Source organism: Cucurbita pepo, chromosome 12 (assembly GCF_057944985.1).
Source record: "Cucurbita pepo subsp. pepo isolate OVF chromosome 12, ASM5794498v1, whole genome shotgun sequence".
Classification (NCBI taxonomy): domain Eukaryota; kingdom Viridiplantae; phylum Streptophyta; class Magnoliopsida; order Cucurbitales; family Cucurbitaceae; genus Cucurbita; species Cucurbita pepo.
The window spans coordinates 3,346,489-3,418,577 of record NC_141809.1 but is presented as its reverse complement, the minus strand read 5'-3'; the positions used below and the strand labels follow the sequence as shown (position 1 = coordinate 3,418,577).

The window sequence follows — 72,089 nt, the reverse complement described above, 5'->3', positions numbered from 1 at the left end:
ATGATGTCATAAGTTGTATGATGATGAAATAGTTTAATATGATGTCATTCCATATTAAGATGATGTACATATATTAAATGACATTATGCATTATGATGATGATTTGTTTTCTAAGACACAATTCTAGTTGATGTTAATTCTAGTTGATGAGTACGAACGCATACACTAAGATGATGATCATCATCATGCCTCGCATGACACTCAGGAGTCTGCTGACCTCCAGACGTCGCTACGGATATCTAGCTTGATTATGATGGGTCTAAAGGGTGCGAACTGCCTGAGAACCCACGCTCACAAATGTGGGTCGTGTGTAGGGAAGTACTACACATCAAATTTTGTCCGGACTAAAGACCACCCCTATGATGGTTTTAACCATAGGTTTCTAAACATGAGTGGCATGTGTTTGCACTCCCTGACTGCAATAGTGGGGTCATTTACTGAGTATTTCTTAAAAATACTCAAGTCGTGTGCTACTTCTATTTTAGGTAAAGACAAGATACCCCTATATAGTTCACGATGGTATCACAAGTAAAGACCATGGCACGTGCATAGGTTGTGGTATTTCATTTCTTAAACTTTACCCGGTGTTTTTAATTTTAATGTTTTACTTGTTTTATTTAGTATTTAGTTATGTTGCTTTAAAAATATTTTCAAACACGTAAGTCCATTAGTGTTTTATGATGAAGTTTTTAAATGTTTATTTTCGCATAAGAGAGTATGTTATGATGACGGTAGCAACTTTAGGTTAGTAGAAATCTAGGGTCGTTACATAGTTCCCCCCGAAGATAAGATACGTCGTCTATAGATCCTTGTTGTTAGAACTCGGTGAACAACTTTTAGACCTCGATTGGGTCTGTGACAAGTAAGAGAACCATCAAAACTTCACGGTCCTTACATAAACTCAAGTAGCTGTAGAATTAGGCACGAACTTCCTACACACCAAGAAAAGTCCGTGGTAACCTACCACAAATTGGATGCTATGTAATCAATACATTTCTTTTTCAACTGTTTGCTGACAGTTGGTCCAGGTGGGGGAGCGTTTGGAAGTGGCACGGTAAAAAAAGGTGTTGTCTCAGAGCATTAGTTTTGTTTGTGTATTGATGAGAATATCTCCCTAATAAGTTTGCATGAATTAATAGATTATGTGTGATGTGCTTTAGGTGATTGATAGAACTCTCTCCCTAATCAAGCATGCGTGAGTGAACCAAATTAAGAATAGGGTGCTAAAGCTAGAACAGTTTTCATGTTGACTGGGGTTAGTATGCTTCAAGTAGATCGAGCACCTAAGGATTATGAGCAATGATCAAAGGACTAGTTTGAGTGCCCCTAGAGATTGTTTAGCCCTATGGAGCTAATCACAGTGAATAAAAATTAGAGATAAAATTTAAAACACTTAGATACCCTAAAAAATCTACTAAACTTTCACGACACTCAAGAAAATTTGTGGGAACTTACAAGACCATTAGCAATGTGAATGGAATCAATATGAGGAACTACTATTATGTATAAAATATACCTCCGCCTTGAGAGGAGACAAGGGACTACATAAGTGGATGATATGAGGAATCACTATTATGTGTAGAATATAACCCGCTTTGAAAGGTGAAGAGGGACTATAAATGTAGAATACATGAGGAAGCACTACAGTGTGTAGAATATAACCCGCCTTAAGAGGGGATGAGGAACTACATATGTAGACAACACGAGAAACTACTAGTGTGTGTAGAATATAACCAATCTTGAGAGGGGACGAGAGATTACATAAGTAGATAACATGAGCAACCATTGATGTGTATAGAATAAATCTACCTTGAGAGAGGACAGGAGACTACATAAGTAGATAACATGATGAATTACTACTGAATTAGGCACGTACTTCTTAGATCCCAAAGAAAAGTTTGTGGTAACTTTCTAGGTTAAGGATGAGATGAAAGTCTGCAAGTAGGTTGGTTATCGGTTATTTTTATACTCACCCGTTTTCCTTTTCTTTATTTTTTTCAAGTGTTCGCAGGTTGTTGGTCAAGACACAAAATAATACAAAAATTTATACAAGACTCATTTATGATATTAAGAGTAAGTAAGAAAGATTTTAAAGAAATTAGGATAATTTTGGGATATGAACTAAGATAAGAAGTACGTAACTACTCCTCAAGGCACTTTATAAGTAATCAAGGTTTTTATGAATACCAAGTAGCAAGATGCTTACGAAAGATTTATGCATGCAAAGAAATGTTTATGACTTATATGGATTAGGGCTTACTTGTTAATAATTTTTCCTTAGTTGTACTTCAAGACTTAAAAAAGAGCTCTTAGAACAAGAATTCGAGATATCCTAAAGACTTCCCGATGAGCAGAGCAACATGATCCTATGACACAGACTACGTCACAGAGAACACATGAAGCCTTGGATGCAAGTATTAGACTATATTGTGGGGAACGCAAGAAGCCTCAGACATAGGTAAGGATTGAGATGTTCACTGAGCATAGGACCCCACAAGTCTCTCAAGGGGAGTGTTTAAGGGATAAGAACTCTAAACTCCGGACATTTTTTAAAAAAGGAAAATTAGGACACCTTAAACAATATTTGGATGGTATGATCAAAGAGAATTTCGTTGACATATTTTTTAATTTAAGTTTTACTCCCAAGCACAATTTAGAAACCATGAAAACATGAAATTAATTTTTACTAAGGCAATTAAGTGAATATTCAAAATAGGGGAAGTCTCAACATAAGTGAGAACGAATTCCAAAGACGAAAGCAAGCAAAATTGAAGCGAGATAGAATTTTGCCTAAGACCAACAAAGTAAGCAGTCTTACTATCGACTCAGTGGAAGACTTGTCTTATGTATGATGGCACATGTCCAGTGGCATTTGCATGTGTCATGTATGGTTATATGATATTATGATAATGCTATAATGTTATGATGATGTGATTCGATATGATGTTATGATGTGTTATGATGACGCTATGATATTATGATGATGTGAACTGATATGATATTATGATGTATTATGATGATGTTGTGATGTTGTAATAATACGATATACTATGATGCTCTGATACGCTAGGATGATGATGCATCACAACATAATGACATAAGATGTATTATGATGATATGACATAATATGACGATACCTCATATTATGATGATGTGCATGTATGAGATGTCATGTTGCATTACGATGAATAATTTTCTGATACACAACCCTTATGATGTTATAAATGACGAATGTATGAAGGCTTATGCATAGGTAACATGTGAAAGATGTGTGGGGTTGTGTCATGTTAATGATTTAAGATGAATATTATAGGGACATCATGCATATTGTATGTTCATTTACAAAGGGTTACTTTCCCTTTTATGATGATGATGATATCATGTCTTGCATGATATTCGAGAGTTTGCTGTACATACAAGCGTCCGGCTAGCCAACTAGCCCGGCTATGATGGGCCTAGGGAGTGTGCGAACCACGTGGCAGGCTCATGCTCGAATATGTAGGTCGTGTGTAGGGAAATACTACATATCCATTTTGTTCGGACTGGAGGCAACCTTTATGATGGTTTTAAATGATAGGTCCCTAATCATGATTGCATGTGTTTGCATTCCTAACCCCAATAGTGGGGTCACTTACTAAGTATTTCTTAAAATACTCAAATCATATGCTACTTTTATATTTCAAGTAAAGGCAAGATACCCCTGTACGGTTGAAGGCGACATCGCAATTAAAAATCATGGCATATGTATAGGGTAATCACATTTAATTTCGTAGATATTAAGTTGGTATAGGGCACTGCTCTTTTTATTTTTGCTTATGTTTATTTAAATATTTCATTAGTATGGTTTTAAGAAATTTTTCTTAAACATGTAAGTCCATGACATTGTTCTATGAATACGTTTTAAATGCATATATTCGCATAAGAAATTACATTTCGCATACGTTACTGACTTTAGGTTAATAGAAAACTAGGGTTGTTACAATCTTCCTCCTTAATTTTGAGAATCGAAATGGTAAGTTAAATCATACAAAATTAGAAGTATTTCACCATATATTTCCTTATATTAATAATTATTTAATTTCATATATGATTGTAGAAAATGTAACATCATAGATCACCTTGGAATTGAAAATAGTATACTAAATTGGTTGTGAGATAGCTTCTTACTTTACAAATGGCAATTATATTTGGAACTGATATTGATTAATTAGATTGGGACCTAATTCAAAATCATTTGCTTAAAAAAGACTAATCATAATAATAATAATGCTGTATTTAACAATTTCTTTATTTTATAATTTAGGTTTTGAAAAAATGGAGCCTTTATTCTTGAAACTTTTGAATCTTTGATGTGTTTGTTAAAATCATACAAATTTTTCCTCACCTAACTTAGGTTCCTCCAACATTTGGTTTAGATCTTCTAGAAATCATTTTCATTTGATTAAACTCAATTTCTTTTATTATTTTAAAATATATATTTCTATTAAAAAAAAAGCTACAATAGTGACATTAGAACTTAGTTTTAGATCCTAATTGAATATTAATAATCTAATTTTAAAAAAATATGGTTTAAATTGGGGAATAATTGAGATTAATAGGTTGTTAGTGTGTGTGTGTGCATGGGAGGGTGTTGGTGAGTGTGGGTGGTAACTCAATTAATAGAGTTTGGAAATAAAACCCTGTTTTGATTAAGGTGGTTAAAGGGTCAATTAAGAACTGAACCTTCTTTCAAACACTAATTGACAACACCGACTTAACCTACCACCATTTTAACTGCTACACTATCAGATGTTCATATCAAAACTCATGTTTTAATATGTTTGATCTTTAATCACGTCCTTCCATTGAGAAAAAACTGTTAGCATTGGCTGATAAATAACGTTGGAATCATGTACATTCCTAAACATCTATTTGGAGTCATTATTATATGCATGTCGTTTAAAATTGAAAAAACTAAAGAATAATTTAACGTTTTTTTTGAAGGTATAAATCTTTTTATTAAAAAGAAAATTAGATAGTTTTGTTCTGAGATCCCTACTAAAAGCAATGAATTAAATCATTTGGAATAGGAAACAAAACGGTACTTATGGGGAGAAAACTCGAGAGTACTGAAAATATAGTTTTTTTTAGAAAATAGATACCAAACATAGACGTCATAGTTTCATAGAACTATCTACTCATCACCTCATCACATTCTAATTATTACTTGAATTCTTTTTTTTTTATTATTATTATTAAAAGATCGAGTTTTAATACAACTTTGTAAGTAATCATCCAACTAAGGTGAGGCTATGCAATCACATAGTCCTTATTCGATTTTCGAGCTATTTGAATGGATCACTACATGGACTAACGCCAAGGCGTTATAAAAATAAAATAAAATTATTTGCTTTAAGAAAAAACTAATGAGACTTAGGAAATGGTAACTAAACAAAAGAAGAAGAAAAAAAACATACACATTATTCAAAATTAGAAAAAAAACATACACATTATTCTATGGTTACGTGCTCCAAACCACTTATATTCACAATGAACTTTTAGTCCTTACCTAAAAAATAATAAAGAAAAAATGCTCATTAAATTGCTTACTTGTAGGCTTTTGATCGAGTCCATAGATGTAACTAAGATACCACAACTCTAAGCTACACATATTCACTCCAACAAAAAAAAATGACAAAATATGATCCAAACTATACAAAGTTGACAAAAACAGCCTTAACTTCTATCACAACTAGATTTTTTTAAACTTTGAATCACGGATCAGAATATAAACTAATAGGTCATAACAAAAAGAAAAAATATGATAAAATTGTATGCAAATTTGAAACCAATGAAAGACAAAAATATTTACCAATCAAAGTGTTGTTTTAAAGTTTATTACAAAGGAAGACTAAGGAATGGTATACAAAACAATAGAGTACAACCCTAATACATAAAAGTTGATAGTTATGATACAACACTCTTTTGTGACTGTAAAGCTCCCGAATACTTTTCCACTTCGACTAGCCATCAATAGTCACCTGAAAAATAATTGTAATATCTAATGAGTGCATACATACTCAATAAATAATCTACTTATAAGCTCTAATCGCATTCTAGTAAGTTATCGTATGATTTTCTCTTAGCTCTAGGATGCTTAGGCCCAGGTTCTACAACTATTTGAGCGTATGGAAAACCATGAAGTTTCGAGCAGCTGTATAGCTCATCATAAACCCAATCGGAGATTGGGAGTTATTGACCTTTTTTTGGCTCCACAGATCAACTAGGCGACGTACTAGAGTTCTTTGGTGAACCAACTTTTTTATTCTTCAAACTTAACTAATTTTCATTGTCTTAGAAGTGAATCATTGATATCTTGAATTTAGGAGGCGCAACCTCATTATAAATTATCTTATAAGAACAATATGCCATCATTTGTGTAAAAATAATTGACGACCCTTTCCTTGGCCAACTATTGAGTCTGTGTATGGTCTCTCGCCCCCTCTCAAGACGAATTTATGGAGCAACAACTCTATTTAGAAGCTTCTTGACCATTTCCACACACGATAGGTGCCCAACGCTCAATTTAAAATTTGTTTAGAAATATATAGCAAAGCTAAAGTAAATAGTATCTCTACTTATGTTATTCGCTTACACCTACAAAGACTACAGAGCTCACAACATGACTACTCTATTTGCTATAGTTCCAATTGTTCTTAATGGTATCATGGGCAACACAACGATGATCTTGTATGCATTAGCTTGATGAACTATTCTAGCTAAAATTGTGGAGTAAGCTTGTACTTTACCAATGAAGATGATTGCCATCAGTTATTGTCGCCAAATGAGTGCTGAAATCGAAAGACCATTGTTGGCTTCTATAAGGTGGATTAGGTACATTTCATTAAGTTTTAGATGACATCTCTTCCTCATGCATAAAATAAACTTGAAGGGATAGAAAATTATAAATCTATTGCATCCATCCATAACAGTTGGTTAGATTTCTCAATTTAGTGGAGCGTTCTAAAAAATAATTGAAATTTCAATTATGGAGTCAAAAGATCAGATTTTTTAGACTTCATATCTCGGACCTTGGACCGTGACTAAAAAAAATCAGAAAAAGAAAATAAAATAAAAGTAAAATTTGTTAGAACAATATGACATCTAATTGGTCTAAATATCATTTGTGGAGGGTCAACTGACAAACTTTTCCTAGGGCCATAGAGTCACTCTAAGTGTATGGGTATGATCCTGTGTGCTTGTCAGCTACTAGGTTACTTATGTGGTCTCATGCCCCCGCTCAGGACGAATTTACAGCATAGAGGTCGTATTCAAGAGACCCCTGGTCATTTCTACCAGAAAAGATATCTAATAGCCTCAATGCGCAATACTATTTGGCCTAGGCCTGCCTAGATGTTTTCAATATTCCTTTCGCTTAGTACGGCGCTGCTAGTGCTAAAGTTGTATCGCAGGAGATCGGAGGCAGAGACTCTAGTGACATCATTCACATAGCTAATAGACTTGTAAGCTTTCCTTGTTTCCCTTGTCGGGGAAGTTTGCTCGATTCTTAGGGTAGTCTAGGCAGTTTAGTCATCATCTCACATTTTTATTGGATATGATCCATGATCGAAATACATTGAAACAAATAAATGAAGCAGAAAGATCAACTTGTCGGGAGAGATATTTGAACGGAATAACCTTCGACACTTATGCTTTTCAGTTCTTCAATGTTGTGAATAGAAGATATATCTTATGAGTATCTACGGGAGAAAGTACCAACAAGTTTCCTAACATTTTTACCCTAAGTTAAAAACAACTAATAATCTTATTAATTAAAACAATAGTCCAAGCAGCTGCTAACCATTCTACTAAAATTGCTCCATAAAAATAACTAATCACTAAACTGGTTAAATAGTTTGTCAACTACTAACAATTTTGCTAAAGTTTCTCCGTAATTAGTAACTTCTCCTACCAAGTCAAGTTTATTGGCTCACAATTTTCAAGATGCTGAGGACTAGTTTATCCTGGCTAGTTCAACTTCAGGGAGTACTTAGGTCTAGACCTTCGATCATCGCTCAAGATCCTGGAGTACTCGATCTACTGAAAAAATACTGACTTAGGTCAACATAAGAATCATTCTAGCTCCAACACCTTAACTTTAATGTAGTACATTCATGCATGTTTGTTATGTAGATAATCTTATTAATCTCCTAAAATATGGAATCCATAATCTAAATATTCTACAAACTCAATGGTGAGTTAACATCTTTCAATCACCCAAAGCACATATCACATTATTCCATCCCCGTTCTAGCACAGGAGGAAGTATAAAATTAACGTGCATCATAGAATACTCATCTTATGGGTATTTTTGTAATTTTTCATATCATAGTATACATTCTTATCCAAAATTGCACATCTAAATTCCTAATCATGCATATTCTAACCATTAAGGTTTAGTATGCTCGCATGTCCTAGTGTTCTTTACCAGTATTTATGAAATTGATGAAATAATAGTAGAGGAAAGTAAGTTTTGGAAGGAAAAATGCACTATTATTGAATTGGAAAAGATAGGCTATTAAATAGTCATATACACCAAAATAGAAAGAAACAATATAGTAAACTAACATTTCCTCCCTTGAATGCCTTAAAGAAGACACACAGCCCTAAAAGAAGACACACACCCCTAAAGGTTTGGTCATCACATCAGCTACTTGATCTTGTCTAAATCAACAGTCCCGACTTTTGATAATTCTTTCAGAAAATGAAAGCGTACATCTATATGTTTGCTTTGACCGTGTAAAACTAGATTCTTTGACAATTTAATTGCAGAACTACTATCACATTGAATGACAGTTGTTTGACCTTGATTTAGACCAAGTTTGTTCAACACTCTTTTTAGCCATACCGTCTGCCATGCACATGAAGCAACATCCATGAATTCAGCTTCAGTAGTAAAGCTTACAACTGGTTGTTTTTTTTTTATTCCCAAGAAACAACCGCTAAACTTATAAAAAAAACATTACCTGACGTGCTTTTATGATCTTCTAAGTCTCCTGCGTGATCGCTATCTATGTAAGAGATAAGGTCACTATTTCCTCCCTTCTTGTAGAAAATTCCAAAATCAAGGCATTTAAATATCTTAACACCCTTTTTGTTGCTGGTAGATGAAGCTCAGTAGAATTTTCTATATATCTGTTGATAAGTCCTACTACAAACATTACATTTGGTTGAGTGGCGGTGAGACACATAAGACCTCAACAATACATTTAAAATGAGTCCGGTCTACTTTAACACCTCCTTCATTTTTCACTAGTTTGCAATATGGAACCATTACATTGTGAGCAAGATTGCTTTTCTCCATTCCAAACCTTTGCCGCACCTCCAATGCATATTTCTTTTTATTAATAAACACACCACTCAAAAAATACCTCATTTTGTCAAGATCAGTCATAACAAACTCATGTTTCATAGACTTCTTAAATTAAGAAACCAGAACTTTATCATTTCCAGTCAAATGAGATCATTAATGTACAAATTTACAATCAAAATCTTACCATCTTCTCCGGCCTTGATGAAAAGAGTGTTCATAATCACATTTTTCAAACCTTAAATGAGCTTCTATACGACTGTACCAAACAGCGGAGCTTGCTTAAGCCCATAAAGTGTCTTTTTTAACTTATAAAACCTGTGTTCATTTCCTTCTTGCACATAACCACAGGGTTGAGAAACAAACACTCATTCATTCATCTCACCATGTAAAAATGCAGACTCTACATCTCTACATCTAACTGATATATGAACCACCTTCTTTGAGCTGCAAGTGCCACCACCAAACAAATTGTTTCCATTCTTGCCACAGGAGCAAATAATTTTGTATAATTTACACCTTGTTGCTTAGAATATCCTTCACCACTAACTTTGCCTTGTGCTTGTCTATTTCTCCATTTTCATTAAATTTGGTCTTATAAACTCATTTCACTCAAATAATCTTTCCATTTTCTAGTAATTCTGTCAATTCCCAAGTATCGTTTCTATGGCTTCTATCCATTTCTCACTCTTTACAGCATCTTCAAATCGAGTGGGATTACCTGCAAATATGAGCATGGCTAATTGAGCTACATTCTCCTCTTCTAAGAGTCCGTCTCGTGTTTCATAGTCTTGCATCCAAATCGGTGACTTCCTACTCCTCTTTTCTTCTGAATTAGATGAGTTTGTTTCCTCTAAAGAACTAGATGAAATATCTTCATCTTCTAGATTTTCAGTAATATCAAGTTCATTTCTAATGTCATTAATCTCATTCGTCTCTTTTTCATGATCGTCCAATTCCAAATCACACATAACTTCTTCTTTATGCTTCTTATCCCATTCCCAACTTTTGTTTTCTTCAAATATGACATCTCGACTTATTATAATCCTTTGTGAAACAGGATCATAAATTCGATAAGTCTTTGGTTCCTCACGTACTTCTAGCAGTACACAAACTAAACTCTTATCATCTAGCTTTTTTCTTCTACTATCTGGTGCATGAACATGTGAACTACACCAAAAAACTCTAAAATACAACACTGAAGGCTTAACTCCACTCCAAGCTTCTTCCGGAGTTTTATTCTTAATAGCTAAAGTTGGACTCCGATTCAAAACATTCTTTGTCCAATTTACTGCTTCAGACCAAAAACTTTTGGGAAGTTTTTTTTCTTCTGAAAGCATGTTCCGTACCATATTCATAGTGGTTCTGTTTTTCCTCTCTACGACTCCATTTTGTTGTGGAGTGTATGGAGCTGTTAGCTGTCTTTGTATGTCATTATTATCACAAAAATTATTGAATTCTTGAAATGTGAACTCCCCCACGGTCAGTACGCAGACTTTTAATTGATTCATTTTTCTCTTTCTCAACATGGATTTTAAACCTCTTGAAAACATCAAAGGCTTCTGATTTTTCTGTCAAAAATAAAACTCATGTTTTTCTACTATAGTCATGAGTAAAAGTGAGCAAGTACTTTTTCTTACCGTTGGAGATGAGTTTTATTGGTCCGTATATATCATCATGTATTAATTGAAGCACTTGTAAAGCTCTCCACGTGTTTTGCTTTGGAAAAAATCCACTTTGTTGTTTTCCTGTTAAGCAATCCTTGCACAGCCTTGAAAGAGAATTCAGTTTAGATAATCCATTCACCATTCTTTCTTTTTTCAGTGTTTTCAAACCAACAAAGTTCAAGTGCCCATATCTGCAATGTCAAAGCTGCATTTTTGTCCTCAGTGATATAGTTGAAGCACACGGATGGTAGAGGTTGAAATGATGCTTGAAGTATGAACATTCGATTCCCTGACATCTTTGTATCCATGATTAAACCCTTCTCATGATGGAACACTTTACACTTTCCATATTGAAATATAACAGCAAGTCACCGTTCTTGCAATTTTCCAATGCTCAACAAGTTGTTTGTCGATTCTGGAACATAGAACACTTCTATAATAATATGCGTCGTTTCATTCACTTGTAGACTTATATTGCCCTTTCCTAGTATAGCCAAGTTTGTGTTGTTGCCAAGTTTTACTGAATCTATGAAGCTCTTGTTGTTTTTCGATAATCGGCCAGTGAAATCCGGTGAGAGGAAATCGATTGACGGGAAGTTGTTGGAAGAAAATAAAAATGCGAAAAATAACAGAGAGAGAATTGCTGGAGACTTTTGATTAAAATGAAGCGATGAAATCTTCTAAACAGATTTACCTCTTTAAATATCTAACTTATCCTAAAAATGGCCTTAGAGTGGCCAACTAAATCTGTGCCACTTTCTACAAAATTGTCATCTAAAAATTTGGTAATCCATTCGACGTGTTTGTCAAATGGTCAAACGAAGGTATTCAATCAACTAATGAAAAGGTGTAAATCTAAATAAGGAAAACCTCAAGTTGTATCTAACAATCTCCTCCTAAAACCAGTGGTATATCTACCTTATTTTGTTTGAACTCCGATTTGAGCCCTATGGCTCGGTGTCCCTGGCGGCATGTTCTACAGACTCCACGTCTTGTTCGGCCACCTCTTCTTCGAGCTGGCGCGCCACCAGTCCAGGTGGTTCACCTCTTCCTAATAGGTCTTCCATCCTTCGGTACCTGGACGCGAGGTTGACTGGTTGCTCTATCTCCAACTCTAGGATGTAAAGGCGGTTTGCCGTGCACCGAACTTGCGTGAGCAACCGTCGTCGATCATCGCGGATCCTAAGTAGCCCGCGCTTGATGGAAATGTGGCAGTCGGCCTTATCGAGTTGACCCAGGCTCACAATATTAGCCTTGAGCCTCGGGATGAAGAAGACGTCGGTCAGCTTGTGGTGCTTGCCTCCCTTGCCGACGAACAGGATGGTGTCGCGCCCTTCGATTTAGACGACGGAGCCGTTGCCAAATTTCACCGTCCTGCGAATCCCCGAGTCAAGCTCGGAGAACCTAGACATGGCCCAAGTCATATGGTTTGTTGCCCCCGTGTCGAGGACCCATCGCCGGTGCTCTTGCTGCTTGCCTCTTTCACCGATTTGAGTGAACACTCGCTCTTCCTTCAGTTGAATTGGCTCCCAGCCGGTGCCTTTGTTATGCACAGTTGGAGCTCTTCCTCGGGGTCGACGCTTACCAGAGCAGTTATGCCATCATCGATTACCTCCGTGGATTTGGGGAGCTCTTCTTCGGGTTCGACGCTCACTGGAGCAGTTATGCCATCGTCGATTACCTCCGTGAATTTGAAATTGGAATTAGAGACGTCAGGTAGGACTGATGCAGTCACCATGAAAAGAGCTGGCTCATCCTCCTCGGATTGAGCCACATGGGCCTTCTCGGTCGTCTCCTTGTTCCTAAGCTTGCTCCAGCAATTCTTGCTCAGGTGACCGGGGAGCTCTTCCCCGGATTCGAGGCTCACCGGAGCATTTATGCCGTCGTCGATTACCTCCGTGGATTTGAAATCGGAATTAGGGACGTCAGGTAGGACTGATGCAGTCACCATGAAAAGAGCTGGCTCGTCCTCCTCAGATTGAGCCACATGGGTCGGCCGTCTCCTTGTTCTAGCAAAATTCTTGCTCATGTGACCTCTCTTCCCACAGTACGCTCTCGCCGGTGTCGTCACAGAGATGCTTCAGGCGTGCAAGCCATTCTTCCTCAGTGAGGAGTAGACGACCCTCCTTGTCGACAGCTGAAACGGTATTTTTCTTCCGCTGCTCGACGTTACGCAGTCTTCCAGTCACCTCTTCCACTGTTAGGTCGTTCATGTCAAGCAAGCAGTCTTCCGGTCACCTCTTCCACCGTTAGGTTGTTCACGTCAAGCAATGTCTCGATTGAATTGCGACTTGCTCGAGGTTCGCCGTCCTTAAAGCGGATCTCCGATAGCTCCCTTTCCGTAGCTGCTCGATGTTGTATTCCCGCACTCGCTGTACACCGACCCGACGAGATTTGATTCCCTCCCAGACCGATTGTGCGGTGTAGCACTTGGTGAAGAGAGACGCCAGCATCTCTGGGGGCACAGATCGTAATATGGGGGGCTCGACAGTGTGCTATAACCCTTGCGCCTATAGGTTGACGCGCATCAACAAGGTCCACGCTCGTCATCACGACGTCGGCTTCTTCGTGGTGATGATGGAGATGCCAGCACTTGGCAGTGGCGTGGAGGAGTGAGAGAGCCTGCTCGAGATGGACCCCACGATGTGTTTATTTTCACGCTTTGCATTTTCTTCTACTCGAAACTAAAGACCTATGCGTTATTAGGTTGATGCTCTAACCATTTGAGCTATTCAACTTGACTCTTGATAAGGTTGACTCCTCCGAAATGATATACCACCGATGGCTTCAACCGGGCTCTAATACCACTTGTTGTTTTTCGATAATCAGCCAGTGAAATCCGATGAGAGGAAATCGATTGACGGGAAGTTGTTGGAAGAAAATAAAAATGCGAAAAATAACAGAAAGAGAATTGCTGAAGACTTTTGGTTCAAATAAGGTGATGAAATCTTCTGAACAGATTTACCTATTTAAATATCTAACTTATCCTAAAAATGGCTGGAGAGTGGCCAACTAAATCTGTGCCACTTCCTACAAAATCCTCATCTAAAAATTTGGTAATCCATTCGACGTGTTTGTCAAATGGTCAAACAAAGGTATTCAATCAACTAATGAAAAGGTGTAAATCTAAATAAGGAAAACCTCAGGTTTTATCTGACAGCTCTTATTTAAATCTGAAAAATATTGCTTTACTCCACACATATGATTGTTGCAGCCAGAATCAAGATACCAACAATCTTCTTTGCCATCTTTCTCCTTGTTCGCACCCGTGCAAGAGATCAGTATAAAATCTTCTTTTGTCTCTGTATAGTTTGTCACTTCATCCTTACTTGAACATTCCCAATGAAAATGCCCAAATTTGTGATGGTTGTAGCATTCTACTGTGGCTTTGTCGAAGTTTTACCTACCTGATATGAACCAAGAGACATCAATCATACAATATACCTCAATGAAGATATGAAGAAAATGTTGTCAAAATTATCAAAAGATGTTGAAATTCATGTCACATTGAAGAGGAATGAAGTTTGATGATTATAAATTTTGGGTGAGTTACAATTTAGAGTTATTGTATTTTAAGACTTTTAATTTATTTTAGGTTACAATTACATAATGGTTAATTATGACCATTAAGTATGAATGTTACAACTCTTGGAATGTCTTTAGTAGTTTCATTTTGAGGCTATATAAAGCCATGTATGTTGTATTTGTAAGCAGACTTGGAAAATATAGTAAAAGAAGCATTTGTGCTTTTCTTTAGTCAATGGCTAAGTTTCTTTGCAATTCTATGTAGTTTAGGTTGCATGGAGAATCATTCAAGCTCGACATGATCAATCTTGCTTGCGGAGTGATTCGAATCTCAAACAAGTGTTCTTGCGTTGAGATATTTGATCAACAAGAATCATTCAAGCTAGACATTATCGATCTTGCTTGTGGAGTGATTCGAATCTCAGACAATATTCTTGCCTTGAGATATTCGATCAACAAGGTAATCCGAATCTTATTCCCCTTGTAGTGATTCTTTATCTTATCACTACCTCTTCCACATCCCCTTCCTCTGAAACTTCCACGACGTAGACCCCTTCCTCCTGACTGATCTCCATTTGTCACCTTCAAGGCATGTTCCTCATTGATGTGAGAATGTATGCATTGTTCATGAACAAGTAAGCTACTTTGCAAGTCAAAGTATTTTTTATTGTTTTGACTAAGCAATAAATTTCAAAGGAAAACCAGCCGATTGGAAGAAAAAAAAGAAAAAAAACAATGAGAGATTTCAAATTCTGCTAAATATCGGATAATTTGTTTCTCATTCATTTAGCATATTTAAATAACAAATATAACCTAAAAATAGAAAGAAGTGGGACTCAATTAAAGCCCTTCCACTTGACGTGGATATTCCACTCACTCTAATTATGTGGTTTTAACAAGAAGATAGGGATCACTTTCACTAAAAAGGAAAGATTTATCTAACAATCTCCTCCTAAAGCCCTTATCGTATATCTACCTTATTGTTTGAACTCCGATCTTCAAACGAAGTTCTTCAAATTTCACCCGTGCCATAGATTTGGTGAAGATGTCTCCAAGATGTTCCTCTGTTCGATGAAATCAATCTTGATAAGCCCCCGATCTGCACACTCTCAGATGTAGTGGAATTTGATTTCTATGTGCTTGCTCCGGTCATGCAAAACTGGATTTTTTATCAGAGAGATCGCAACTTTGTTGTCCACGTAAAGCATTGGTGGATCGCCTTCTCTTCCGATGAGTTTTTTCATCAGTTGCGAAAGCCAGACCCCTTGTGTTGGGGCCGTCGAAGCGGCGATGTATTCTGCTTCGCAAGAAGACAAAGCAACTACCTTTTGTTTAGTTGATTTCCAGCAGATCGCGCCACCTAAAAGGAAGTAAATCATCCCGCCGGTCCTCTTACAATCATCAACATCACCGGCCATGTCACTATCACTATAGCCGACCAGCTCAAGCTTCTCATTTCCTTTCCCTGCGCAGTATCTCATATCCAGCCTCTCATTCCAGCTACATAGCGTATGGTGCGCTTGACAGCCACTAGATGCTCCTCTCTAGGTGCTTCCATAAACCTACTCACGTATCCAACGGAATAAGAAAAGATCAGGGCGTGTGGTTACCAGATAGCAAAGGCTCCCACAAAGCTACGGTAATTGGTGTAGTCAACTGCCGTCGTAGTGCCAACCTTCCTTAGCTGGAGTCGGGCCTCCATTGGCGTCCATGTATGGTTACTGTCCGCTAGCCCAGTTGTGTCAACAGTTTTTTTGCATACGCACCTTGACAGATGGTGATGCCGGCAGTACACTGTTGCACTTTGATGCCGAGGTAATAGTTGAGCACGCCGAGATCGCTCATCTTGAAGTTCTTTGACATCTCCCTCTTGAATCTCCCAAGAACATCCATGTCGCCTCTAGTGATTATGAGGTCATCGATGCACACTCCCACGATCAGCCGCTGCTTGCTGTGACCGTGCATGTGCATGCCATGCTCAGAGGCACAGCGCTTGAACTTCAGCGACAGAAGGGTACTGTCGAGCTTCACGTTCCAGGCTTGGAGTGCTTGCCGAAGTCTATAGAGTGCCTTATGCAGGCGCAGTACCTTGTCAGGGTTCTCGTTGTCCAAGAAGCCCAGTGGTTGTCGGACATAGACGGTCTCCTTCAGCTCTCCGTTAAGGAGAGCGGACTTCATGTCCATGTGGTGGACCTCCAAGGAATGATGTGCCACGATCGCCAGCAATAGCCGAACAAATTTCAACCTTTCCACCGCCACGAATACCTCTTCGAAGTCCAGCCCTTGCTTCTGGAAGTAGTCCTTCGCCACCAGACAAGCCATGCTTCACAACTTCTTCTTCTTCGTGACGCTTCAGTTTGAAGACCCATTTGAGCCCTATGGCTCGGTGTCCCGGTGGCATGTCCTCCAAACTCCAAGTCTTGTTCTCAATGATGGACGCCATCTCTTCCTACATTGCCTTCATCCAGCATGAGGTCCTTTCTGCTTTGGCGAAGGTGTTCGGTTCATCCGTGCTGATGGCATGCAGTTCGGCCACCTCTTCTTCGAGCTCGCGCGCCTCCAATTCAAGTGGTTCACCTCCTCCCACTAGGTCTTCCATCCTCCGGTACCTGGCACCAAATCATCATCATGATTGGCATCCAGCGTCGAATCTATAGTACTTGGTGTTGTGAACTCCACTGGTTCAGGGGGTGCAGCCGGAGTTGTGGTTGGGGTTGGCGTAGGCGTGTCCGGTGCAGCTACAGGAGGTAGTGACGGTTCCCGATGTTGCGCTCCTACTTCTCCCGGTTTGGTGATGAGGTACTCCACCGTGAATTGATTTGGGTTTTGGTCCGCCTTGGTCACGTCGTTCCACCGCCAGAAGGTGCTCTCATCGAAGACAACATCGCGCGACACGTGAGCTCTGTTGACTTCTGGCAATTGAGAGAAAAACATCGACGGAGTAAAAAACGGCCGAAGGAAAACTTCTTCGAAGAAGAAAATAACGGAAAAAAAAAGAGAGAAATATTTGCGCTGAAGACCGGACGGTGTTTGTCATTCAATTATCATATTTAAATAACAACCTATCTTAAAAATAGAAAATAAAATGGGAACTAAATTAATGTCCTCCCTCTCTACGTGGCTATTCCACTTACTTAATTGTGTGGCTTAATCTAAGAAATAGAGATTTTTAACAACAAAATAGGAAACGTTTAACTAAACAATTGGAATTTATCTAACAACCAACAGGGATTTATCTAACAAGCTCGCCCCCCCCCCCTCCCCCACAGGATCATAGAGCCTGTACGCCTTGCTCCCAGATTCGTAGCCTATGAAGACGACCTTCAGCCCCTTGGGATCGAGCTTGGCGAAGTGGAGACGTGCGACCTTCATGAATGCGACGCAGCTGAACACTCGGAGATGATGTATCGCTGGCTTCTTGTTGCACCAGGCCTCATATGGCGTCTTCCCGTCGAGACTTCGTATTGGCGACCGATTGAGGAGGTAGACGGCCGTCATTACCACCTCTCCCCAAAACCTCCTAGGCATCCTGGCATCATCAGTAATGACCTTGCTGTCCCGACGAGGGTTTGATTTTGTTGCTCCACCACCCCGTTCTGCTGGGGAGGAGTAGGGCGTCGTTAGGTGCCACTGCATGTCGAGCTCGTCGTAGTACTTACTAAAACTCACCGAGGTGAATTCTCTGCATCGGTCTGTGCACAGCAATCACATCTTCTTCCTGCATTCAACCTCCGCTCGAGCTTGAATGCGTTTGATCGCCTCTTCCGCCTCACTTTTTGCTTGCAGTAGGATCAGCCACATGAAGCGGCTTCTATCATCAACCAGCAGAAGGAAGAGGGTCTTGCCGCCTGGGATCGCTGGCTTGATGGGCTCGCAGACATCACTGTGCACGAGATCCAATGGCTCACCGATGCGGTAGGATGCCTAAGACGGAAAGGGGTGAGTCTTTGCTTGCCGATGAGACACCTGTCGCACAACCTGTTCATGCCTTTGATTGTCGACAAACCGTGTACCATCTCCTCCTTGTGTAGTTTTTGTAGAGCAGGAAAGTTCAGGTGCCCGTACCTTGCGTTCCACCTCAAAGCTACTTCTTCGGTCCTTGCCGAGAGGCTGACCGGTTGCCCTATCTCCAACTCTAGGATGTAAAGGCGGTTTGTTGTGCGCCGAACTTGCGTGAGGAGCCGTCGTCGATCATCGTAGATCTTGAGTAGGCCGCACTTAATAGAGATGAAGCAACCGCGGCCTCATTGAGTTGACCCAGGCTCACAAGGTTAGCCTCGAGCCTCGAGATGAAGTAGACGTGGGTCAGCTTGCGGTGTTTGCCTCCTTTGCTGACAAACAGGATAGTGTCGCGCCCTTCGATCTCGATGATAGAGCCATCGCCGAACTTCACCGTCTCGCGAATCCCCTAGTCGAGCTCAGAGAACGCAGACCTGGCCCGGTCATATGTTGTTGCCCTTGTGTCGAGGACCCATCGTCGATGCTCTTGCTGCTCGTCTATTTCACTGATTTGAGCAAACACTTGCTCCTCCTTCAACTGAATTGGCTCCCCAGCCGGTGCCTTTGTCACGCCCAGCTGGAGCTCTTCCTCGGGTTCGACGCTTACTGGAAGAGTTACGTCTTTGTCGTTTACCTCCATGGATTTAGAATCGGAATTAGGGACGTCGGATAAGACCGATGCGCTAACCATGAAAAGAGCTGGCTTTTCCTCCTCGGATCGAGCCACATGGGCCTTCTCCTTGTTCCTGAGCTTGCTCCAGCAATTCTTGCTCAGGTGGCCCTTCTTCCCGCAGTTTGAACACTGGATTGGCCTGCCATCAGTCGACTCCTTCTTTTGATCCCCTTCTTTCTCGCCCGTGCGCCCGCGAGATTTTCACTGCTTCTTACCGCCTTTACCGCTGGAGGACTCATTACTCTCGCCGGAGTTGTCGCGGAGCTTTAGGCGTGCAAGCATTCCTCCTCAGTAAGGAGTAGACGACCTTGCTTGTCGACAGCTGAAGCGGCATTCTTCTTCCGCTGCTCGATGTTGCGTAGTCTTCCAATCACCTTTTCCACCGTTAGGTCATTGCCGTCAAGTAATGTCTCGATCGAAATTGTGACTTGCTCTGATGCCACTTGTTGTTTTGACTGAGCAAGAAATTGTCGGAGGAAAACCAGCCGATTGGAAGAAGAAGAAAAAACACAATAGAGAGACAAACGTATTTCAGATTCTGCTAAATACCGGATGATTTGTTTCGCATTCATTTTTCATATTTCAATAACAAATATAACCTAACAATGGAAAGAAGTGGGACTAAATTAAAGCCCTTCCACTCGACGTGGATATTCCGCTCACTCTAATTTTGTGGCTTTAACAAGAAAATAGGGATCACTTTCACTAAAAAGTATGAATTTATCTAACAATCTCCTCCTAAAGTCCTATCGTTTATCTACCTTATTGTTTGAACTTCGATCTTCGAGCGAAGTTCTTCAAATTTCACCCATGCCAGAGATTTGGTGAAGATGTCTCCAAGCTGTTCCTCTGTTCGGATGAAATCAATCTTGATGAGTCCCTGATCTGCACACTCCCGAATGTAGTGGAATTTGATTTCTATGTGCTTGCTCCGGTCATGCAAAATTAGATTTTTTATTAGGGAGATAGCAGCTTTGTTGTCCACATAAAGCATTGGAGGATCACCTTCTCGATGAGTTCTTCCATCAGTCGCGCAAGCCAGACCCCTTGTGTTGGGACTGTCGAAGCGGCGATGTATTCTGCTTCACAAGAAGACAAAGCAACTACCTTTTATTTAGTTGATTGGCAGTAGATCGCGCCGCCTGAGAGGAAGTAAATCATCCCGCTGGTTCTCTTACGATCATCAACGTCATCGGCCATGTCACTATCACTGTAGCCGACCTGCTCAAGCTTCTCCTTTCCTCTCCCTCATGTCACTATCATTGTAGCCAATCATCAACGTCACAAGCAATTTCGTCTCCAAAAGTTGTTTGTTCCTAAATCCTAGGGCAGAACATCTCATGTCCATTTTTCTTTCTCAGCTTGCTACGCTTTCTCGATGATTCGTCCACTAGACTGCGTCCGAGATAACTTTTATAAACATGTATCCAATTTTTGTGAAAGCTCATACCAAACCTATGCAACATACCCAACATCTTTCGTGGACTTTCCAGAAACATAGAGTAAGCCTTCCAATTCTTATAGATTCACTTCGTCAACTTGGCGTACAACTTCCTTGCTATCAACACTGTCAAGATCTTCTTAATGTTCCTTAGAATTTGTTGGTATGTAATCAATGACGACAAAGATGATTGTATCGAGAAAGCTCTATGAACAATTGATTCACCAGTTTCTTAAACTTTGTAAGCATTGGTTAGGCCGAAGGATATAACGGTAAACTCTTAATACTCATAACGGCTCATGAAAGCAGTTATGATGTCATTCTCTCTAATCCTCGTCTGAAGGTAACCTGACCTTGACATGATCCTTGTCTGAAGTTTTGATGGTCCTTATTGTCTCATGAAAGATAGCCTCACAGTTTCCTCTGTGTGACCAACTTGAACCTTCATTAGTGTGACATCTTGTCACGTTACTTGCTAGAGAACTATCACTCATTTGAGTTTTGTGTGGGTTATATATGGGAGAAGCTAATCCTTCCATGAGTCTCTTGGTGTTCTTCTACATCAGCTCTTGTAATCTCTCATGGTTGACATAATCGAGTCTCCTCAAGTAGTGATAACTCATCATTGGCTCATATGAGACGTCATCCTCTCGTGTTCTCATGTGGGATCCTAGGAAACTTTCTCTAAGCTCTAATCTGTTGGCTAGCTTTTCCTTGAACTTTCAAGTGCTTACTATATAGTAGGTGTAATGTCCTAAGAAAAAGTTTTATAGATCAAGATTACAGATTCAACACCTAATGTCTCCGACAATATTCTCTGTTATATTCTACATTATCAACTGCCCTTGATGTGTTTGCTAGCCATTAATACTACCACCACTGAGGTAGTCCCTAAATCATAACATTCAAAGAAGTTGTCTCTATCTAATCATGCTTCACAAGTATCTCAAGCATAATTGCGTGTGTAGAACCGAAGTTCATCTTTTCCTTAACACAGATAACCTAGACAAGAGTATGTTCCTATCATCACAACACCTAGTCCTTCCTTTTTCGAGATGGTGGTAGAGTGGACCATAGCTTCACCCTTTTACTATTGTTCTCGACCCTAAGGTTCACTGATCTACCATGAAGATTCCACATCCTTCACTTTGCCATCTCTGGAGCGTCCTTTATCAAGAATGTCTATCACTATATAACTCAAATGGCATTATGCATCTATCACACTTCTGGAAGTCCAAAATCTTAAACTTAATCTATGAAAAACTCAAATTTAAAGCCTTGCAGTCATGATCTCCATAGCTTGTCTCTCAAGGTTGATGAATCTTGATATCTCGATATGCCAACATATCCAAATCTCTCTTGGGATAATGGTATGCTCAATGAGTGCTTAACTCTTCTGGTGGTTGCCATGGCCTAAGCGAACTATCCTGTCTAGGTCTACTACAAGATTTGCTCGAAGGCATACCTAACATCCATAGTCATGGTCATGGGAGCTAGGTTTTCGGTATATGCTAATCTAGTACAAGGTCTTAAGGTATCTCATACCTAAATCTATTGGTTGGACGTCTCACTCTCTACCATGCCAGTTATTTGTCTTCCTAAGGTTAACATGCTATTTTAAAACCCCTTTTGGCCTCATCACCATATCAAAACACTATAACTCAAATATAACTTCGTCTTATAGGGTTAACGTTTACTCTTTACTACCCTAGAATGCTATCGTAATTTAATATCTCAACTATATAACTCAAATTATACATTGGTATCATATAGGACTTATATTATTCCATATACTACTTTGCAGATTTAAGCTATATACTTGGTTGAAGCAAGGTGTCATCTAGCTAAGCCGAGAGGTGTACGACTCTCTACCAAGCAAATCTACGGGGCCTAAAACCCATGCTCTTATACCAATTTGATAATATCCAATTTTTTAAGACTTCAAATCTCTGCTAATGGCTTAAAAATAAATAAATAAATAAATAAAAGTAAAATAAAATATAAACAATAAAATATGAAAAATTGAAAAAAAAAAATTAAGCAATTTAAAGCAAACAACACCACAATTAAAAACAAATCCAAATCTACTAACAAGCTGGTGTTGTTCGAGTTTATTATGAACAGGGAATGGTTTTGGGATATAATTTCAATCAAAATACATAGATGAATTGATGCCCCAAAACGGCCCCTTATGTGACTGCACAGCTCCCAAATGCTCCCCTACCTCGACCGGTAGTAACGAATACCTAAAAAAGAAATGTAGAATGGGGTAAGTATAAACATACTCAGTAAGCAGCCTACTTGTAGGCTCTCATCGCATCAAATACTTAGTAGGTTTTTCATTGGATTTTCTCTAAGCTCTATGAAGTTTTAGCTTAATTCTATAGCTATCTAAGCTTCTGAGAAGGCCTCGAAGTTCCAATTGGTTCTCATGTGGCTCACGAACCCACTTTAGGTTTCGAGTGGTTAACCGATTCTTGACACTACAGATCTACTAGAAGACATATCTCATCTCTAGGGTGAACTAACTTTTAAATTCTTAGACTCAGTGAGGTTGCATACCCACAATAGTGAATGACCGATATCTCGAGTTGAGGCGCTACCTCATAAAATTTGTTAGGACAATATGACATCTAGTTGGTCTGAGCATCATCTACGGAGGGTTAACTAAATGACTCTTCAACAGGGCCACACAGTCACTCTAAGTGTGGTCGTGCAATCATGCGTGCTTGCCAACACTAGGTCACCTGCGTGGTCCTACACCATACTTAGGATAGGTTTACAATGCAAAAGCCATATTCAAGAGACCTCTGACCATTTCCACAAGATAAAAAGCACCTAGTCACCTCAACGTGCTACACTATCCAGCTTGGGTCTGACTCAACAGTACCTATATTCCTACTGCTTGGATGGACGTTGCTAGTGTTAAGGGCTTATTGGTGGAGATAGAAGGTAGAAACTTTTGGTGACACCATTCACACTACTATCAAGCTTATTAAGCTTTCCCGTAGAGGTTTACTAAGTTCTTAGGAGTATCTAGAATGAACCTAAGAAAAAAAAAAACCTAAAAAAAAAAAGAGAAAGAGCAATAATTTAGTACAAATAATGAGAGAGAGAGAGGACAAGAAAGAAGAGAGAGGCGTACGTGTAGAGATGGTTGGTAATGAGAGATAGTGAATAAAAGGGGAAACTCACTTTTTTTGTATTGGCGGTTGTTGCTATGCTCAAATTCTCCTCTCCATCTTTCCTTTCTTCCTTTCCTTTACAAATCACCCACTCTTTCTTTTTCTCTTCCCTTCCTTTGTCGTTTTTCATTCCTCTTATATATTATTTCTTAAATTAAATATACATAACCAGCGGAACATCCGAATAGACTTTCCAATCCAACTTTAAAAAAATTCGAGTCGTCTAGATTGGTCGAGTTCTTGAATCGCATGAACACCACTCTTTTCAAGTATTTTAATTTACTTTAATACATATTCAAACGCTTTTTAGAAGGTTAATTTTGAGCATGCTAGTATTTATTGATGAGTATAGGTCGAATTTTCTTATTACGAGTCGAGTATCATATGCATCAAATAGCATATGAACGAGATATTCCCGCATTAGTAAACCAATAATTGTATTGAATTAAAAGCTTAATTTGAGCATTAACCCAATATTTTTAAAAATGGATGGAGGGATATGTAAGGTTCTAAATTTCTTAAAAAAGTTGAGAACCATTTTTATTAATTTTCAGAAACCGCACGAATAAGTTGAAGAAAGGAATTAATAGTATACAGCATACCTAAATTAATAAAAATGGATCATCTTCTATTTCAAATTTGGATTCTCTTCTCTCTCTCTCTCCTACTAAAATAACAATAACCTACTTCTAATTTTATAGCCTATTTTTCCTTTATTTGTCTTTTAAATAATTAGTTTGTTTATGAATTAATAAAAAAAAAAACAAAAACCTACGAGTTTGTTAATGAACAAATTTTGTATTATGTGATCTTACTTTCTTTTTTTATATTAAAATTTCTTCTCAACTTCTAGTCAGATTTTAGAATCTAAATGATCCAAATTAGATTATGAATGTGATAAAAAAAATAAAACTTAAAAAGAAAAACAAACGACCCTTCTTCTCGACTTAACTCCTCTCACTCTCGTGGAGATCTGTTTATGATTCTCTAATGAATAATTTGTTTATGATCCAACCATAAACTTAGTCACTCGTGGACTAGTGAGAGGGTGTAGCTACATTATTAAGTCCCCGGTGTTAAGAATGAGAAATAAAATTGGGATCGAAGGTGTAACAAACATAGGTGGGATCTAAAGTCCACCTATGTTTGTTACAAGTTGGATCCCAATTTTATTTCTCATTCTTAACATGATATTAGAGTCATGCCCTAAATTTAGTCGGGACAATAGATTGGTAAATCCTCAAATGTCGAACAAATGACTCTAAAAGAAAAAGGAGTCAAGCCTCCTCGAAGACAGTAAAATATGACTAAGACTCCAAATGAGTCGAGCCTCGATTAAGAGGAGGCGTGCTTTGTTCGAGGAGAGGTGTTGGATGATGAAAGTTCCACATCGGCTAATTTAGGGAATGATCATGGGTTTATAAACAAAGAATACTCTCTCCGTTAGTGTGAGGCCTTTTGGGGAAGCCCGAAGCAAAACCATGAGAGCTTATGCTCAAAGTGGACCATATCATACCATCGTGGAGAGTCATGTTCATCTAACACCTGGAACTACCATCTATGCAATCAAGGTACAATTTCTTGAAGTTCATAATTCACTATGAATTAAGATTAGGTCGCATATGATTATGTTATGAAATATTAATTTTCTCAATTATTTGATTTATAAAAAGTCTAATTTTATACGAGCTCATTGTATATGATATCCACCCACTCAAATATTTTCACATGAACAACATAGATCAACAATGTAGATGGAGAAGTATTAACACGAAAGTTTTGATCCATATGTTATAAAAATATATTTACATAAATTTGATAAGTTTTGATTGTGTTGCATGTATAAAGAAAGAAAATAAAGAAAAATATAGGTGGAGACAGAAAGAGGATTGATATCAAAAAACAACTTTTTCCTTTTTGGTGTACGTCCCCTTACCCTTTTTCTGGGCAGTCATTCATGTTGAGGGAAGTGGAGCCCTTCCTTTCTTTTGCACTCAATACCACTTCATGCCCTTGCCTTCGCTACCCTATTTCCTTATTATAACTCGACAAACCACGTGTCCTCCACATACTTAATATCCATTTTCAAACCTTATTCAATCTCTCCTTAAACTCTCATCTATCATCTATTCGTCTAGCACTATCTTCGTGTAGAGTTCTACTAGTGGCAGGAACATGTTTTTGTTCTTCTTATTTATATATACAGGAATCTTTCGAGATTCCAACGAAACTGTTAATAATTTTGGAGAAGATGTCTGATGAGAGAAAATAATTTGGAGTTGGGGGAGTGTGACCCAGCTAAAACCCTCTTGAATTTGATTACCCATTTACTTTTTGAATTTTTATTTATTTATGTAACATGAATTATGATAGTTTAGTCTATATTATGATTATTATTCATCACATACCTAAATATTTAATTAATTAATTAATTAATTAATTAAAAACCTTGTCTTCAAATTCTTCTCTCTTTCTCTCTCTTCGCGTGGATGATTCTGAGTAGCAGCTATATTGGAGTGTTGGACACGTGGCATAATGGGTCAGACGACGACGACAGGGATGACGACAACTTCGCAAAGCTCCACAGCTCTGTGTCCACGTTGTTGTAATCCTGACCGGCGGCGGCGGTGTAAGAAGAAGAGGATGATTTGGACGAAAACGATGTCGTTCCGCGTAGTGTTGGTGGAGTTGGTAATTGGTCATTGTAATAAATCATATTGGACACTTCAATTTGGCCGTTCAGTTGCGAGGCCACCAGCCGGTCGAACGCCGCCCAGTTGTGAGGAGCTGTAGCCGCGGCGGCGGTGGCAGAAGAGGACTCCAGTTGGTAGCCGGAAATTAGAATCGGATCGGTGGGGCCCACATGGTTGTTAATGGGTTGGTGGCAGTTGTGGGTGCTGGTGGAATTGGGGCTTTCGAGGTTTGGAAGTTTGGAGAATCTGCCATCCAGGTAACTACCGCCAGTGGAAGTGTCGATGGGGCTGAGCAATCTCCCACCGCCGCCGCCGCCGTCTCCGTCTTCTATGTCCTTGCAGCTTCGACCCATGTAATGAAAGATTTGCTCCAACGCTCCGTCATTGCAAGAATCAAGCAAGAGAGAGGAGGGTGTTTCGGTAATTGTAGTACTGACAGGGCTGTCCAGGGTTTTGTGGTGGTTTTTCTTCTTGAATATCCTACACACAACCCACCCCTCTTCTTGTCCTCCGTCTCCAATCACACCGCTCGTCGACACCTTAATCTAAATCAAATCGAACCATTTAGAGATACATTAACAATAACAATCTCTAATCTGATACCATGTTAAGAATGAAAAACATAACTGGAATTCAAGAAAGTCCCACTTATGTTTCTAATTCTTAATGAGATGAGACAAACAGACATACATTATTGGATTGGGAGGTGGAAATTTCATCGAGGCGATATTCATGCATGATCCAATCAGACTTCTGGCCATGAGGGGCACGACCCTTGTAAAAAACAAGAGTCTTTCTCATACCAATTCGGCGGGAGTTGGTGTAAATGACTTTATCACGACCAGTGGCCTTCCAGAAGCCAGCAGCGGTGGCGCGATTGGTGCGAGTACCGGTGGGATACTTTTTATCTTTATGACTAAAAAAGTACCAATCGTTTTGGGGAGTGGTTCCGATCTTGCATTTCTCTAGAAAGTGTAATTGAATGAGAGGAGGAAAGGCAATAAAAATGAGAGGAGAAAATGAGATACGTACCTTGGATGTCCCACGGCTCGAGCTTGTTGAGATCGACGTCGGGAATGACATCCAAATCGACGGTGTGGAAGGAGAGCTTCTTGCGGAGGTAGTAGTGGAGGAGCTCCTCTTCGGTGGGGTGGAAGCGGAAGCCGGGAGGGACTTGGGAGTGGCCATTCACGGAGATACTCATTTGGGTGTGTGTGTGTGTGTGTGTTATGTTTTTGTTTGGAAACAGAGAGGGGTTGGCATTATATAGTTGAAGCAAGTATAGTTTTAGTATGATGCTTGGAGAAGAGCAAGGATGGGTGTGAGAATATGATTACAACACGGAAATGGGTCCCATATAGAGAGGAGAAAAAGGGAGGGGAAGGGCGCATGGACACGTCTAAAAACTACGACACTCGACCTTAATATCTCCCCCGAAAACCACCTCTCAAACAACCACTCACCTTCCCATCTCCGTCTCCATCCTCTTCTATATTACTCTTTTACACACCTCACCTGTACTCGAGGCTACTAGTATACATGGGTTGGGTTGGATTAAGTTCATTAATCTTTGGACCGAGACGGGTCGGAAGAATTAAAATAGTAAATTAATTAACCCTTTTTTAAATATAAAAAAAAAAATAATAATAATAATAATTAAAGTGGTTGAATTTGTGGGGGGGTTTAGGAGAGAGAGGGAGAGGGAGGCATCCACAACCACCGCAACAAGAAAAAAGGTGATGGGGTAGGGATTGCGCTTTCAGGGCCCTTTAGATGGGACGAACACAAATAAAAATATGTGATGCATGGGAATATATTTTTGACAATGGCTTGGATTCTATTACAATTTTCTTTTTCTTTTTTTAATTAATTTATTAAAGGAACTCCAATTATTTAACGGGTGGCTTTTTGGACTATTATATCCCAAATTCTCCTCTCTCAAATATATATATATATATATATATATATATATATATATATATATATATATATATTATTATTATTAATTAATTACTATTATTTTGTTGAAAATAATAGAATATTACAAATTTCCTAAATTATGTTAGAAGGGTTAATTATGAATTTAAACGTCAGTGTTTGGAAATAAGTTGAAATTTGGTTCCTTTAGAAAGTGATTGTTGGTATAAATGGAATTGATGAAGAGAAACTCCTCACACCAAAATGGAAATTAATATATTCACATGCAATTTAATTATTTTGTTTCCCTTTTTTATTTATTTATTTCTCTCGTAATATTTGCTGTTCTATCAATAAAACAAGCCGCTGGAAAATCTTGATTTTACATTTTACCAGCTGCAATGGTATTGGTATCTCATCTACCATATGGATTTTTTAAAAAAATAAACACTGTTACCTCACTTTTTTTTTTTTTTTTTTTTTTTTTTTTTTTTTTTTTTTTTTTACTTTTTACCCTACTGTTTTGCATTTTCACTCCTTCATAAAATGAAGTTCATCAAAACATCAAATCATTCAATGTAAAGATGGTTTTCAGTGCTCGTTATCTAGTTACAAAAACATAAGTTTTACGTTTTTGCGTCTCTCTAATACTATAGTCATTGTAAAATCTTGGTTTATTTAATTATTACGGTCTTAAGAGAGATTCAACGACTATAAGAAAAATTGATTCTTTGAGATATTTCCATTCAAGAGGATAATCGACCACATTGGGACTAGGACATCGCCCGAATTCCTGTAGTGAAAGCCCTAATAGAATAATGTCGGGTAGAGGTAGAAAGCCTACAAGTTTTAAAAGAATTGGAAATCTAGAGTAATTCGTCAAGCCGCTAAAGTAGCTAAAGAATTGTTTTTTCTTTGTTTTGTGTGGCCAACATGTGACCATACTATTTAGGGCTTGCTTTGGTTTGTGTTTATTAATGGTTACATGAGGGGTATAAAGCCCAACACCTTTAAGATTTTAATTACGGTTTTGCCATTTTGGACCTGCAAGCCCAAAATCTTTTTATTTTCTTTATTTATATTCAATTTCCTACTTTTCATTTATATATTTATATAAAATAATAATAATAATAATATACCAATGTATTTCAGGGGTCTTAGAGATTACTCACGAGAAATTCTTATTGCATAGAAGACCTCTACTTCTCGGGCTAAAATTTTTATTGGTCTTTTCTCGTAACTTAGGCTATCGTCTACGTGTAAGGACTCAAAATCTACGACGTGAGTTAGGTCATCCAAATTAAAGAAGAGACTAACAATCTCGTGTTTCTTTTGTAAATATGAGGTAGGATGGTTATTTTTTTAGTTGCCTTAGTACTCTAATTAGTTATCTCTTCGTAACATCATTAGATTTGACTAACCTTCATAAATCATGAGAATGATGATAATTATGATTATAAGTACTAATAGAGAGTCACCCACTAATTCCTAATATAATGTTGTGTCACGACTGATAAATTATGAGTTTGAGCTATGACGAGGTCGTGTCTTACTTATATGTAAATGTATGATTTGAAGAATAATCACTGACAATATTTGCTCAAACCAATCAAACTTAAATGAGGTGAAATTCTCTATTTATAATCATTTATAGAATCAAATAAAGTATAAAGAAAATAGAAAGAGCGATAAATGAATACAAGATATTTGCCTATAATAAAATGACAAATATGATACCTATAATGAATCGTAATGGAAGACTAAATATCATACGAAATATTTGCTTATAATAAATGATCAAATATGGTACTTATGTAAACCGTAATGGAAGACAAAATATTCTCAATCATACGAGATATTTGTTTATAATAAATGATCAAATATTATATATATGGTAAACCATAATTCAGAACTAAATATGTTTAATAATTACAATGAAATCCTATTATTTTTCTTCATCTTCACTACGGATGGTACTTATTACTGTGTATCTTTCTCGTTGTTGTTCGAAGACAAAAGAGATATTTCTGTTTTGTTTTTTATTTTAATAGACATTAAAAAAAAATGAAATGAAATGAAATATAAGTAACGATGAAATTGAAAGTTATATTTTATAAGTTTTAATAGAACTGAAAAATGATTGTATATTATAAACAGAAAAGGCAAGAACAATAATAAAGGAAATAATAGCAGGTAGCAACTGGAATGCCACGTGGCAGTCAACATAAAAAGACATTGACTAACTTGAGTGCATGTGGTTAGGTGCAGAAAAGTGGTCCCCGCCTCCACGTCATTTCACTGCCCCAAATACTAAATTACTTACCCCCCACTCTTCCGCTGCTCGTTGCACGTGACACCACGTGCCTACTTTTTCACCTTGAGGTAATAGAAACTAGAAATTATTATTATTTTTTTTTATTTAAACAAAATCATCCACTTGAAAATAAAATATAAAATATAAAAATTAATTAATTTAATTAATTGTTTTGATTTATATAATTTATGGTGTCCGTTGGATGAAAGATCTCTGTGAATCTATCTCACAGATTCTGACACCGTCATTACCCCTTTCCCTATGCCCTCTGCAACACAACAAACCCAACGCATCAAAATATATATCATAATAGTAATAACTCACTACTCTCTCATTCATTGCTCAATTACTGATTGTATAAAATATATTTTAAAATTTGTGTGTTTTTGTGTTGAGTCTGAGATTCCCACATCAATTCTAACGTCTCTATGTCACTCTCATTGGCTACATCTCAACTGCAGCAGCAGATGAAGCAGTAGAGTCTTAACTATGGCTTCCAAATCTTTCTTCTGAACATACCATTTTTTTCCTTTTCAATGGGGAAGAAAGGAGGAGGTACCTCATGGCTCACCGCCGTCAAAAGGGCTTTCAGATCTCCCACTAAAGACGATGAACAAAAGGTACCCTTTAATTTTCATTTCCTTCTTCTTCTTCTTCTTCTTCTTCTTCTGATTCATCCTACTTCTTTCTGCAGAGGCGGGAGAAACGCCGCTGGCTTTTCAGAAAACCAGCATCTCAGCCGCCGGAGTCACTCCCTCCACTCCAACCGCCTCTCCCCACTGACCACAACCATGCCAGACCGGCTGCACAACCTCTTCACCTCACCAGCCCTTCCCCTGCTTCTCCATTGGACCGCCGTTCTTACTCTGCCATTCTCATTCAAACCGCCTTTAGAGGATATCTGGTGAGCTCTTGACTCTGTAAATTTGTCATAATGTGAATGGATACCCTTCTTAACTTGTGAAGTTTGGAAGGCGAGGAGGGCTCTACGGGCACTGAAGGGGCTGGTGAAGTTGCAGGCGTTGGTGAGAGGCCATAATGTAAGGAAACAAGCCAAGACAACCCTGCAGTGCATGAAAGCATTGGTTAGAGTACAAGAGAAAGTGTTGGATCACCGTATGCGGCTCTCCCTTGAAGGTAGCCGACGGTCCACCTTTAGCGAGACCAACAGCATCTATGAATCTCGCTATGTTCAAGACAAATGTGTATCAAGAGAAGGAAGCAGCGTTACAGATGACTGGGATGAACGTGCTCACACTGTTGAACAAGTTAAGGCAATGTTACAACACAGACGAGACTCTGCTTTGAATCGTGACAATATTTTATCTCAATCCTTTTCTCAACAGGTTTGAATTCATATCTCATTCCATTGTTTATAATGAACAATTCTTATGTTTTGAATACTAAACTTGTTTTAGATATGGAGGACTGGAAGGAGCCCATCAATAGGAAACCAAATGGAGCTTGAAGAAGGATCTAAATGGCTGGATCATTGGATGGCTAAGAAGCCATGGGAGAGCAGGGCAAGAGCTTCCACTGATAACAGACCACAGCCACTTAAAACGCTTGAAATTGACACCTCTCGACCATACACTTACTTATCTCCCAACAATTTCCACACTACCAATTATCAAATTCAATCACAAAGATCAAACATGCTTCCATCTTCCTCCCCACTCCATAGAGCCCATCACAGCCAATTCCCCATCACACCGTCCCCGTCAAAATCCCGACCGGTCCAGCAAGTTCGGTCGGCGAGTCCTCGCTACAACAGAGACGATAGAAACCAAATTAGCCACCACATTACACCTCAAACGCCAAGCTTGAGGTCTAAACATCAACATCACAAAGGGGGTGGTTATGGTGAAACTTCACTGCCTAATTACATGGCTGCAACAGAGTCAGCCAAGGCTCGAGTCCGGTCGCAGAGTGCACCGAGGCAAAGGCCTGCAACTCCGGAGAGGGAACGAGTTGGGACTGCAAGGAAACGGCTGTCTTTTCCGGTACCGCCAGATCCATACAGTAGAATGGTGGGGTGTGTTGGTGTTCATGGGAATGAGATGAAGAGTCCAAGTTTTAAGAGTGCTTATGGAAGGTATGGTGGGTTGGAGGATCAGTCTAACTATTCATCTTGCTATACAGAGAGCTATGGAGGAGAGGTTTCTCCATCTTCAACCACTGATCTCAGGAGGTGGCTGAGATGATAAACAAATCCACACAGTTGGGGAATGTAATAATTTTCTTCTCTTCATTTTCATTCTAAGAATCTAACATTCCTCTTAAATTGTATTATTTTTGTTTCTTTCATATGCTTATCGGAGTGTTTGGTGCATCTCAAACAAACGTCGAACCTACTTTTTGGCTTAGTATAACACATCTATTGCACTTAGAGATCAATATGTGTACAACAAGTGTCAGCCCGTCCAAATGTCCATAAAGTGTTTATGCTTCTTGGTAATGAGGATGATTAATTTTATTTTCAATAGTTTCGCTCTTAAACTTACCATTGAACTTTAAATTTGTTTCAAGATAATGCTTCTGTCAATTATTCAGTTAAAGAAAGACGGAAAAGTGATGTGACAATGACTTGAAAAAGATAGTATATGTGATATAGGTCCAACTTTCATTTATGTCCCTAAAATTTAGTGGGTAGGAGATAAGTCAATTGAAAGTGTTTATTGATGGACAGTAGAAGAGCAATAAAGAAAAAGAGTCGCATCCTAATGTTTTGGGCATCCCGTTCCCTTGTGGATTACTTACGTACAATGTTAAATTCCCCCAAATTTTTTTTACTGGGTAAGGAAACGATATTTTGCCATAATCTCCAATTTTTTTCCCATCCGTATACAGCTTCCTTTTGAATGTAACTAAGATTATTTTGGTGTCTTTCTCCGACTCATAACTAGAAAGCAAAAACAATGGTTATTTTGAAATAATAGCAAAAGTTAAGGGTTTGAAAATATTGAAGCATACACTAAAGTTCACGAGCAACATTGATAATCGAAACATACACCTATGCCACATCTCTCTCCACCTTCATTTTAGCGAAAAACTTCCCAAAAGGGTTATTTCGGAACAAAATGAAACGTATGAAAGTTTAGGGATATTATTAACACCTACCATCAAAATAAACCTAAAAAATCAAATTGGAAACTCTAAAAAAGAGTTACAAATATCTATCTTTGTTAAGTTGCATTTTCAGTGGAAATTTTTTTACCACATGATCAGAGAAGAAAATGGAAACAAATGTAAGGAGAATTCCACCAAAACAGGATCACGTTATTGCAGGCATAAAAGGGTTCAAAGATTTGTTTAAATTAACAATAATTTAAACAAACCTGTAAAGTAACAGTTTCTCTTACAGCGCACCAAGAAAGACTAAAGAGATCCCCAAATCCAAGGAGTGCATCATCTATTACTAAGCAGTTTAGGAACAGATTATAATGTTGTTATAGCCGTGATTTGAGGCTAAAAGAAGGAGCACAATGTATGCATAAGTTGATTTCATAAAAGAGTATCATGACTTTGGTCAAAACAATAACTTAAGACCATGTTCAGAAGACTCGATCCCTGATCCCATAAAAGTTTCCAGAGATTTATGCTATCAGTAACGAAAACATCAAGTGTTTCTTGTTCAAGAAAATATAACAAGGGTTGAATCTCTAAAGCTACGTCACTCTGTTGTTAGAAACTACGACTCTCCATAATGGCCTATGGAACCTCCCCTGAGGTCCTATGGAACACTCGAATAGTCTCCACTTGATCGAGTCCTTGAACAAAGAGCACCCTTTATTCTACACTTGAGTCACTTTTGACTATACCTTTAAGTCTCACAACTTTTTTCTTCGACGCTTGAGAATTTTATTGACATGACTAAGTTAAGAGTATGGCTCTGATGTCATGTTCGAAACTACGACTCTCCACAATGGTATGATGTTGTCAACTTTGAGCATAAGCTCTCGTGACTTTGTTTTTTGTCTTCCCAAAAGGTTTCGTACGGATGGAGATGTATTCCTTACATAAACCCATGATCAGTCCCTTAATTAGCCCATATGGGACTCCTCTCCCAACGATCCTCAACATTTGTTACTTACCTCTGTCTCGTATTTAAGTCCGAAGCAAAGGACTCTTCCTGCAGCTTGATGAGACACTCATTCCTATTTGGACTTGTTTCTTCTTTTGTCCATTATAATTCCCTATTGCCTCCTTCCTATCTGTTTCACGAATGTAGCAAGCAGATACAATCTAGTCCTAGGAAGCTTGGGAGTCATATGGCTATCATTTCTGGGTCACATGTTATGGCAAGACTCTGTCAGTTTAGTCTCTATCTATATAGAGTTCTTCTAGAGATGGGTCTTGGAAGCTTTGTAAGACTCATAGGGTGTGCAGAAATTATTAAGGTGGGTGACCTATGGTTTCTATCAGACACCGAGTAACTACGATCCTCCACAATGGTATGATGGGTTCATTTTGAGCATCAGCTCTCGTGACTTTACTTTTGGTTTTCTCAAAATGCCTCGTACCAATGAAGATACTATTTCTTGCTATAAATCCATGAACTTCCTCTTAATTAGCCGATGTAAGACTCTCTATCAACAATCCTCAACAAAACCCAACAGGCACAACAAGAAAGAGACACTAACCATGACAAAGAAGTAGTAGTTTCTTCATCTATTTCAACAGTCAGAACAAAGCTCAGAAGGGTTCCCAAATGGAGGAGTGGCATAAAGAATGTGCATACAATATTAAAAGTCATATATCTAGCAGTGATTTAACATGGGTTCATATTCAGATGTTGAGAACTCATTGACAATTATAATAAACACTACATATGAATATACAATTCATTGACAATTCTAATAAAAAGAGAATGAAAGAATCATCAAACCGTCTCAGAGATCTCCTGAAGGCGTTTCTCCAACTCAGCAAGTCTCAAGCCCCAATCGTTCTTGATTCTCAGAGGCCTCACTCTACGGTTCATCTCAGAGTTAACAGAGCCGCTCCCTTCGGTGGGAGGCGGCCCGTCTTTCTTCTGCTCTCTCCCTTGCCGGGTTCTGTTCTTCTCCTTCACGGCGGCCGCCTTCTGCAGTGCCCTCAGAACATCTAACCCACTAATTTGGGCAGTCTCCAATTGCGATTCCTGTTTTCGGATGGGGCTGCGGGATTTGGAATTTGTGGAGTTCGCGGCCGAGAGAATTTTGTAACCGAAGCTTTTGATGCTGCTACTGTTGTTTGGTGTGGCGTTATCGGCGTCGGTTTCGGGTGGCTGAGCCTTCGCGTAGATGGCGGAGACCGGAGGTGTCGGAGGCGGCCTGGTTGGCAGCGGGAGGCGGCAGCAGGACGGGCTCGGTGAGGTCGAGAAGGCAGCCCACATGGTTCTTAGTTTGTGGCTAACACCAAGTTGGGCATTGGAGGTCTTCTTTTGGGTTTTCAGAAAATTTGTGGCCCAAAAGCAAAATAAAAAAAGTCAATTAACTATTTTAGTTTTTGTTTAATTTTATAGTTGATTTTTTTTATTATTTATTCTCCCATCCCTCTTAAAAATAAAATAAAAAAATAACTTTTAACCGTTTAAATTTTCAAAATATATATTCAAATTAAGCATTAAATTTTAATTAATATATTAGGTATTAATGTTGCCATCTCATCATTTAACGAAGCATATGTATCTGGTAAACTCGAGAATTAAATAAATTTATAAAATAAAGTATATTGATGTATTTAAGACCATCAAAATTGGACGTTGTGGACGTGAACTCGAGGCTAAATTTCGAGCCAACATCATCAACAAAAGAACGTAAAAGAATATATTTCAAATATTGACATTTATATTTAATAATCAACAAATAATATTAAACTTCTTAACGACATTGTTCATTGTTCATTGTTCGTAGTTATAAGTAATCATTAATAATCTTTTATAATTACGGCCATGATTAACCAATGTTTAAGAAACCTTGGGGTGCATAAATTTAATTAGCAATTATATTTTTTTAAGGCTAAGAATGAGAAGCATTATTAAAAAAAAAAAAAAAAAAAACGGTGGTTGAATTAATTAATTAATTAATTTTTAAAATAATGATTGGGTGGATGATGGTTTACTTGTGACAATATTTATAACTATATCTTATGCTATTATTTTGCTAAAAAATTTAATATTAGAAGAGAGTCAGTCGAGTATGATGGTTGTATAAATTTTATTTTATTTTTATTTAATTTCATAAATTTTTATTATTTATTCTTTCACCAATGAAAATAATTTTTATTGGAAAGTAGTATTTTAAAATATGTATTGAAATTCAATTATAAAAAATATTTTAAAACAAAGAAATAAATATTTTTATAAGCTAATATTTTACTTATATTAAAAACAAAAATTTAAATAAATAATTTGATTATCTTGAACCCGACTCAACCCAAAAAATCTGAGTTGAATTGGATTAATTATTTAATAATAGTTATTTTGGTTGAAAAAATTTACCATACAAACAATTAGATTAGATATAAAAAATTTTCAAACTTGACTCAACCCAACGAACAAACATATTTGGTTAGACTAAAGTATCGTTGATATGGTCAATATATAGTTACTATATCCATTAATTGCACGGTCTTATATTGAAATGAAATATAATAATTAACTAAAAAAGTTCAATTTTTTTAAAAGGAACATTTTACCAATATAAGAGATGGATTCAAATTGAGAGAAAATAGAAAAAAATTAAAGGAAAAGTGGAAAATAGGTAATTAATTAATTAAATCCAACAAATTCAGGGAACATGAAGAATGTTTTTCGAGTAAATTAATGAATTTAAAATTTGAATATTGGGGTTGATAATGTAGGTTGACTTTTGTTAATATATATTTAGTTAGTTATTTATTTGGAATATTTTTATTTTGATATATAATTGTTTATATAGAAAATATGTAACCAATAAACTAACTTACAATTCCAATTATTACCCTTTATTAAATATAGAGAGTATATTATTTTATTTCATTCAAACTTTTAAAATGTCTATATTTAATTTTATCCTTTATTTTTACCTTTTTTTTTTTTTACAAATACATAGAAAATAATTATTATTATATAAGGCTTTGACTTTTGATTTTATTCTCAAACTCCCTCTCAAAAATTATCAATCATCTCTAACAATCATGAGGGACAAAGCCAACCGCCGCAAGGCCGCCGTCGCCGTCGTCCTCTCCGCCGGTTCCAAGCTCACCGCGTATTTGGTCATCCTGTTGCTAACCTACGCGCTCGGTTACCTATCATCCTCTACCTCTACGGCGTCGTTTTTATCCTCATCCGTATCTCCGTCTAATTCCGAAATTATCCCTACTTATTCGACACCTCAACTGTTACAGGTCACTGACGCACCTGTCGACATCGGCCAATTTCGAATCAGAACACGCTGTTCCCCACCCATCCCTCACCGACAGGTCCGTTTAACAATCCTCGAGAAGGTCTTCAAGGGGGAATCTCCATTCCTCAACTTCCCTCCGCCGCACGTGGCGGAGCTTCTGCACCCGAAGAATATTAAGGGGTGGGGCTCCAACGGCGCCGTTTTTGAGAACCTTGTGAGACGAGTAAAGCCACGGACTATAATCGAGGTGGGTTCGTTTTTGGGAGCGTCAGCGACTCACATGGCCGAGTTAACTCGGCAACTCGGCCTCCAGACTCAGATTCTTTGCGTTGATGACTTCCGTGGGTGGCCCGGTTTTCTTGACAAGTTCAAGGAGTTGTCGATGGTAAACGGCGACGTATCACTTCTTTACCAGTTCATGCAAAACGTGGTTGCCAAGAACGCGTCCGGTTCGGTTATTCCGTTGCCGTTCTCAACCGGGTCGGTTCTGGATAGTTTTTGCGAGTGGGGGATCTATGGGGACTTGATCGAGGTGGACGCGGGTCACGACTTTAACTCGGCCTGGTCCGATATAAACCGGGCTTACAGGATCCTTAGACCAGGTGGGGTTTTATTCGGCCATGATTATTTTACTGCTGCGGATAATCGAGGGGTAAGACGGGCAGTTCATTTGTTTGCTCAACTCCATGGTTTCAAAGTCAAAGCGGATGGTCAACACTGGGTTCTTGTCTCTCATTAATTTGGTTTTTTATGTTTAAAATATGGTATTTACAACATAACAGACTTGAGAATCATGTAATTCCATTTTAATTTGTATGTCATTTAAAATATGCTCATTGTGTGTGAGAATAAAACTATTTCATTGAATTTGAAAAGATAGTGTAATGATCCACTTTTTAAGTTTTAAATCACGATCTGATATGATATGCATGACCGCTTAGTTGGTCGGCTCGGCAGCTCGGCTTATCAGCTTAGTATCACTATAATATATCGATTCCAAGGTTTTTGGCCCTTTCAAAGTCGTTTCCACCCTTAGTATTATCATCTAAGGTTAGTATGGTTCCTAACCATCAAAGACAGATTGAGTTGGGAGTTTATTTTGATAAATAGCATAAGATTTAGCTAGGGTATGTTATGAAAGGTTACTAAGTTTTTATGTAGTTATTATAGAACGTATTTAACCGTTGAGATTAACTTGTTGTGAGTGACTTCAGGCCAAGGCCATCGAGGTAAGTGACCTTACTATTGGAGTTAGTTTACTACGTGTTGTATGATTGTGCATGCCCTGTGGCTCCTGCATGCACCATGTTTTATTATGTGATATGACTCTATATGATGTATGAATTATGTGACTGTTTATGCTATGAAACGTAATGGGTTATGTTGACTGTTGACTGTTTATGTTATGTGAAGTTATGAATAATATGTTAGTAATATATGTCATGAATATGTTGATCGATGTCATGGATACACGTAGTATTATCGAGTCATGTCATGAGATGTTTATGCAACTGGAATGTACTTTCATGTTATGTAATATGCCATGTAATGTAAGTCATGTGAGATGCCATGTAATGTAAGAAACGTATATGCGATGTTAGCACTGCTTATGTAATGCCATGTTAGATATGTTAAGAGACCTCATGCATATATGTATGTCATGTGCATCGAGAATCTTCCCCTTTATGATACGAAAGAATGAATTACGATATTTATGTTTGCCATGATATCATGCGGGCCCTTTTCTGTTCTGTGGTGTCCGGCGACGTGTAACACGTTGTGCCCGACCAAGTCAGCTCCAGGGGGTATGTATACAAGTCCGCCTGGTGGGTCCATGTACGCGTACATGGGCCGTGTGTGAAGGAGTACCACACACCCAACCCTACTCGAAATAGAAAAGCGCCCAAGGCTATGCAAAGTTTATGAAAAGTTAGGTCCCGCTCATATGTTGCATGTGTTTGCATTTCTAACCCCAACAGTGGGGTGACTTACCAAGTATTTCATAAAATACTCAAGCCACGTGCTACCTACATTTTTCAGGTAAAGACAAAGCGCTAATGTACGGTTGACGACGGAGCTGAGAACACCCATGGAAGTTGGAGATGGGATATTTTTAGGAGTTTACGTTTATTTAACTATTTTAAGTTAAAGCATTGAATATTGTTTTATTTAGATTTATTTTGAATTCCGTTATTGAAGGTTTTATTTTCGGAGATAGGTTTGTTTTGGATTTATGAATCTTTATGAAAGACTTTGTTGTGTTTTTCCAAGGTTATTTATGATGAGCTTCCGCGTAATGAATTATGCATGCATGGGTGACGTCACTAATTAGGTTTAGAAAATTAGGGGTGTTACAGAAACAAATTATACATTCCAAGAATAGGAGAACTGAGGAAGAAGCTCATTCAGGAATGCCATGATACTTTATGGGTCGGACACCTTGGGTGGCAACGAACTTATGCCTTAATAAAAAAGGGGTACTTCTGGCCAAATATGCGGGACGACATCATGCAGTACACCAAGACGTGCCTCATCTGCCAATAGGACAAAGTCGAGAAAGCCACAGTCTCGGAACTCTTTGAACCTCTACCTGTGCCAACAATGCCTTGGAAAAGTGTCTCTGGACTTCATAACACACCTCCCAAAAGTTGGAGAATATGACACCATCTTGGTTATCGTAGACCGATTCTCGAAGTACGCGTCGTTCGTTCCCACCCCCAAATTATCGGCTGAACTAACGACCCAACTATTTCTCAAACACATTGTAAAGTTATGGGGCATTCTGTCGAGCATCATCAGCGATAGGGATGGTAGATTCATTGGCACATTCTGGACCGAGTTATTCGCCTTCTTGGGAACCACTTTAAACATCTCCTCGAGCTATCATCCTCAAACCGATGGACAGACAGAACGGTTCAACTGCTTGCTCGAGGAACACTTACGTCACTTTGTCGACGCTTGCCAGAAGAACTGGATATAACTGCTAGATGTCGCTCAATTCTGTTTCAATTGTCAAACGAGTTCGTCTACGGGAAAGAGCCCCTTCGAAATTGTAAGTGGATGACAGTCGGCCTTGCCCCATGTTATTGATCATCCTTATGCAGGAAAAAACTCTCAAGCTCAAAACTTCACCAGAGAATGGAAGCAGACAACAGATATAGCCCGAACGTACTTGGAGAAAGCTTCCAAGCATATGAAGAAGTGGGCAGACAAGAAGCGTCACCCCCTACATATCAGATTCCGCAGTCGAAAGGACTAGAGACTAGTTCGAAAACATGAAGACCCGGTTGAAGTTCTTAAAAAGATCGGGGCTACTTCTTATAGAGTTGCGCTACCCACATGGATGAAAATTCATCCGGTAATTCATGTGAGCAACTTGAAGCCCTATCACCCTGACCCAGACGACGATCAGCGAAATGTAATCACTAGACCGAACATCGATTTGAAACAAAGAGACACCAAAGAAATAGAGGAGATTCTAGCCGACAGGGTCAGGAAGATAGGATGACCTGTACGGAAGATTCACGAATTCCTTGTCAAATGGAAGAGTCTCCCTACGGAAGAAACTAGCTGGGAACGCGCCGAAGATCTAGACTTCGCCGCCACCCACATCGCCAGGTTTGAAAGTAGTCGGTTGACAGAGACGTCAACCAATTAGGTGGGGGAGGATGTCACGATCATGCTCGTCCAAGGCGTGTTGCCCATGACAAGCCAAACCCTTTATGTCTTTCCATGTTCTAGTGTTTTACTTTTGTATTTCTAGGAAGTGTGACGTTTTGAAAAAATCATGTCTAGGCTTGTCAGACATGAAATGCCTTAAAATGAACTATAAGGATATGACTAGTTGTCAACTTCTCCCTATCAATAGTTATATACTGTGAGCCGTTGCTGTTAGTCTCTTGCTTGCATATATAACACCTCTTTCAAAAATCTCTTTCTGCCCTCGTTTTCTAAAATCTTCTTCTTAAACCGAGGCTAGAGGCTCGGGCATACGTCGCTTGGCCGTAGGCGACGTAAGAACGAATTAACTTAACTCACTTGTTGCTGGAAAGTGAGTGCCGCACAATCGCATCACATCATCATATAAGTGCGATTGTGATACGTGGGTCCCCAGGTGGTTCACACACTCCTAGACCCATCATGTCGAACTAGTTGTCTGTAGCGATATCTAGAGGTCAGCAAATCCTGAGTGTCATGAGAGGCATGATCATCATCATCATCATAGTATGTGAGTCCATACTCATCATCATAAATGGAGAAGTATCTGGATGTATATGAACACACAAAGTGCACGAGGTCTCTATCGTTTTGTTCTTTAAATCATCTTTATGACACAACTCTATACATTGTTCACACATTACTCTAAGTAACATGCATTTATTGACCTTCATATATTTATCATCATTAACATTAACTAGGGTTGTGTCTTTAAAAACTCGTTTTCATAATGCATCGTGACGTTTAATACATGCACATCATGTTAATATGGAATATCATAATATTAAGTCATTTCATCATCACATGTGTCACACATCTTGTTATCATGCATCGTCATCATCTTCATGTCAACATCATGTACATCATCACATCATCATATAACGTAATTGCATCATCATATAACATCATCAAATCATCATATAACATAAAGCACAAATGGTACGTGCAAGGGCCACTAGACACGTGTCATCATACATGACAAGTCTTCTAACCAAGCTGATAGTAAGACTACCTACTTGATTGCCTTAGCGAAAGTTCTATCAAGCTCCAAATTTGCTTGCTTACATCATTTGAATTCGTTATCACTTATACCAAGGTTTCACCTATTTTAAATATGAACTTAATTGTCTTAGTAAAAATTGAATTTCATGTTTTGATTGTTTCTCCAAATATAGTTTGTTATAATATTATTTTCATACAAACAATTTAAAAGCTTCCCAAATTTTTCCTTTTCTTCCTCTCTTTTTTAAATTTTGATAACAGGTAGTTAGATAGTTTTGCCCGTTTTAATGGATTCTTACTTTTTTTTTTTTTTTTTTCTTTCCTAAACAAATGACTAATGGTTCTTAGTATTTAATTTCTAACTAAAATATAAACGAAGCAACCAAATAAGGATAAAGGGAAAGAAGATCTAACTAACCTACTATGACAAACTCTTCCCTAGACATCCTCCCTCCATGTAAATCTCGAGACCATTTTTGTTTTTTTCTCTCTCCAAATAAATCTTCTTTATGTTAGCCGCTTGAACACAAGTGGACGAGGTATTTGAGGGAAGGGTGGTGAGAGGCTAATGGAGAGGTGGAAATCAATTTTTTTTTAGGGTCGTTACATCATATACCTCTAATAAATGTTTAATCTCGGAATAACTCAGATTCTCGTTCTAAGAGTTACTTGTTAAGTCTTGAAGCACAATTAATGAAAAATTCTTAACCAATATACCCTAATCCATACGAGTCATAAACATGTCTTTGCATACATAAATCTTTCATAAGCATCTTGTCACTTGCTATTCAATAAAAATCTTAATTTCTTATGAAGTGTCGTGAGAGGTAGTTACCTACTTTTCCTCTTGATTTATATTTCAAAGTTGTCCTAATTTGTTATGATCTTTCATACTTATTCTTAGTATTGTAAATGAGTCGTTTTTTAAAGTCTCGAAAACATCTTAGAATTCTCATATGAGTATTTTGATCATTTATTACCCCAAATTTTGATTTAAATCCTTAACATATTTCAATGGTCTTGTAACTATATATATATATATATATAATCCCTTTAACCATGACATAAGACTAGTCAATTTTCATGTCATTTAGAGGTCACTTTGGCCATAAGCTGGTGGAACATAATTATAGGGACATTTTACCTACCCATGGTTTAGCCCTTTTATCATAGTATAATGATCACCAAATTCCATACATAACCTTGAGACTTATCCTAAAATTTAATGAGCAACAAAATTCATTTAATAGGTTTGTGGCTCACGCTCTCCATTGAAATCAATATTCACGTAGATATACTTTAACTTAACCTTAATTTCAACTTTCTAACTTTTTTTCAATATGACTTGTTTCCTTCCGTCAATTAGATTAACAGTTTTACCAGCTTCATGCATTATATTGTCTTCCAGTCAAATTCTCTAAATTTTGCTAAAAGTTTACTAATTGACCTCTTTGTCTATACATCTTGAGGATCTCCTTTTTAACAACTTTCCTATAACCATACCAAAAAGGCACTACAATTTTTTTTATTACGGATACTTAAATTTCATATTTACATATTTCATAGTGACAAAATTTCCTTTCAACACTCCTACTTATCTATAGCAGACTATAAGATATTGTCGCTATCAAGCTTCTTTTGTCGTTTCATTTGAAACTACTTACTCCTTAGTATACGTTGGTACACTCTTTTCTATCTTTAAGGTTTCCTGTGATTGCTTGTATATGCATTTCTTAATCCTAATAATAAGGTCACTTACTGAGTATTTTAATGCACTATGCACGTGTTTTCCTTTGGAGTAGGCGTAGATGAATGCAATAAGTGAATATTAAAAAGCTTACATTTAATAATTAATGACTCCTCTTTCTTTGTCTCTTAATCTCACTCAACACGGTGTAGGATAACATAAATGCTGGCGTTTCCCAACAACGCCCACTACTTCACTTACCTTGTGAAACACAGGCATGGAGGAGCCAGTGGTTTCCCCCTCTTCCTCCTCTCTCCACCACCGCCTCCAATTCCTCCTCCACACAAAGCCACTCCCCTGGGCCTACGCCATCTTCTGGCAGACCACCACCGACCACAATGGTGCTGTTTTCCTCTCATGGCGCGAAGGCCACTTCCAGCCCTCCCCTAATTCCACTTCCTCCTCCTCCTCCCCTGAAGACTCCCACAGCCCCCCTCTCCTCCCCGACGCCCCCCTCGACCTCGAGTGCTTCTACATGATGTCCCTAACCCAATCCTTCGCCCCCGCCCACAGCCTTCCTGGAAGATCCTTCTGCTCCGGTGCGGCTGTCTGGCTCACCGGCCCGGACGAGCTCGAGCGGTACGACTGCCAAAGAGCCAAGGAGGCCAAATCCCACTGCATCCAAACCCTCCTCTGCGTCCCAACCCCTTTCGGCGTCCTCGAACTCGCATCCCGACAGATAATCCCCGAGGATTGGGGCTTAGTCCAACAGGTGAAATCCGTGTTGGAGTCGGACATACCCAATTTCAGAAACAGCAGCAGCCTACTTCCGTTGTTGGAGCAAGACGTCAATTTGGAGGAGATTGGGTTCATGAGCGAAGCCCCGGGCAGGGGGAAATCGAGAAGAGCAGGGTCCGCAGGGGAATTGGAGCTGTCGAATTCCGACAGCCCAGTGGGGAAAGCGGCGGGGAAAAGAAGAGGGAGGAAACGAAACCACGTGGAAGCAGAACGGCAGAGGAGGGAGAAACTAAACAAGCGATTCTACCTTCTCCGGTCGGTAGTGCCGAACGTGTCGAGAATGGACAAGGCGTCGTTGCTGTGGGACGCGGTGTCTTACATAAACGCACTAAAGGGGAAGGTGGAGGAGATGGAGTTGGAGTTGGAGGTGAGGAAGTTGAAGAAAGGGGGAGGGGAGGGGGTGGAGAAACAGAGCACCACGACGTCGGAGGAGGAGGAGGAACAGGGGAAGGGCAGCACTCTGTTCGACGTGGAGGTAAAAAGGATGGGAGGAGGGGACGCCATGGTGCGAGTTGAGTCCCATAACCAAAGCTGCCCTTCCGCCACATTGATGGGAGCATTACGAGATCTGGAAGTTCACATTCACCACGCCAACATCACCAATGTAAACGATTTGATGCTCCAACATGTTTTGATTAAGCTTCCCCATGCCTTCTCCACCGATGAAGCCTTCAAAGCATCTCTTTTATCTAAATTACACTAAATCCTTCTCCTTCCCATCATCGTATGCATATCTATCTATCTATCTTCTATTCTGCCTCATCCTTCTTACTCATTTTACACACAAATAAGTTCTCTTCTTTTCTGTGTTCTTTTTTTTTTTCCACCACTTTTATTCTTGTCTTATTAGCCATGTAGGTTACTAAGCATGGTTGATTACGGGGATGTCGGGTTTGAGTCTTTTAAGAAATACTTAGTAAGTGACCCCACTATTGTAATCAAGTAATGCAAATCCATGCAACTCATAATCTAGGAACCTATCATTTAAAAATCATCATAGGGGTTGCTTTTAGTCCGGAAAAAAATTGGATGTATAGTACTTTCCTACACACAACCCACACGTGCGAGTGTGGATTCCCAGACAGTTTGCACTCTCTGGACCTATCATAGTTGAGCTAGCTGTATGTAGTGACGTCTGGATGTTAGCAAACCCTTGAGTGTCATATGAGGCATGATCATCATCATCATCATAGTGTACGCATTCATACTCATCATCATCAATAGGGAAGTATACTAATGTATATGTACACACAAAATGCATAAGGTCCCTATAATTTTCATCTTGAAATTATCTTTGTGACACAACCGTAGACACCGTTCATATATTACTCTAAACAACATGTAGGTGTTGGTTTTCATACACTCATAATCATTAACTTCATTTAGAGTTGTGTCTTTAGAAAACTGAATCACGGTCATAATGCATCATGGCATTCAATACAAGCACGTCATCTTGATATGGAAACACGTCATGCCTAATCCATCTCATCATCATACAATCTTACGTCATCATATTAACATACTTCAACACTATTATGTCATCATCATAACATCATACATCATCATCGTTACTTCATCGTCATTATATCATTATCAAATAACGTTATATAACATCACACATCATCATCAATACGTCATCGTCATTACGTCATCATCAAATAATGTCATCATAATATCATACATCATTATTATAATTTAGTCAGCGCATCACAACATATAAAGCATACATCATCACTGTAATGTCATCGTTATCACATCATCATCATATAACATCATCATAATATCACACCTCGTTATTATAATTTAGCCAAAACACATCACAACATATAAAGCATAAATGACATGTGCAACACTACTAGGCACGTGTCATCATACATAAGACAAGTCTTCCGATCAAACCGATAGTAAGGCCATTTACTTGGTTGAATTCCGTCACTCGAAGTTTCTCCATTTATCATTAGGAGTTGTTTCCTAATAGAATGTCCATTTTGTTTAGTTAGTAATACTAATTTCTCAACTCAATTAAACATAAATGGAGAAAATGGACCTTATATTGACCTTAATTGTCTTTATTAAGGCCATATTCAGCTTCGAGAGGGTAAAAAAATATAGGAATCTATATCAAATAGTGAAAATAAATGGATTTTGCGCAACTAAGGAATGAAATAGGTGACTGGAATGGGACCGGTGGACATCTCTAAAGGGTGCATACCAGATAGGTTAATTTATGTTTAAAAAATATTTTGGACCAACTTGAAAGTTAGTGACATGAACAACTCGAATAATAATGTTCACACCTCAACCCTGGATTTTCAAGTTGGGTGACATCTGTTCATATTTAATATCAATCAAATTTAAAATCCACTATCAATTAAAATTATAAAGTTTTACAAGTCAATAGAGAGAGAATTAGATGCAAACATGAGTTTTGTCGAGAAAGCATTCAAGTGTATATTTGTTGATATGATAACCAAAGAAAAGGGGTGGAAGTGTTGCGATCCAACAAGTGGAAGATGCTATACAACGAGAGATATAGTTTTTGATGAAGCATTTTCATGGTAGTCCTCAAAGAAGAAAATCTTACCAAATTTAAACAACATCGAAGAAACTCTACCATAGAAGATAGGGGAGCAAACTACACAGATTTAGTCAAATGCTGATGCACCTAAAAGATCCAAGTGACATTGATGTTGACGAATAAAAAGTGTCTCAATAAAAGTCAAATCCTACTTATGCCAATACAGCTACTTATACCAATTCATGCATCTAATTTCATTCGAGGCTTAAGTGAATCATACTTACCTAGTTGTAGTGAGATATTTCCTTGAGCTAGGCTATAGAGAACTCACAACTCTCTATTTTTGACAAGTATGTAGAACCTATAACCAACCTAAGATTTAAGTTAAGAATAGGGTGCTAGAACTTGTACGATTTTACGATGTTCAAGACAAGATGTTTTTAGTAGACTAAATATCCTTGGACCATGAAACACAATCAAAGAACTAAACCTCGGTGCTCCCTGAATATGGTTAGCCTCAAGAGCTAATCTAGAAAGTTTTGATAAAGGAAGTCCAAATTATAAGCCATCAAGATGCGCTAAAGCACTTAGTTTACAACCACGACATTTAGGAACATCCATATAACTTACCGTGTCTATTAGTAGTCATGAACGATATCACCAGAAATAGAACACTTCTCATTTACTTCGTTACATTAGTAGTGCTTTGAGTGACTTAGATTAAACTTAATAGTGTCCCTACTTAATGATAGGTTCAGGAACCCTTACCATCGAGCTTGACCCATATTGATAAGATAGGATAGTATATCGAGGCTACCCTAGAATTAGTGTTACTATCGTGTGTGAAAATAATCAAGGGCCTTCTAAATAAGGTCATTCCGTAAACCCGTCCTAAGTGGGGACAAGGGACCACACAAGTAAACTCAATAGTTGTTTGGCACATGGGTAGCCCTCCTAGATTCGGTGTGACTTTTATGGTCATGTGAAAAAGTCATCATTTAACCTTACATATATAATGTTTAGAGTTATGATGCCATAATTTTCTTTCATGGGATTCATTGTGATCAGGTCACGCCTACAAGATTCAAGATATTGATGATTCACTTCCTAAATAATGTAAGTTAGATAATTAAGAAAGAAAAGTTTGTTTACCCCCAGAACTCAGATAAGTCGTCAAAGAGATCATTCGACACTAACAACTTCCAATCCTCAATTGTGTTTGTGACATGCGTGAGAACTACCTCAGGAACTTTAAAGCCTCCCAGAAGCTTAGGAAGTTACCGAACTTAGACTTAAACTTCCTAGAGCCCAGATTAAAACCCGTGGTAGCTAACTAGGTCTTAATGTAAGTAGACCCAAGTATTTTTATACTTGTAATGATCTTGTTTTCTATTAGAAATATGGTCGCCAATGCATGTATGATATGACTATTACATGCGAAAACATTCATTTGAAATATTTTATAAACGATGTCATGGACTTAGACGTTCGTAGTAAAATCTTTAAAAACAACATAGCAGAAAATCAATAGCATGAAGTTTAAATAAAATAAAGTAAAAATAAAATAATGTCCTGATTTAACCTAAGGGCTACATGTAACATGAAAACATCTAGCCTAACTTCAATCTCATGACCGCCACCACGACATTGTCATATGTGCGAGACATCTTACCTTTACCTTTACTTGAGTATTTTAAGAAATAATTCGTAAGTAACCCCACTACTGAGGTCAGAAAATACTATGTAATTATGTTTAGGACCTATCATTTCATAAAAATATTTTATGGCTTTGAACTCTGCTTTCTAGTCGGGCTAAATTGGATGTGCAGTACTTCTCTACACATGACCCACATGCACATGGACCCACTAGGTGAGCGTATACGTTTTTGGGCATGTCGTTTAACAAGCGCACGCTCACGCAGCTGGAGCCACAGAGGGAAAGGAGTCCAGATAATATAATGGAGTACATAGATATGGAAATGTACATGTCCGTACTAACCCAACGGGGAAATATTGTGATGCACGTGACATACAAAAATGCATGAGATTCCTATAGCTTAAAATCATGGTGTAAGTTTATGATGCAAGTAAACCCTTCTTTCATTAATAACAAAATAGGCATGTGAATCATTCATACATAACATAGCTTAGATGACATGGTGTATGGAGGTTTATGCATCATATCAACATCATAAACGTGGTTCCACAATATGTCATAGCACAACATAGAATAACATAACATAGCATAACAATCATAATTATGACACTATGATGATGACGATGATGATCATGTCTCGCATGATATCTAGGAGTTTGCTGACCTCTGGATGCCCGACTACGGACAACTAGCCCGACTATGATGGGTCGAAGGGGAGGGAGGGTGCGAACCACCTAGAGACTCACGCTCGCACGTGTGGGTCACATGCAGGAAGTACTACACATCTAATTTTGTCAAAACTAGAGGCCACCTATATGATGATGGTTTTAACGATAGGTCTCTAATCATGAACTGCAGTTTACCTTCCGTAACCCAATAGTGGGTCAGTTACTGAGTATTTCTTAAAATACTCAAACCATGTGTACTTCTATTGTAAAAGGCAAGACACTCTTGTACGGTTGACAACGACATTGCAAGTAAACATCATAGCACATGCATAATATAGTTGTATTTAAATTCTTAGACCATAGGTTAGCATAGGATGTTTTTCAATTTTAATATTTATTTGTTTTATTTAACATTCCATATCTCCTCTTAAAGACAGTTTGAAACATGTAAGTCCAGTATTATACGATGATGTTTTCATATTTATTAATTTTATAAAAGAGTATTATTATGACGGTAGCAACTTTAGGTTAGCAAAAATCTATAGTTGTTATATTGCAAGTATCATATTACCACATAGAGAAACTTCAAATTAAATTTTAGGACACTTTTATTTTATTTTTTTTGGGTGGATTTTCGATGTTTTAATATGGATTTCTTTTTAAGTAATCCTAAATTGTTTTGGTGAATTTGATTAGATTCTCTTTTTATAATAACCTATAAATTGATTATTGAAAACATGATTATTAAAAGTGATTCCTTTCCACAAAATTTCTAGATTTTTTAATTTCAATTTGGTCTTCACTACTCCTAACTTACAAAGTTATAATCCAAATAAAGGTTCTCACTTTATTTTTGATGAAACATTCTAGATTTTTTTAAAACTCTTTTTTGGTCTTTCATACTCATAAATGAAAGCTCCCTTAAGACAGCATAATTATAAGTTTGGTACCAAACGTAACATATAAGAAGCTCATCTACTACTTACCCTGTCTCGCTCCAATGAGACTGGTGAGACTATTTTCAAGTGTTTACAATTTGTAAAATAGTGTATTCCTCCCAGACAAGCAGCTCCTTATCTTCTTTGCACACGACTTCTCGGCCCTCCCACTCTAAGTTTATATGCAATAAAGACAAACTATAGGTAAGTAGTGCAAACAGTTAGACGAACACGACTCTCCACAATGGTATGATATTGTCCACTTTGAGGCTCTCATGGCTTTGCTTTGGGTTTTCCCAAAAGGACAAAGTGCGTCTCCCCTTAATCGAGGCTCGACTCCTTTGGAGTCTTGGTCATTTTTGACTGCTTTCGAGGAGGCTTGGCTCCGATACCAAGTTAGATGAACACGACTCTCCACAATGGCATGATATTGTCTACTTTGAGCATAAGCTCTCATGGCTTTGCTTTGGGTTTCCCCAAAAGGCCTCATACCAATGGAGTTAGTATTCCTCACTTATAAACCCATGATCATTCCCTAAATTAGGCAACGTGGGACTTTCATCATCCAACACAAACATTTATATGCAAAGTTCACCTACATCTCTACAATCCAAGCTACTTATATAAAAGACAAGAACATAATATGAAGAACTCAATTGAGTAGTAGCTCCCTATAAAGTAAACCCTCTCCTCTTGTTTGATGGTGACCTTTGAGGATGCCCTTCGCTTTGGAAGCCTCCTTTCCCTTTTATGAGCTGTAATGGTGGCTTCTGAATCTGATGCTTTTCTTCCCCCCTCCCTCTCCCCCACGCCACCATTACAAAGAAAGGTATCTTTCCCGCTGCCAACAACTCCATCCATTTATGTCCAACGTTGAGAATTATGCGGCTAGGTGTTTTGAAATGGAGTTGTGGTTCTTAAACTAACAGAGTTCGCTAAAAGGGAACGTTTTGGAATTCTTATTTTTTCAAAGAATATAATGTGTTTTTGTTGATTATTATTATTATTATTTTTTTTTTTTTATTGTTCATTTGTCAACTTTGTGCTGTTCATTATTTCACCTATAAATAACTCCACACGCCTTAGTTCTTCATCATCGTCCATTATAATAATTCCATTGCTATTCTTAATTTAATGGCTGGTCAGCTCCCACGTCCATGGTTTCGTTTGGCTTCGTTGACTCGACCAACAACCGCCACAACTACCGGTCCAGGGACGGACCAACCGCGCCCAATTCCAGCCCGGATTCGACCGCCCGTAATCCGGACCGCTTCCTTTACTGAACCGGCGGAACCCACTACCCCACAGCAATCAAAATCGCCACCGCAAACCCCGATGAAAAAGGCAGCATCGCCGCCTCAGTTGCCTCTCCCTGGCTCACTAACCCCTCAGGTGAAAAAGGCCGCATCGCCACCGGCTGCAGCGGTGACGAGACCTGCTCTTCCGTCGCCGGCGAAACATATTAGTCCGACGAAGAATGAGTTGGTTAATAAAGACAGTAGCAAACAGGCAAGTCCGGTTTCATCTCCTTTAGTTCCGAAGTCCATTCCGGCAGTTCCGACGCCATATCAGTCTCCGAAGCCCAAAGGTGCGGCGTCTCCGCCGTCACCACTGACTTTACCGCCGCCACAGTTGCAGTCAATTGATGAGCCTAAACATGAGAGTATTCCTCAAGAGGTAGTGTTAATTAAATTCACTTTTAATTTGATTGATTGCTATATTTTTAATATTCCTTTATCATATAAATTAGTGAACTTTTAAAAGCTTTAATTAAAGGTTAGTATTTGTCCACCTACTTCTTTATTCATTTTTCTTTTCTAAATTTCAAACATATTATAGAAAAATTGGATCTTTGATTTGTAAAATTTTTTTTTTTTGTACTAACCCATCAATCGAACTTTATATTTTTGAGTTAGAATGTCGGGTTGTCTTTTTAATTATTTAAAAGAATTCTACTTATTTATAATACATTAATCATTAAAATTTTATAAAGCTCAAGTACCAAGTATTTACTTACTGTCATAATTGCATCATTAATATCAATTACAAATGTCCAATATTCTTAATTTTCGTAAAATAGTTTGGTGGGTCGAGTTGACTCGATAAAAAAAATGAAAAACTTTCGAACAAATTTGAATTTTCAAATTTCTAAAAATTCAACCCAACCCAAATCTTAAAAAAATTTAACTCAACCTAACATTTATGGTTTGAGTTGAATAGTTCAAATTGATTGATTCATTGTCACTTCTAATGAAAAAAAGTTATACCTAACTTTTATGGTTTAATTTGAATAGTTGAGATTTGATTGATTCAGCGTCACTTCTAATAAAAAAAGTTATACCTAACTTTTATGGTTTGAGTTGAATAGTTCAGATTGATTGATTCATCGTCGCTTCTAATAAAAAAAAGTTATTTAAAAAAAATTAAGACTACAAAACATAGAGATATTAAACTGTTCGAGGGTTTCATAGGCCTCACGGGAGGCTCTATGTTGTATTTTGTTGGAGGGGAGGATTGTTGGGAGGGAATCTGATCATAAGTTTATAAGTAAAGAATAGATAGATTTTTGTTGGTATGAGTTTTTTTTGGGAAGTCTAGAGGAAAACCATGAAAGCCTATACTCAAAGTGGACAATATCATACTATTGTAGAGAATCGTGATTCCTAAAATAAACGTCGTGTTTTACAGGTAGAACGGAAGACAGTTGTTTTCCAAAAGGTGATGGACAAGGCATCACAAGGTGAGCATGATATCACAAGCTACCATACTGACGGCGCTGAATTTGGCCAAAATGGGAAGCAAGAACCGAAAAAAAGCGATGAGGATGAAAGCAAAGACAAAGCAATTGGAGCTAAAAAAGCATTATTAGAGTCATCCAATGATAAAGACACAAACACAAACACGAGAGTTATAACAATGGCAGGAAAAAACAATGGAGCTTCCATGGAAATATTCCTCTCAGACAAAAACAAAAACAAAAACGAAGACACGACCAACAACAATCTTAAAGACAACAAAAGTACGAAGAAAACAATTAGGACTCGCAATGGAGTGCCTATGAAAGCCTTTTTTAACAGCAATGTTCAAGGGATAAACAATTCCATTCTGATGGACTCCAAATTCACCCACCATGACCCTGGGATTCACCTTCTGTTTTCCCCCATGCCGCCGCCGCCATCTGCCGATGGTGAAGATGATAAAGGACACCAATGAAGCTGTTTGCTTTCCTCTGATTTGTGCCTTCCAATTAATCATGTGTTTTTTTTTTCTCCTTCTAATTTTATCTTTCTGTTGTTGCTTTGAGAGAATAACATATGGGAGTTAACTGAGTGTATTATAAATAAGCCTAGTGAGTGAGATTTATGGTATCTTAACGCTTAATTTAGTTCTTATAATAAAATGGGCTGATAGGTATCTATTTACTTTATTGGTATATTGATAGGGACATTTAATTTTTTTTGTCATGATTTGGATGGTTCCTAGATGTAGTAGGAAGAAAGGAATAAGAAAGAACATAAGAACCAAACAAAAATAGTAATGAAAATGATTTTGTTAAGAAATGTTAGTGATGGATCCATTAATTATGTTTCGCCATCTACTTACGACCTAGTCCAAATCAAGGTATGAGAATTTTGGGTTTGAGAACGTTTAAAATGTTGTAACGGAAGCGGAAGTAAGATCGATCCAACTCATACACCCACAAACAGAAATTAAACAAAGAGAGACAAAGATTTACGTGTTTTAGAGAAAATAAATTCTCTTACATCCACGAGTAACAACCAATTTTAATAATCAAAGTGTTTACAAAGAATATATCTCACACTCCTCAATACAAAGTCTCTCAATTAACAAAGTTCTTTTCAAATATCACTCAACAAATACAAAAAATGACATTGGAACTCAATATTTCAATCATCATAGCCAACTCTTTACATCAGCATAAAAGCACTAATGGCATACCATGAATCAAGATGGAAGATGAACTAAAAAGGGGTTTGAACTAAATAAATAAGAGTTATGAACCAAAAGGTTAATACATACCTAAAAGATGCATGAATCTAATTTCATGACAACTTACACCATAAAATTTTTGACGCGAAAAAACTTTAAGAACTAAGTTTTGATGCAAGACTTGTGTGTAAGAATAATCAATTGAAATGAGATTAAAATAATGTCACTATGTGATTATTCCACAATCCCTAAAACATTGAAATTTTTCGAGCATGCATGAAAGTTGTCATAAAACAAACATATAATGATATCGAGAATATCTTTAGATGGAAGCATTGAAACCTTTAAAATATGCATAAAGAATGTCAATAGTAGCTAAAATAAGTAATATAAAAAAGTAAATAGTTTCATTACTCGACAAAAATAAGTAATATAAAAAAGTAAATAGTTTTATTGCTCGACAAAAACACATAACACTTATAACGGCTTAAAACATGTCTGATAACACATGTCTGTCCATTCAGAACTTCTTTGTTAGTCTCCACTCCATTCATAAACATCTCACACATATCAAATATATGAGACATGCAGAATTACAGAACACGTGTCATCATATAGAACACAAACTTCTAATCATGCCGATAGTAAGACCATTTACTTGCTTGAGTTCGTTCCTAAAGTTAAATGCTTGAGTTCGTCCTTCGAAGCTTATTCCAAGTGTTATCCAGGTATTTCCTATTAGAACATTCACTTCATTTCCTTAATAATTCTAGTTTCCTAATATAACTTAACTTGAATTGAGAAATTGAGCATTATATTGACCTTAATTGCCTTAGATAAAGTCGAATTCAGTTTCGAGAGGGTAAAAAACGTAGAAATTAGTATAAAATTCTTTAAACCGAGCTGAATAACCAATTTATGAGCCGAGAAGCCGCGTTGAGTTGACTGAACCGAAGGAGTCAAGGTCCACCACTAATAGATATTGTGCTCTTTGAGCTTTTCCTTACGAGCTTCCCCTCAAGGCTTTAAAACGTGTCTGTTAGGTAAAGGTTTACACACATTTACAAAGGGTGTTTGGTTCTCCTCCCCGATGCGATATGACAGCTGTAGGTATGACACGTGACAAGGAAAGAAGCTAACGTGGACTGAGCGTCTTCTACGTGTTTGGGTTGTGTACCATTGTCGGGCCATGAATCTGTTGGGTTGCCTGAAAAGGTTGGGTTGTGGGGTGTGATGCTATTGGGTTACTCGAATCTGGCCCAATTCTGTCTTCTTCTCCACCCGACTCGTGTTACAGTGAATTCTAAGCTTTGATGGGCTCACTCGCTGACCAAGATATGCTTGCTTTTTCCTTTGTGTTTAACGTTGCCGATGAGGTAGAAATGCCTGAATTCTAATGTGTTTCTCTTCTTCCTCCCTTTCGGTTTTCGTCTCCTTTTTATTTCGTTTCTCTTTACTTTTCTTTCTTTTCTGCAGGTTTACCATGGTGGGACGCTTGAAGGGCGTTATGTAGGCGTGGGAGGAGTAGTTTTTCTGTGAGATCCACGATGCTTACCAAAAATCTCACAAGCTACAATTGATTGAGCATTGGACAATTGATGATCGAGGACATTTCGTTCTATTTGATGACAACACGTGTCATTGCAAATAAGAAACGTGATTAGAAAGTTCAATTTGTGGTGATTTCAAATAAGATGTTTCCATTGAATGTCTAACATGAGTATTCTTGATGCTAGCACAAAAGATAACTCGACGCTATGATATATGAGATATGAAGCGCCTGAGAATGCTTGAGGATAAAGGTATAATTTTCGGATTACCAAACATTGATTCAATTAGTTTATGAAGCGCCTGTCATGAGTCGAACTTCTTATGAAACATAGCATGAAAGGAACTATCTGTAAGTCATTTACAAATTTGTGGCTGCGTTGTAATATGCTTTAGTAAATCCTCAAATTCGTCATTGATGAAAAATCTAAAAAAAAATGCATTTTTATTGGTTAGTGTACTCAATCAAAATCATATAAATTGTACAACCCTAGTAATGAAAATATTTCACTTAAAACGGATCTAATATTTGATGAAATTATAAATTGGGACTAAAGTAAATAACAAGAGCAACAAGAAATTACAATTGAAGTTTCTCCCGAAGAAAAGACAATAGTCAACTCTAGTGCATCTTTTAGTGCCTCTACTACAACAAAAAATTTGTCAAATTTATTAACTTTAGTATCACTAATTAAAAAACAACTTATCTCTGGAAGAATCTTCGGATGAGACACCACCAAGGTATTAGGATCGCACAACAACGCACACACTTGATTTAGATGAACACAAAGAAATAGAAGAGAGAAAATGCAAGGAGAACTCTAGCTAAAGGTTTATATTTATGACTCGAGTAATAGAGAATAGAAAGTACATTCTCAAAGTTTTGTCTGATATATATATATATATAACTTTACTAGATATAACCATCTACTATATATAACTATATCTACCACCTTATATAGCTTTACCGAATATAGCTTTTTACTTGACATAACTATTTACTATTCATGACAATTTACTTTATATGTTATTTACCATATATAGCTTTACTATGTATAACCGTTGACTAACCTATAAATAAGCATCCGACTTCATAACCTAATAATTCTCCCCCTTGGAGTATAGATTTTTACTAGACATAGATATTTACTATTCATGACAATTTACTTTATATGTCATTTACCATATATAGCTTTACTATGTATAACCGTTAACTAAGCTATAAATAAGCATCAGGCTCCATAACCTAACAATTCTCCCACTTGGAGATTGATCCAGTCAACCAAGAATTTCATTCTCAAACGATCATGAACATCTTCACTACACTATACCAATTGAGGCTTTGTACAATCTCAATATTTCAATATCAACACATTTCGTCAACATGTTTGCTGGATTCTTTGCACCCTCTATCTTCTCCAGACACATCACCATCTTCCACTAACCTGCGAGTGAAATGGTATCGTCTTCTGTGTTTTGTCTTTAAATGATAGACCGAGTTCCTCACCAACTGTATGACACTCTGACTATCTCTATAAAGAATCTTTTCGTGCTGCTTCTTGCCCATTCTTATAGATAGTCAGTCATCCATATCGTCTTCTTTTCAGCTTCACTTATTGCCACGTACTCAGCCTCAGTACAACACATTTTTGAAGCCTAGACATCCCATTATCCATGGCTTGCTCCCACTTGGTTGTATCCTCCAACTATAGGGTCTCATTAAAGGGCTCTGGTTTCCTTTCATCAGCAACAGATAGTGTAATGAAGGTACATACATATCTGGTACTCTGATAGTATTGGATGATCTTCTCAACACTGGTTCAAGTGTCACTTGCTCTACCGCTGGTTCCTCTGCAACACTCTCAGGAGTTTCATGAGTATCTTCTACAACATCACTAGGTGAGTTTCCCTGCAACTCAAGCTCAACTCCAACTTGCTTCGTGGTCTTGAAATCTTTCTCCATATCTGGTTCTTCAGTAGTAGTCTCAGGAGTTTCATGAGTATCTAATACAACATCACTAGGTGAGTTTCCCTGCAACTCAAGCTCAACTCCCACTTGCTTTGTGGTCTTGGAACCTTGTTCCACATCTGGTTTCTCAGCAGTAGTCTCAGGAGTTTCATGAGTATCTGCTACAACATCACTAGGTGAGTTTCCATGCAACTTAAGCTCAACTCCCACTTGCTTCGTTGTCTTGGAACCTTGCTCCAGATCTGTATGGATCATTTCCAATCGCACTTTCTTCAATTCTCTAGCAGTTCTTGTGAAGCTAACTCGTTTATGCTGGGCTCGTAACGCAGTTCTCACAAGTACCCACAGCAACAAATTTCTGACATTTTAAAACTCCTTTCGCAGCCAACATCTTCATTCCTTTCATGCTCATATGTCTTTGTGCCATAGACTTGAATTTGAAGCACTCTCAACAACAGAAACTATGTTCATACACCCTACAGTGGTCTATAAGGTTCTAGATCTTGTGCCACGTGCTACCACCATAGCACCCTTCATAATCTTCCATGAACTCTTTTCCTAACTCTCAGCAACAGCAGCTATGTTCATACACCCTGCAGTGGTGTATAAGGTTCCAGATTTTGTGCCACGTGCTACCACCATAGCACCCTTCATAATCTTCCACGAACTCTTCCGTAACTCTGTTGCATAACCTGTGCTGTCCAACTGACCAATAGAGATTAGGTTCTTCTTGAGATTAGGAGTATCTCTGACATCCTTTAATGTCCATTGATTTTTTTTGCGGGAGTTTTTATCCAAACATCCTCTTTTCCTTTAATCTCCAAATCTTTGCTGTCGGCAAGATACACCTTTTCGAAATTTTCAGACTAGAAATTTTGGAACAACTCTTTATTTGGAGACGAATGAAAAGATGCACTTGAATCCAAAATCCAGGATTCAATCGAACTATCCACGTTGAGGATTAGAGCATCCCTAGTGTCTTCTGTTGAATTTATAGAATCATCATCATCTCCAGATTTGTGATTTTGCTTCCTCTTTGGTCTTGTACAATCTGTCCGAAAGTGACATTTTTCTCCATAATTCCAACACGTAACATTTGGTCTATTTGGAGTTTTTCTCGATTCTTTGATTTTGATCACTTTTTGTTTGGGCTATTCGGTTTACTTCTTCCCCGTTGGTCAACACTGAGAGCACTACTAGATGAATTTTCAATTTCTCATTTGCGAATACTTTCTCATAGAACTACATCTCGAATTTCATCAAACTTCAGTTTATCAGATCTTCGAGAACTGTTGATTGCAGCAACAACAGTATCCCACGACTCGGGTAAAGATGACATCAAAATCAATGCTTTAATTTCATCCTTGAAATTAATTTCCACCGAACTCAGTTGACTTACGATCATATTGAATTCATTAATATGATCAACAACAAATCCATCTTCAGACATCTATAGAGTGAACAATCTTCGCATCAAATACACCTTGTTCATAACCGGCGGTTTTTCATACATATTCGACAGCGCCTTCAACAGATCTGACGTTGTCTTCTCCTTGATGATGTTGAACGCCACGTTTCTGGATAGTGTTAACCGGATCAACCCTAAGGCTTGTCGATCCTTAAGCTTCCACTGTTCCGTGGTCATGGTATCTGGCTTCACCCCCAACAGGGGTTCATGAAGATCTTTCTGGTACAGATAATCTTCAATCTGCATCTTCTAGAAACCGAAATCGGATCCATCGAAATTCTCAATTCCAATCTTTGAACTTTTCATCTTTACAGATCTTGGTGATTTTCGCCTAGCTCTAATACCACTTGTTAGGATCGCACAACAACGTACACACTCGATCTAGATGAACACAAAGAAATAGGAGAAAGAAAATGCAAGGAGAACTCTGGCTAAAGGTTTATATTGATGACTACAGGCATGTACAGTAAGAGAGAATAGAGAGAATAGAAAGTATATTTTCAAAGCTCTGCCTGAAGAGATATATATATGGTTCAGTTTACTATATATCGCTTTACCAGATATAACCATCTACTATATGTAACTATCTACCCTATATAGTTTTACTATACATAGCTATTTACTATTTATGACAATTTCCTTTATATGTCATTTACCATATATAGCTTTACTATGTATAACCATTGACTAAGATATAAATAAGCATCAGACTCCATAACACAAATTTTTAGTTGCCATATTTTCATCATGTCAATTTGCTCTTTCTGTGTCAGACCTTATAAGTCACGAAGAAGCATCTGAAAAAGAAGTGTGACACAAAGTCATGGTAGAAGAGATGTAGAATTGAAAAAAATGAAACATGGGAGATGGTTGATTTACCAAATGGAAAAATGTAATTAACTTTAAATGGATGTTCAAGATAAAATTTGCACCAGATTGAAGCATACAAAAGCATAAGGTTCGTCTTGTAACGAAACAGTATGTGCAACAACAAGGTATAGATTTTGAAGAAACTTTCTATCTATTAGCTCGCTTTGAAACTGTAAGAACTATTCTAGTATTAGCAGCAGAATTGCAGTTGCCTGTTTATCAATTTGATGTCAAGTCAACATTCTTTAACGAAGATTTATAAGAAGAGGTCTATGTAACACAAACAAATTCATAAAGAAAGACAAATAAACAAACATATACAAACTAAGAAAGAGATTATACATGTTAAAGTAGGCCTCTCGAGCTTGGTATAGCAAGATTGATGGGTATTTTTTAAAAAAAAAAATGATACATGAGAAGTGAGAATGAGCCTAGATTGTATGTGAAGAAGGAAGGTAAGAGAGATTTCATCATTATTTGCCTTTATGGTGGTGATATCATTTATACTAGCTCTTCTAACTCTCTTTTGTATAAATTTAAGTCTCAAATTATGAGTGAATTTGAAATGTCCGATATGAGTTTATTGCACTATTTTCTTGGTATTGACGTATTTTTATTTCGCAAAGAAAATATGCTAAAGAGATTATAAGTAAATTTAGTATGCTTAATTGTAAACGGGTAGGCACACCTACAAATATTAATGAGAAATTACCGCATGAAGATGGAGTAGAAATGTTAGATGTTAGAAGATTCAGAAGCTTGTTTGGTGAATTGTTTTCCTTAACGTACACACGATCCGACATTGCATTTCATGTTGGTATTATTTCTAGGTTTGTTTAACATCCTTCAAAGGTCATTATAGAGCAGCATAACAAGTGATAACTCTCCAAAAGTAGAATTATATAAATCTTTTTGTAATTAATTATGTACTCATACAAATAATTTTCTCATTAATTGCTCTATTTATCTTAATTAGTAAGCATTAAGCCGTCTATCATGGTTCGACATAAAAGGAATATCAATTTGCATAAATTGAGTCTAATTGCACATTTAGTCGAATTATTTGGTAAAATTTCAAAATATTTATACTTAACTATGATGTTGTAACAAATCTGGAAACGAACCCTGCTGGCAATCTGGAAACAAATTGCTGACTCTGATGCTAAAACAATACTGAACGAAAATTTTTCGGGGCTGACATGTAAATTATAATCCAAATTGGCAAGCCACATGAGTCATTGACTATCCAATTAGGAGCATGCTAGGTGGATGACTTATCCTTTGTCATCCATAATGGGAAGAAACAAACGAAAATGATACATAAAAAGAGGGGAGCCACATTTGGCAAAACAAGAAAATAGACCGCAGCAGATTCTACTGTTGTGTGAAATTAGAGAGGTAGAAGACCCTAATCCAGTAGTTGTTGACAACAAAACGAAAAGAAGACCAAGAAGGATAGATTAAGATAAAGAGGTGGATGTGAAAGCTCAAAGGAAGGGAACTTCAATTGAAGAAGGATAGCAACAAGCTTGCTAACGCTCTGATCCTTTAATCTCTTCTACTATTCTTGGTTAAGATATAAATTCCTTTGTTTAATTCAGTTTTGATGGAGAGCTAAACCTTACAGGGGAGACGAGAGAGTTGTATGTAGTTTAAGTAGGTTGATGGTGCGATTTTAGTTATGAAAGAGTTTTTATTAATGATGGTTTACATGTTTGTTTAGTTGGTTACTTTACATACATAGTTGTTCTCTTTTTCGGAAGAAGAGAGAGAGTAATGACATTCTCTTTAATACTCTAGTTACATTGCAAGGATACTTGAACGTAATAAGAGGGTTAGAAATAATTCTTTCTCCGAAAGCTTTGCTTAAGAGAAATTACAAAACGATTATAAAAGTAATTAACATGCATGACCCTCGGAAGTGAGCTTTAAAATCTATTAAAAGAAACTAAAATCAACCACAAATTCAACATCTTATCTATTAATCTTTCTTAGCCGAACCATTCTCATTATTGTTGATTTTCTCATTGTTGCTGTTTTTCAACAACGGTGAAACTCTGCATAATTTTGTTTAATTAGTTCAAAATCACCAACATCCATTTGAACAACACTAAAAAACTTACTAAAAATCCAATAACAACAAAAGTGACAAAAAAGATAGGCTCTAAGTGAATCAATAATTTACTTATTACTTGCTACATGGAATAGTGTATACTTACTAAGGTTTTATAAAAAAAAAAAAAAGATCGGAAGATGTGATTCAAAGATTTAAACAAGTTGTGAGGAGGTTCTTAGTAGTTTTCGAAACTTATGAACTTGTTTATAGTCAATTTTTGAGTAGGATTTTCAATTTTTTTTGTATTTTATTTACTGTATAAACCCATATATATCGGAACTTATAACTCTTTTGACAATGAATGAATAAAAGAATAATAAAACATTCATAGCTTTAATCTCATTTTGTGTTCTGTTTTTTTTTTCGGTATCCTTTTCCCAACAACCGCACACAAGCTAATGTGAGGCTAGCATGGCACAAGGGCACAACATAGGCATGTAGTCAACGCAACATGGCATGAACATAATGAGAGAAAACTGTTTTATTAAGGAATAGAGCTTAATTTATATAATATGTGTGATGATGGCACGACAAATTGATAATGCAATTAATATTAAAAGTATATGTTAAGGATAGTTGACCGTTCATTATAAGGCAAATATCCATTACGGCTTACCATATTTGCCATTTTATTAAAGAAAAATATATTGTATTCATTTATTATTATTTCCTTTTACTGTTATTTCCATATTATTTGTAATTTACCATATTTCTGTATTCGGTAAATGATTATAAATAAGAGAATGTGGTGGATTCAGCAAACATTTACATGGTATCAGAGCCCTTTCGGTTTAACAACCCTGGTCCTTTCTTCTCTATGGCTTCCGAATCCTCTTATCATCTTCTTCCTTTCAATACTCTAATCCATATAATCACCATCAAACTTTCTTCCTCCAATTATCTTCTTTGGAAAAGCCAACTTCTCCCTCTCTTTGAGAGTCAAGACATGCTGAGCTATATTGATAGAACTATGGTTCCACCACCTCGCTTTGAACCAGAAACCTCCTCAGCACTCAACCCCAAATATTTGGCGTGGAGAGCAGCCGATCAACGACTTCTCTGTCTCCTGCTCTCCTCTCTCACTGAGGAAGCCATGGCTGTTGTCGTTGGTCTCTCTACTGCACGTGATGTTTGACTTGCGTTGGAAACTGCGTTCAGCCATCATTCGAAAGCTCGTGAACTAAGACTCAAGGATGACTTGCAGTTGATGAAATGTGGCACCAAACCTGTTGCTGAGTATGCCTGTGCCTTCAAAAAAATTTGTGATCAACTTCATGCTATTGGCAGACCCATCGAGGACATTGATAAAGTGCACTGGTTTCTTCGTGGACTCGGCACCAAATTTTCAACTTTTTCTACTGCTCAGATGGCTCTCACCCTATCCCCTGTTTTGCAGATTTAGTCTCTAAAGCTGAAAGTTTTGAGTTGTTTCAGCGTTCCCTTGAGTCCTCTGACTCCGCTCCTACAGCATTCACACAGCCACTAATCGTGGTCGCACCCATGGGAGCCACCCTGCTTCCTTTAGCAACTAGCGAGGTCATTCTTATTCTCACAACAACAACTCTTCCAATCGAGGACGAACCCACTCAGGTCAGGGTCGTCGTCCACCTCACTGCCAAATATGCCACAAAGAGGGTCATTATGCTGACCGCTGCAACCAACGGTATGTTCGACTTGATTCTTCTCATGCTCACCTTGTTGAAGCCTTTAACACGTCATGTTCTATTGCTGGACCCGATGCTGCTGATTGATTTCTGGACACTGGGGCTTCGGCCCATATGACTGCCGACCCATCTATTTTGGATAAGTCTAAAAATTACACGGGTAAGGACTCTGTGATCGTAGGAAACGGTGCATCCCTACCCATTTCCCACACCAGTACTCTTTCTCCTGTTCCAAATATTCACTTATTAGATGTCTTGGTTGTCCCTCACCTCACTAAAAATCTTCTTTCCATAAGTAAATTAACTTCTAATTTTCCTCTCTCCATTACATTTACTAATAATCTTATTACTATCCAGAATTGTCAAACAGGAAGGGTGGTGGCAACCGGTAAAAGAGATGGATGGCTATATGTGCTGGAGCGCGGCAATTCTGCTTTTATTTCACTCCTTAGAAACAAATCTTTACGTGCTTCATATGATTTATGGCATGCTCGTCTGGGTCATGTGAATCATTCTGTTATTTCTTTTTTAAATAGAAAAGGTCATCTTTCTCTTACGTCTTTATTGCCTTCTCCATCATTATGTAATACTTGTCAGCTTGTGAAAAGTCATTGATTGCCTTATTCCCATAATGAACGTAGGTCGTCTCATGTGTTAGATCTTATTTATTGTGATCTAGGGTCTTTCTCTCGTCAATTCAAATTTTGGTATTCTTTATTATGTTATTTTTATTGATGATTATTCTCGATACACTTGACTTTACCCTTTAAAATTTAAATATGATTTCTTTGATATTTTTCTTCAATTTCAAAAATTTGTGGAAAATCAATATTCTTCTCGTATCAAGGTATTTCAAAGCGATGGAGGTACCGAATTTACTAGCACTTGTTTCAAAACTCATTTACGTAATTCTGGCATCCACCATTAACTCTCTTGTCCATATACACCAGCTTAAAATGGTCGTGCTAAGAGAAAAGATCGTCATATGACTGAGACTGGCTTGGCCCTTCTCTTTCACTCTCATCTTTCTCCTCGTTTTTGAGTTGACGCTTTCAGCACTGCAGCTTATATTATCAACTGATTGCCTACTCTACTTCTTGGAGGTAAGTCATCCTTTGAACTCCTTTATGTCTACACTCCATATTATGACAATTTTCATCCCTTTGGTTGTCGTGTTTATTCTTATTTGCGTGATTATATGCCTAACAAGCTTTCTCCCCGCAACATTCATTGTATTTTTTTGGGTTATAGTCCTGCTCATAAAGGGTTCCGCTGTCTTGATCCCAACACCACTAAGCTATATATCACAAACTATGCTCAATTTGATGAAACTCACTTTCCTACTATCCCTAGCTCCCAGACCCAACCTCTTTATCATATTGATTCATCCCCCCTACCACTTCTAAAGGGAATGAACTCTTCATCCATGTAGCGGAAGCATTGGGAACCGTTTTGATTTTTAATAAGAATTAAAACAAAGCAATAAATAGAAGAGTAAGAATTCTACTTTTGTAGAAACCCTAGGTTGCAAGACTCATTCCAACCATGCAAAAGCTTTTCAACATTCCACGAGATCTTTCTTGCTATGACTCGAAAACAAGGCTAAGGCTTGTGGGAGCCTCTTGAAAGAAAATCCCAAAGGGATTAGAGAAAGAAGAAAGAGTTTCAAGAATTCTCTTGAGATGTAATTTCCTTCTCCAGAGAAAGTGGGAGAGATTGATGTGTGTTTGGCTCAACCCGAGGATCCTATTTATAAGGACTCTTGGAGAATCTTTGCCAAATAATATACGGTTAGGTTTCATCTAATTATAAGGACTCTCAATTATTGATGAAAGTTGTCATCGCTGCCGCCGTCTCTTTTCAATTTAGAATAAACCTAACCGTATACATTTGTGTAACAAATCCGTAAATCTAATACCACATTGATATACAAAAAACAATCAATTTTACAACAGAATATTACACATATCACATGTGTTTTGAAATCAAACACCCACCATACTACTTTTAATTCAAAATAAAAATCAATAGGCTCTGACACCAATGGAAGGGAATGAACTCTTCATCCATGTAGCGGAAGCATTGCGAACCGTTTTGATTTTTATTAAGAATTAAAACAAAGCAATAAAGAGGAGAGTAAGAACTCTACCCTTGTAGAAACCTTAGGTTGCAAGACTCATTCCAACCATGCAAAAACTTTTCAACATTCCACGAGATCTTCCTTGCTATGACTCGAACACAAGACCAAGGCTTGTGGGAGCCTCTTGAAAGAAAATCCCAAAGGGATTAGAGAAGAAGAAAGAGTTTCGAGAATTCTCTGGAGATGTAATTTCCTTCTCCAGAGAAAGTGGGAGAGATTGATGTGTGTTTAGCTCAACCCGAGGATCCAATTTATAGGGAGTCTTGGAGAATCTTTCCCAAATAATATATTTGCACCTTTAATATATTAAGATATAATACCTTATATAAATCATATTTATATTTATATATTATAAGATATCCTAATATATATTTAATTAATTTGAATCTCATTCAAATTTCAAATATATTTTTTATTTAATGTATCACACATTAATTGATTTAATATTTAATTGTATCAAATACAATAAATATATTTTTCCTTTAATATATCTAATATATTAAATATTAATTTGAAATTTCAAATTAAATTCATTTTCTCCTTTATATTTAATATATCTAATATATTAAATATCAATTTGAACCCTTCAAATTTCCTTTCAAATTAATTGAACATTTTAGCGTTACTATGAGCTAGCAAGGGGACCTTAAGCAACTACAGATTATAAGCTCAAATGATATAAAATTAATTAATTAAACTCTTTAATTAATCAATTTCCATTCATTAACTATAGGTCACTCCACTGTAGACCTAGAGTTACACTCTTATGCACTGTAGGACAAGTTATGTCCATCGATATAATCTTTACAAGCAAGTCGATCCTTCACGAGTTGTTCATAATTACAGCTGGGTCAAAAGTCTATTTTACCCCTATAATTACATCTTTCACCTGAAGTACCATTGATTCTCTAATGAACAATTTGTCTATGATCCAATCATAAACCAAGTCCCTGTTGGGCCAATGAGAGGGTGGGGCCCCATTGTTCAAGTCTTGAAATCAGTTTAAGAGAACAACTCATCTACTTTCCTGTGAGTATTTGATTAATCCACCACATCTAAATGGTGTGAAAGTTATCTTATTTATAATCAAACAAATTACAAGAATATGGAAATAGTAATAAATGGAAATAATGGAAAGATACCTATGGTAATAAGGCAAATATTAGATATTTGCCTTATAATAAAATATCAAATATAATATATATGGTAAACTATAATTTATTACTAAATATCCTTAACACCCCACCACAAGCTGAGCGTCGGATTTGAACGAACGTGAAGCTTGGATCTGAAAAATTCAAAGAGGTTGAGAAACACTTTTCGTGAAGATGTCAACAACCTGGTTCAGAGGAGGCGTAGAGAAACACTTTCTTGGCCATCGAAAATTGCAGAGGGATCGCCGCTCAGCGGCGATACTGCCTTGGCTTTGGTGAGAATATGTCTAACCCATGAAGAGGGATTGTCGCTTAGCGACGATGATGCCTTGGCTCTGGTGAGAATATGTCTAACCCCAAGAATTAGAAGGGGAAACCTAGAGTAAGGGACAAAGACAATGTTGAAGCCAGAAGAGTCGCCACATTGGACGAAGGAGCCAATTTTGGCGAGAAGGGCGGCGGCAACTTGGTTGGCGAAGATGCCAGTGCGGCACCCAGATTCCAAAGGTAAATCTCTGCATAAGGTCGATGGGCTTATCGAGATTCTGTATATTTTCGAAGAGAGCGCTGATGAAGATCCTAAGATTAGGGTTTCTGTGAAGGATGAAGGGAAAATTGGGAAGAAAATGAAAGAGGCTATGTTTGGAAAATGTGAGGTTGTATGTACAGAGTATGGCTAAGGGTGATTTGGAGCTCAAAAGAGCAGAGCCGAAGAGTAATCAATCGGCTCCGCCTGTGGTAGCCATGGAGACTGCGCCTGGAGCATCAAAGCCAGCAGGGGTGGTGGAGAAGAAGATGAGTAGGGGATTCATAAGCCATTGAAAATAAAGGATCGGGGTTGCTAAACCGAAAGGGCTCTGATACCATGTGAATGTTTGATTAATCCACCACACCTAAATGGTGTGAAAGTTATCTTATTTATAATCAAACAAATTACAAGGATATGGAAATAGTAATAAATGGAAATAATGGAAAGATACCTATGGTAATAAGGCAAATATTAGATATTTGACTTATAATAAAATATCAAATATAATATATATGGTAAACTATCATTTATTACTAAATATCCTTAACATTTCCTTATATGGAAAGGAGTGAATTCCATCTCATGATATCATGTTCCCAACTCCCTATTTGGTCAAGTCCCCAAAATAGTAGGCATATTGAATCGGCTAAAAGAGCCATTTTCACCCATGTAAATTAAAGGACAAGCCCTCACAGGCAGAAGTTCATAACTCACTCAGGATTAAGATCGAGTCGCATACGATCATCATGTGAAATATTAATCTACTCAATTAACGGATTCATAAAGAGAGATTAAATATTTCTTGAGTCTTATACAAACTCATTGTATAGGATATCCTCACTTACATGTCTCCACATGAATGATTTGAATCAAATCATTTGTAATGATTACAAAGTGGGCCGTATCAATAGTGTTACCAGGATAAGGCACCCAATCTTATCCATATACTATAGACTCTGTAGGTTATTACTTGAACACGATCCTCTTGTATGTCAACCACATACTATTTAAGATTACATTAATAACCTTGGATTTTCATATAACGAGGCTTTAAGGCATAAATCCCAACAACTTCATCATCGCACATTCCTCGATCCAGTTCATCTCCGTGTGATATTTGTTCCGACCTTGTGGATGAGTTTGTGCAGGTTGATACTGTTGGGTTTTATGTCCTAAAACTCATAGTTTGTAAACAAAAACATATTCTATTTTCAATAAAGTTATTATTGTTGTTTATTCAGTAAAGATTGTTATTGAATAAAGTGAACTTTACGGTATTAATCTAAATCCAATAAACTAAGAACACTTTGGCTATAGTATGATTACTTGAACTATATGTAGAGACATAAGAGTGGATCAAGTTCAAGTATATAGTCAAAATGATCTATAGTATAAGGATAAGGCTGAGTACCTTATTCTGGGGACACTATGGATGCGGCCCACTTTTGTATATGATATAAACAATGTGATCACTAAATTGTACATGTGGAGACATGTGAGTGGGGGCGTCCTATGCAATGAGTATTGCATAAGATCGGACCATGAAGAAAACCACTCTCACTTTATAATGTCGTTTACTGTTGAGACTGATTTTCTTTTCATTCGATAACCTAGGTAACTCGGTTTTAATCCTGAGCTAACCATGAACTCCTGTTTATTCAGAATTATCCTTAGATTTGCACGGGTGAGAGTGGTTCTAGTTCGCCGACTCAATAGGCCTCCCATTTTAGGGTTAAGACTAGGTGAATGGCTGGGGCGTGGGGTGCAAGATGGAATTCACTCTTACCCACTTTTAGGGATAGAAGAAAGGTAGTTCCCTTAAGCACTGACTCCAAGTCTTGAACAAGGGGCCCCACCCTCTCATTGGCCTGAGAGGGATTCGGTTTACTGGTTGGACCACAAACCAATTGTTCATTAGAGGATCAGTGAGACATAAGGAACAAGAAGTAACTTTAGGGGTAAAACGGTAAATTGACCCAGCTCTAGTTACGAACAACCTATGAAGGATCGACTTACTAATCATGGTTATATCAAATAGACAGAAATATATCTATAGTGAGGGGAGTGCAACTACTAGGCTATAGTGGAGTGTCCTAGTAGTTAACGAATGTTGGTTAACAAGGTTAATGAGTTTAGCCGGTTAATCTTGGATCGTTGGAGCCCATGATCTATAGGTCCATTAGGTCCCTCTGCTAGCTCATATCGGACTAAACCATAGAACAGTGTGACGAGTGAGTTCGAAGTGTTCGAATTCAAATTAGGGAATATGCGCTACATATATACGATATATTTAACCGCATTTTTGTTTTATTTACGGATTAAACAAAAGGAGAGAATCTGAGATATTTAAATAAGATTTAAATATCTTAATCAATTATGTGTTGGAATTGATTGGGATTGACATTTGTATTAATATTAAATATTAATCAAATAGTTTAATTAATCATTTAGTGTTACTTTAATTTGAAATTCATTATTCAAATTAATTGTTCAATTAAAATGAAGAAAGTCAAAATGTTGACTTCATGTAATGGAAAATCCATGTTAGTGGAATTTTGAGGCGTCAAAATTTGGTCTAACCAAACTTGCATGCTTGCCAAATAAACCCCACAAGTTTGAGTGGAATTTTGAGTGTCAAAATTTGGTTAACTCAAACATGCATGCTTGCCACATAATCCCAAACATTTGAGTGAAATTTTGAGTGTCAAAATTTGGTGATCTCAACTTTGCATGAACATGCAAACATGACTTTTTAAATAGAGTGATCATGATACATGGAAGGGCTTCTTCTTCTTGGTGAAAAACCTTGAGAAAAACCTCTCACAAACACTCTCTTCACATATACAAAATCCCTCCCAAGTTTAGTCACTCACCGGATTCCACAATCCTGTTCTAAGGTCGGAGGATAGTGGAGAAGACACTAGTGGTGGTTCGAAATCGGTTCGTGAGGAAAAAGAAGTTTGAACTACAAAAGGTTAGTATCTAAACTCATTAAGTTTTAATACTTATGAACATGCTAGTTATTTACTATAATTGATGTTCTAAAAGTGCCTAAGATCCAAATTGCTTCCGCATGTGTTATATTAACACCATCAGATACTTCTCTTGCAGGTTCCACTTTGCCACCCTCGACTTCTAATTCGACCTCTATTGAACCTACTATTGATTCCTCTTTTTTGGGCACTCATCCTATGATCACACGAGCCAAAGCTGGTATATTCAAGACTCGTCATCCACCAAATCTTTGTATTTTGAGCTCATCTAGACTTCTTTCTGCTCTTCTTACATCCACTGAGCCAAAAGGATTAAAATCTGCGGCTAAGAATCCTGCTTGGGTGGCTGCCATGGATGAAGAAATTCGAGCGTTACAACAAAATGATACTTGGACTTTGGTTCGTCGCCCGGCCAACACCAACATCGTGGTCTCTAAATGGGTGTTTTGTATTAAATATTTGCCTGATGGATCCGTCGAGCGTTTCAAGGCTCGTCTTGTTGCCAAAGGTTATACTCAGGTTTCTGGTCTTGACTACACTGACACTTTCAGTCCGGTTGTCAAAGCTACCAC

The 72,089-nt window shown here is 37.6% G+C and overlaps 6 protein-coding genes across 6 annotated transcripts; 4 read left to right on the top strand and 2 right to left on the bottom strand.

The window, feature by feature from the left end:
• Window positions 1–26,218: 26,218 nt before the first annotated feature.
• NST1 (NAC (No Apical Meristem) domain transcriptional regulator superfamily protein) lies at window positions 26,219–27,802 on the bottom strand. Its single transcript, XM_023692841.2, has 3 exons — window positions 27,565–27,802; window positions 27,223–27,497; window positions 26,219–27,077 (listed from the first exon to the last, which is right to left on the bottom strand). Exons 1-3 carry the CDS (start codon window positions 27,734–27,736, stop codon window positions 26,346–26,348), a joined length of 1,179 nt encoding a protein of 392 aa, XP_023548609.2. The 5' UTR covers window positions 27,737–27,802; the 3' UTR covers window positions 26,219–26,345.
• Window positions 27,803–31,246: 3,444 nt separating this feature from the next.
• LOC111806505 (protein IQ-DOMAIN 17) lies at window positions 31,247–33,106 on the top strand. Its single transcript, XM_023691851.2, has 4 exons — window positions 31,247–31,383; window positions 31,458–31,667; window positions 31,738–32,109; window positions 32,182–33,106. Exons 1-4 carry the CDS (start codon window positions 31,300–31,302, stop codon window positions 32,965–32,967), a joined length of 1,452 nt encoding a protein of 483 aa, XP_023547619.2. The 5' UTR covers window positions 31,247–31,299; the 3' UTR covers window positions 32,968–33,106.
• Window positions 33,107–35,488: 2,382 nt separating this feature from the next.
• Window positions 35,489–36,207, bottom strand: LOC111806506 (death domain associated protein). Its single transcript, XM_023691852.2, has one exon. The coding sequence runs from the start codon at window positions 36,135–36,137 to the stop codon at window positions 35,646–35,648; it is 492 nt and encodes a 163-aa protein (XP_023547620.2). The 5' UTR covers window positions 36,138–36,207; the 3' UTR covers window positions 35,489–35,645.
• A 1,692-nt stretch (window positions 36,208–37,899) lies between these two features.
• Window positions 37,900–38,993, top strand: LOC111807016 (uncharacterized). The gene has a single exon (XM_023692580.2). It carries the CDS (start codon window positions 37,922–37,924, stop codon window positions 38,867–38,869), a length of 948 nt encoding a protein of 315 aa, XP_023548348.2. The 5' UTR covers window positions 37,900–37,921; the 3' UTR covers window positions 38,870–38,993.
• Window positions 38,994–44,671: 5,678 nt separating this feature from the next.
• LOC111807015 (transcription factor bHLH14) lies at window positions 44,672–46,051 on the top strand. The gene has a single exon (XM_023692579.2). It carries the CDS (start codon window positions 44,814–44,816, stop codon window positions 46,035–46,037), a length of 1,224 nt encoding a protein of 407 aa, XP_023548347.2. The 5' UTR covers window positions 44,672–44,813; the 3' UTR covers window positions 46,038–46,051.
• A 5,958-nt stretch (window positions 46,052–52,009) lies between these two features.
• LOC111806542 (uncharacterized) lies at window positions 52,010–54,542 on the top strand. Its single transcript, XM_023691904.2, has 2 exons — window positions 52,010–52,792; window positions 53,804–54,542. Exons 1-2 carry the CDS (start codon window positions 52,250–52,252, stop codon window positions 54,326–54,328), a joined length of 1,068 nt encoding a protein of 355 aa, XP_023547672.2. The 5' UTR covers window positions 52,010–52,249; the 3' UTR covers window positions 54,329–54,542.
• The last annotated feature ends 17,547 nt before the right edge of the window (window positions 54,543–72,089 follow it).

What these genes read in the sequence shown, in the direction of transcription:
- NST1 (XM_023692841.2), bottom strand. Translation starts at nt 27,736, where the DNA reads ATGAGTATCTCCGTGAATGGCCACTCCCAAGTCCCTCCCGGCTTCCGC. An exon ending in CGAGCCGTGGGACATCCAAG is followed by an intron (nt 27,498 to 27,564) that starts GTACGTATCTCA and finishes TACACTTTCTAG; the next exon opens with AGAAATGCAAGATCGGAACC. An exon ending in CCACCTCCCAATCCAATAAT is followed by an intron (nt 27,078 to 27,222) that starts GTATGTCTGTTT and finishes GATTTGATTTAG; the next exon opens with ATTAAGGTGTCGACGAGCGG.
- LOC111806505 (XM_023691851.2), top strand. Translation starts at nt 31,300, where the DNA reads ATGGGGAAGAAAGGAGGAGGTACCTCATGGCTCACCGCCGTCAAAAGG. An exon ending in CTAAAGACGATGAACAAAAG is followed by an intron (nt 31,384 to 31,457) that starts GTACCCTTTAAT and finishes TTCTTTCTGCAG; the next exon opens with AGGCGGGAGAAACGCCGCTG. An exon ending in CCGCCTTTAGAGGATATCTG is followed by an intron (nt 31,668 to 31,737) that starts GTGAGCTCTTGA and finishes GAAGTTTGGAAG; the next exon opens with GCGAGGAGGGCTCTACGGGC.
- LOC111806506 (XM_023691852.2), bottom strand. Translation starts at nt 36,137, where the DNA reads ATGTGGGCTGCCTTCTCGACCTCACCGAGCCCGTCCTGCTGCCGCCTC.
- LOC111807016 (XM_023692580.2), top strand. Translation starts at nt 37,922, where the DNA reads ATGAGGGACAAAGCCAACCGCCGCAAGGCCGCCGTCGCCGTCGTCCTC.
- LOC111807015 (XM_023692579.2), top strand. Translation starts at nt 44,814, where the DNA reads ATGGAGGAGCCAGTGGTTTCCCCCTCTTCCTCCTCTCTCCACCACCGC.
- LOC111806542 (XM_023691904.2), top strand. Translation starts at nt 52,250, where the DNA reads ATGGCTGGTCAGCTCCCACGTCCATGGTTTCGTTTGGCTTCGTTGACT. An exon ending in ATGAGAGTATTCCTCAAGAG is followed by an intron (nt 52,793 to 53,803) that starts GTAGTGTTAATT and finishes CGTGTTTTACAG; the next exon opens with GTAGAACGGAAGACAGTTGT.